This window comes from Helianthus annuus, chromosome 14 (genome assembly GCF_002127325.2).
Source record: "Helianthus annuus cultivar XRQ/B chromosome 14, HanXRQr2.0-SUNRISE, whole genome shotgun sequence".
Lineage (NCBI taxonomy): Eukaryota > Viridiplantae > Streptophyta > Magnoliopsida > Asterales > Asteraceae > Helianthus > Helianthus annuus.
The window spans coordinates 251,557-323,645 of record NC_035446.2 but is presented as its reverse complement, the minus strand read 5'-3'; the positions used below and the strand labels follow the sequence as shown (position 1 = coordinate 323,645).

General features: G+C 39.1%; 1 protein-coding gene and 1 long non-coding RNA gene across 11 annotated transcripts; both read right to left on the bottom strand.

Annotated features, from left to right (window-relative positions):
• Positions 1-20,064: 20,064 nt before the first annotated feature.
• On the bottom strand, positions 20,065-27,869 carry LOC110905214 (glutamic acid-rich protein-like). Its single transcript, XM_022151105.1, has 4 exons — positions 27,712-27,869; positions 22,925-22,991; positions 22,040-22,820; positions 20,065-21,953 (listed from the first exon to the last, which is right to left on the bottom strand). The coding sequence occupies exons 1-4, from the start codon at positions 27,867-27,869 to the stop codon at positions 20,065-20,067; spliced, it is 2,895 nt and encodes a 964-aa protein (XP_022006797.1).
• A 12,830-nt stretch (positions 27,870-40,699) lies between these two features.
• LOC110907943 lies at positions 40,700-44,279 on the bottom strand. Of its 10 annotated transcripts, none has more exons than XR_004878590.1 (6): positions 43,915-44,265; positions 43,611-43,829; positions 43,145-43,528; positions 42,899-42,991; positions 41,333-41,420; positions 40,700-41,090 (listed from the first exon to the last, which is right to left on the bottom strand). It is a non-coding gene; the product is annotated as an uncharacterized LOC110907943 (long non-coding RNA). The 10 variants fall into 10 exon arrangements; XR_002574060.2 differs by lacking the exons at positions 40,700-41,090; positions 41,333-41,420 and having other exon boundaries at positions 41,725-42,991; positions 43,145-43,234; positions 43,306-43,395; positions 43,471-43,528; positions 43,915-44,249; XR_004878587.1 differs by lacking the exon at positions 41,333-41,420 and having other exon boundaries at positions 41,881-42,991; positions 43,915-44,279.
• Positions 44,280-72,089: the final 27,810 nt, after the last annotated feature.

The following is a 72,089-nucleotide window of genomic DNA, read 5'->3' as shown; positions in this document are numbered from 1 at the left end:
TACATAAGTGACCTTCACAACCCGAGGCAGTAGTGAGTATTAGTTTACGTAGGTTTTACGTAAGTGTCCTTCGCAACCTGAGGACAGTGATAAGTACAAGTATACGTAGGTTTTACGTATGGGTCCTTCGCATCCGAGGAATATGGTAGATAGTCTAGTAACAGTGTAAGTACAAGTAATTTTTCAATCCCATTCCCTACGCACCGGGAATCCGATGCCTTGGTAAGAGTGTGAACTCACCTTGGTTTGCTCGGCAGAACACGAAAAGGTTACTTGAGCTAAGGGGGGGTCAACCACGTCCTAACATGGTTACCATACGAGTTAGGTTTTTGGTTCAAGTATTGCACACAAGTTTACACATAGCCTAACAGGTTCTCAACACGTATTGATCATGGTAAACAGTTAACAGTCCAGTACATAACATATCCTACTCGTGCGATTCAAAAGAATGGGCTCGCACAAGCCTAGCAGCCTTGTGCGATTCACTCGTTGTAGCCCAAGAATACCCGGCCCAAATAACATAGTAGCCCAACATGTAACCGGTCCAAACATACAAACAAACAACCAACTTGTGCGATTCATGCAATTCATATAATCTTGTGCGATCAGTGTCATTTGTGCGATTGGTCTTTGGGCTGTGTAATAGGTATGTGCGGCCCAATCATAACACTCGGCCCAGACAGGTTTGGCCCAATAGCGTGATCCACCAATAGTGAGCCTTGTGCGATCAGGCTGCACTTGTGCGACTAAAACTGATTTGTGTGATTGTACTTCTTTGTACGATCACACTTGTGCGAGTGAGCTCTTGTACGTTCAGATCAGATCTTGTATGATATGATCTTGTGCGATTGGAGCTTGTGCGATTGGTTATTTAAAATCCAAAATCATGCATATCAGTTACACAATTATCTTGCAAATCAACAGTTTCCTATTTTTGTGGTTATCAATCAACAACTAACAGTTTCAAATCATGCAAATTTTCGATCAAATAAGAGTTTTATCATCTTAATTTACATGAACCCTAATAAATCATAATCATGAATACACGCAACATATGCTATCTTATTTCTATTTCAAATCAATGATTCCTATTTCTAGCATACACGCAACATCCTATCTTAACAAATCATTCGAACATAAATTTCAACAGCCGATTACTTGCATCCAATCGGTTCTTAGATTAACATTATGACATCCGATTCACATAAACATCATCATATAGTACATCATTGTTCAATATACATACAACCCTAATCGTTTAATCAAAACATGGAATCATAACATCATTTACAAACACATATCATGAAACACTAACCGATCAAGAGAGTGTGATGAGAATGATCCGAACAAAGCTTCGATGGAGAGGGGTGGTGTGGTCGCCGGCTTCAAGAGAGAGGAAGAGAGTAGGGTTTTGTGTGTGTGTGTTCTTGATTAGCAAGTTATGAGAAACAATCCCAATGATGGGTGTTTGTTTACGTTTAGGGATAGTGGGCCGAACCCTTCTCTTGGGTTGCCCTTGGTTCGGGTTTCGAGTACACAAAAGGGTGGAGCCCAATAGGACTTGTGTGATCGAGTTGAGTGTTGTGCGATCGGTTCAAATAATAACACATAATATAGCATAACAATATAACCTTCAATTAACCATTTAAGTTCACACAATCACATAAGGTTCAAACAAGTTACACTAAGTACAAAAAGAAGTTTGAAATGGGAGTTGTCACATTATCCCCAACTTGAAAGAAATTTCGTCCCGAAATTTGGTACGTACTCACTGAGGAAGCTAGTTAAGTTGCATGGTTTTCCTGGTTTTCATGGGGTGTCACATCCTCCCCCCGTTGGTTTGGAATTTCGTCCCGAAATTCTGTAGTAGCTTCAGCCTCAGTAGTGGTTGTACTGTTCGCGAACAATTGGGGATACTTTTCTTTCATTTGGTCTTCGCGTTCCCAGGTGAACTCTGGGCCACGACGGGAGTTCCAACGAACTCGAACAAGAGGTATTCTGGTGTGCTTGAGGACCTTAACATCACGGTCCGTGATTTCGACTGGTTCCTCGACGAATTGCAACTGTTCGTCGATAGTGAGTTCCTTCAAAGGAACTATAAGGGTCTCATCTGACAGACACTTCTTCAGATTCGACACGTGGAAAACGTTGTGAACTGCACCGAGTTCTGCTGGTAGGTTCAGTCTGTAGGCCACTTTGCCTATTCTTTCTATAATTTCGAACGGTCCGACATACCGTGGATTGATTTTGCCTCGTTCACCAAAACGAACTACACCCTTCCAAGGTGAGACTTTGAGTAGCACTCAATCCCCAACCTGGAACTCGAGTGGTTTCCTGCGCTTATCAGCGTAGCTTTTCTGACGGTCACGAGCTGCCGCCATGCGTTGCCGTATCTGAGAAATTCTTTCCGTTGCGTCTACCATCATTTCTGGACCTGTGATCTGATTGTCACCCACCTCTGCTGTCACACCCCGACCACGTAGGACAACAAACCGTGGCGGAAACGTCGGGGAGTGTTGCAACAAAAGCTATTGTTTCACAACCATGGATACAAAATAGTTTTGTTTTATTGCTAAGATTGAACATTATACTGTCTTAACACATAGAACAAACAAGTTTTATATCGTCTATAATAGTTATTATGTCACTAAGGCCTCGTCCAGATCCTAAGTGACGCATACATCCTAGAAATCAATCAAGCATCAACACCTGAAACATATGTAAAAACTTAGTCAGCAAAAAATGCTGGCGAGTACATAGGTTTTATAAGAGTATCGGAATCATGGCTCGTTTATATGTTGCAGTACTTTATTAGACTACAAGAGTCAAAATACAAACCTTGTTTTGAAAAATGTATTGCAACATAGTTAACCAACTCAAATCAAGTTGATTATGGTTTATAAAATCTCGTAGCCATGCTTCTTAACCCCAAAAACATTTGTTTTAGAAAAACCAACTTGTAAAACATCTTGTAAAAATTCGTTAAAAACTCGTATGGTTTATATCCTTTAGAAAACATCGTTTGTGTGACATCGTTTCAAAATCGTTTACCCAAGTGAACTAAATAACGCCATGGTATGTATTATGATGAAAACACTTATATATAGGAAGTACCAGCGGCGTCTCCACCATGCTTTCACCATATTACACCCGTCCCGTTATCTATACACTAACCAAAAACCAATCGTTTATCCAATTCGTATAACTTGTTTAAATCGTTTTCAAATCGTTAACTCGTTTAAATCGTTTAAAAATCATCCTCATTTTAATTGTGAAAACTTATTTATGGTCGTCTCGCTAACAACATTCAAACCTTCGTGACTCGATCACCTCGCTTCTCGCTTCTCGAATTAACAAACCACCAAAGGATAAGTTAACAAACATCAGATTCAGTCATTACCCACAACCCCCACATATAACCATGGGTGCAGTAAGATAACGTGATTTGTCAGATCCTATGGTACCATAACCTAATACTGGTCGGTTGGGCAAAAATTAATGAATGTCATTCGTTATGTAACTACAACCATCAAGTTTGTTCACATTATTGAAATCGTTATTTGTTTAGTAAAAAATCGTTTTAATCATTTTTGAAATCATCGTTTAAACCTTGAAAACATTTCGTACATATGAATCACCCCAAAACATTTAAAAACAGTAAAATAGGGGAACTATGTACTCACATGGAGTGCAAAGTATCTTCAATCAATAGAACTCAAGCAAACTCAAGTAAACCAGAGCAATTAAACAGCACCTAGTAATCGAACCACTAGTCAAACAATGGACGCCTAAATCGAAAGATCGGATACAATGAAGTCTTGTAAACCAAATGAGTGTTGGAACTCATGTGATATGGTTTAGCAAAGCTTACATCCTAAAATTGAAACCTAACCTAAGTACTTTCGACCCATCGCGACCCATTAAGGTAGCTTACGCTACTTTAACGCGTCGTGCGCGCAAAAGCGCGTTCGAGACGTCTAACTAGTCCTATGACAAGTATTATATGCTTTTTTATGTTTAAATATGTTACATAATCAGTTACGTGGCAAAAGCTTAGGTTACATATGCTTAATTACCAATTATGCATGAAAAGGGTATTTTGGTAATTTACCTAAGGCATATAAACTACTTATCATACAACTACCTAAACTAGGTGACAATAAGGTATAACCTCGGAAGGTTATTCCCTATGTTATTATGGTCACTAAACATGTTTGGTCAGATCCTAATGATCGACCAAACGGGTCGTGTTCGAAAGTCTAAGCGGGTGTTTAATCCGCTTTGACTTACGACTCTAGACAAGCACTAAACTAAAAGTGACGAGCTAAACATGTCGAAACATGTTTAACGAAGTTTGAAAACAGGTTTGGTATCAAAACAAACGGTTTTGATACCTATAAGTAGCTTGGTTACAAAATACACGAGAATACGCATTTTGACCGAAGCTATGACTCGTCACTGAGCCTAGATAACGTGGTAATCAGTAGGTATAGTCACTAGGGATTATGACCATCGTGATTACGCTCACGTTATGAAGTTCAAACGAACTTCGCGTTGACCATAAACTGATCAAAGCAGAAAGTCAAATGAAGTTTGACTTTAACGATAGAAACGAATGAAAAGAACGAAAGAATACTTACAAAAGGTCACCGCAAGCTTTGATTTCTCAAGTATTCTCAGGTATGAAGTGGTTTAGCACTCCAACTTAGAGAAATCTCAAGAAATCAAGTGAGTTTTGCAAGTAAATGGTGAGGGGTATTTATAGGAATTCAAGAACCGTTAGGATCGTTTCTCAAAGATTGAGCTTCGATCTGGATCGTACACATGTGGCCCATGGTTTTGGGATACTAGGGGTGCCCCAAAACCAGCTAACGTTATTGAAAAATTTACAAAATAGACCCCCAAGTTCGACCCTATTGCTGAAAAATGCAGAAAATCAACTTTCTGCCCAGATGAGGTGCTCGCGTAGCGCTACGAGGAGAGCAGTTGGTGCTCGCGCAGCGCTAGCAAGTGCCAGCTTCAGAAAAGTTTCAAAAATTACAGTTTTGGTCCCTGCACATGTTTAAGGCCTTTTTCGATGCGTTTAAACCCCGTTAACCTCATTTCAAGGCTCTAAAATGAAGTTAAAGTATAGGGAACTCAAAACATGCTCAAAAACGCCTCGGATGTCGGTTCGTTTGGTCGTACGGTTGCGTTGTTCGGTTAATTACGACGGAAGTCGTAACGAACGCAAAAACGATCCAAATTAAGCGACGAAAGGAATTTTATCATGCCAAACATTAAAATAAAATATTTTAATGTTTACATAAATTTTTAGATGTCCGGATGTATTCAGAACGTAAGATATGCGCGAAAATGCAAACTTGTGCACTTTTTGACGCTTTTAGTCCCTATTGATCAATAAAGTTTGTTTTAGCATACCGAACCCCTCAAAGCCTATTTCTAAGCTATGTAAAGGTTATTTAGGGTATGTTTAACTTATGATCAAGTTCCGGAATGTTCGTTACTATACAAATCAGTATAGTTTCGCAGTTTGACACAAATAGTCTCTGCGATCGAACAAACTTGATTTCAACACACCAAACCATCCAAAACTTATTTCTAAGTTATGTGGAGGTTATTTAAGGTATGTTAAGCCTATGTCACTATTTCGGAGTGTTTGATGCATTAAACTGGTTATATTTACGCATCAGTGCGCGTATAACCTTCCAGAAAGCGATTTAGAGCTTGAAATTGGAATTGAATCGAATTGCAAAATCACCAAACACAAATACTCACACAATAACACAAAAACACGTATAATAACACCAAAGCACATTGTTTTGTTGATAACCAGCATTGTTTTATATTGAACCACGACTACAGAACACAGTTGTCACAGTCTCCCCTACTTCCGGAAATTTCGTCCCGAAATTTTTAACTAGAGGGAGCTTGTGAAAACAAATGCGGATATTTCGCCTTCATCTGGTCCTCACGTTCCCAGGTAAACTCTGGGCCACGTTTGGATTCCCAGCAAACTTTTACCAATCGAATCCGTTTGTTCTTCAACTGTTTGAAAGTACGGTCCATGATCTCTACGGGTTCCTCGACAAAGTGCATCGTTTCATCGATTCGGATCTCGTTGAGAGGAATGTGAAGATTAGCGTCGGCTAAACATTTTCGCAAATTGGACACGTGAAAAGTCGGGTGAATATCCCAAGCTCTAATCATATCCTCCAAAGTTTGAATCGTTCGCTCAGTTTGACTATCTGTTTGGGGATGATAAGCAGTGCTTAGATTCAGTTGGGTTCCCAAAGCAGATTGCATGGTCTTCCAGAAATGAGATGATAATCGAGCATCACGATCAGAAGTGATATCCAAAGGAACACCATGTCGTGATACGATCTCATCAACATAAGTCTTTGCAAGTTTATCAGCAGATAGATCCTTGCGAATTGGAATAAAATGAGCTGATTTCGTTAATCAATCGATAACAACCCAAATAGCATCGTGACCTTTAGATGTACGCGGTAACTTAGTGATGAGATCCATCGCAAGGCTCTCCCACTTCCAAACCGGTATCTCTGGTTGTACAAGCAAACCAGAAGGTCGTTGATGTTCAGCCTTGACTTTAAGACAAGTTAGGCATTTTGATACATACAAGGCAACATCCTTTTTCATACCAGGCCACTAGCACTGAGTACGAAGATCCTTGTACACTTTATCAGCACCAGGATGGATAGAATATCGAGACTTGCGAGATTCGTCCATTACCAAGGTGCGAAGGTCGTCTTGTTTTGGAATCCACAAACGATCCTTGAAATAGAGCAACCCAATCGTCCTTCGCTTCGAGCTTAAGCTCAAGTTGACGTGGCAATTCCTTACCTATCAAATTTTGTGAAACACAAAATTGCTGAGCTTGAAGAACACAAGTTTGAAGATCAAATAGCGTTTGGAACGCTTCTTCTTGTTTGGGTCCCTACTCAAAAGGCTTATTCTTTTGTGTCAAAGCAGTGAGTGGAACCGCGATCTTAGAGAAGTTTGAAATGAATCGACGATAATAACCAGCAAGACCAAGAAAAGATCGAATCTCTGTTGGTGTTGTTGGTGTATTCTAGTCTTTAATAGCAACAATCTTGGATGGATCCACATGAATACCCTGCTCATTGACTATATGACCCAAGAATTGAACTTCTTTAAGCCAGAATTGACACTTGGAGAATTAGCAAAAAGTTGTTCCTTCTTCAGGAGTTCCAATGTTAAGCAAAGGTGTTGCTCGTGCTCGGCTCGAGACTTCGAATAGACAAGAATATCGTCGATGAGCACAAGGATGAACTTGTCTAAATAAGGTTTATAGACCCTATTCATTAAGTCCATAAAGATGGCTGGAGCATTTGTCAAATCAAAGGGCATGACAGAGAACTCATAATGCCCATACCATATGCGGAAAGCAGTTTTGGGAATATCTTCTTCGAGAACACGCTGATGATACCCAGAACACAGGTCGATTTTGGAAAAGCATGAAGCACCTTGCAGCTGATCAAAGAGATCATCAATTCGAGGTAGGGGATATCGATTCTTGACGGTAGGCTTATCAAGCCCACGATAATCGATACACATTCGAAAAGACCCACCTTTCTTTTTCACGAAGAGGACAGGAGCTCCTCAAGGTGAAAAACTCGGACGGATGAATCCTTTATTAGATAACTCTTGAAGCTGCTTCGATAAGTGTTGCATCTCTGACGGTGCAAGACGATAAGGCGCTTTTACAATCGGGTTGGCATTGGGTATAAGTTTAAAATGAAACAGGACTTGACGAACTGGAGGCAAACCAGGCAGTTCAATCAGGAAACACCTCTGGATAATCCCGAACAGTCGGAATATCCTGAATGCTCTTGCTCTTGACTTTCTCCTCGGTGACATGTGCTAGGAAAGCAACATATCTTTTTCGTAGATAGCTTTGGGCTTTTGTTTCTTAAAAGAAACGGGCGTTTAAGGTTCTAGGGGGGGAGGGATCACAAGTGATCATAAAAAAAAGACAAAACCACACGAGTGGTTTGTCTTTGTATTGACATCATAAGGTTGCATCAAACATTCATACAATTGCATTGGTTCACAAAAATAAAAACCATAAATTTTTATTTATATAACAACTGCATTGTCTTTAAATGTTAAAAGATAACAACCAGAGGAAATACAAAATACTAATCGTTCACTGCTGCATCATTGATTGCCTCATTGATGTTATACACTCGTCCACGTGCTGGATTCACATTGACGTTGACATTGGCATTCGGGTTCGCATTAGCATTCACGTTGGCATTCACCAATCTTGGACAATTGTTGCGGAAGTGACCAAACACTCGACAGTTGAAACATGAACCCAACGGGAATCTCGCAGCATTCCCCTGAACCGGAGCTTGAACATGAGCAGCCTGATTTTATCCTAGACGACAAATATTGGCCAAATGCCCAAGCTTACCACACGTCGTACATTGCTTACAAGCTTGTTGTGCAACATGATGACCGTTGCAGCTAGCACAATGTGGTGCGGTACCTGCATACGCCTTCTTCGCAGGAGGCTGGGCCGGGGGGTTCTGATCAGTCTGTGTTGTAACAGCAAAATTCTGAGCATCCTTCCGCTTCCTCGACTTCTTTGTCGTCTCACCTTCCTTACCCTTACCCTTTTTCTTGTCCTTTGCAGAATCAGTCGCCTTCTTTTTATCACCCTTGCTGGTGAGTTTACCCTTCCTGACTTGAGACTCAGTCAGGGTAGCAGACAACTCGATCGCTTGACGAAGGGTAGTAGGGTTAACACCGGTCACAATATCCAGAATAGAATCGGGCAAACCATCGATATATCTCTCGATTGCTTTCTCCAGAGGGGTAACCATGGTGGGACACAATAGACTGAGTTCTTCAAAATGATCTGTGTACGCACGGTGTTCAGCCCCATCTTGCTTTAGATCGTCAAACTCTCACTCCAAAGCCCGAATTTCGTGACGGGGACAAAACTCTTTCATCATGAGAGCCCGAAGCTCATCCCACATTTGTGCCAATGCCACTTCGGCACCCCTATCACGCATAATACCATTCCACCAGGTAAGCGCTCGCTTCCCAAACACGCTCGAAGCAAATTCAACCTTACGCGCATTCGGACACTGCACATGCCTGAATGTGCTCTCGATACTCTCAAACCACTGCAGGAGCGCAGTTGCTCCTTGCGACCCAGAAAACTTTAGAGGCTTAGCAGAATTGAAGCTCTTGAAGTTGCACGGTGCATTGTTGTTGTTATTGTTGTTGTTGAATATCTCGTGGACTTGGGTCACAACACCTGGAAGCATAGCAGCCACTTGCTGAGAAACCAATGCTGCGATTTCTTCAATAGTGAAAGATTATGCTTCACGTCGAGGAGGCATTGTCTAATAAGGACATAAGAGAAACGAGTGAGGTTGAAAAGCAAATGAGGTATTGAAAATACCGTCAAAACACCAGAAAGGCGATCATTTGTTCGTTACCTCGAACAAACAAACGATACGGAGAGACTAATCAAAGTAAATGGATCAAAAATAATGTATCGCCGAAGACATGCTCGCCTATTAGTGGACACTCACCCCAAGAGTTCCCATGTAAGAGTGACTGGTCCGATACTGCGGATTTGTACGAACACTCTAGCCTTAGACAGAAAACTCAGAGTACAGGCACCCACTCTTCCAGTTTGCACGTGTTCACACTATTTAGACTCAAACTCTGACGAGATTTTGAAAACTTAAAGGGTTCAGAACCTTATAACAAAGGGTTCAAAACCTAGTAATCAATCATCCTAGAACGGATGATTAGTTTTCAAAGCGGATTCGAACTTAGCGTTCTCATTGTGGTTATCACCTAAGGATAGGTGATGATATTGTTTTAAAATCTAAACGCAAGTAAACTTGCATTGGGGTCCTAAAAGTTATAGTCTAGGTCAAAGCATTACTAATAACCTAATTCCCTATAACCATTGGCTCTGATACCAAATTCTTCTGTCACATCCCGACCACGTAGGACAACAAACCGTGGCGGAAACGTCGGGGAGTATTGCAACAGAAGCTATTGTTTCACAACCAGGGATACAAAATAGTTTTGTTTTATTGATAAGATTGAACATTATATTGTCTTAACACATAGAACAAACAAGTTTTATATCGTCTATCATGGTTATTATGTCACTAAGGCCTCGTCCAGATCCTAAGTGACGCATGCATCCTAGAAATCAATCAAGCATCAACACCTGAAACATATGTAAAAATTTAGTCAACAAAGAAATGCTGGCGAGTACATAGGTTTTATAAGAGTATCGGAATCATGGCTCGTTTATATGTTGCAGTACTTTATTAGACTACAAGAGTCAAAATACAAACCTTGTTTTGAAAAATGTATTGCAACATAGTTAACCAACTCAAATCAAGTTGATTATGGTTTATAAAATCTCGTAGCCATGCTTCTTTGCCCCAAAAACATTTGTTTTACAAAAACCAACTTGTAAAACATCTTGTAAAAATTCGTTAAAAACTCGTATGGTTTATATCCTTTAGAAAACATCGTTTGTGTGACATCGTTTCAAAATCGTTTACCCAAGTAAACTAAATAACGCCACGGTATGTATTATAGGAAGTACCAGCGGCGTATCCACCATGCTTTCACCATATTACACCCGTCCCGTTATCTATACACTAACCAAAAACCAATCGTTTATCCAATTCGTATAACTTGTTCAAATCGTTTTCAAATCGTTTCCAAATCGTTAACTCGTTTAAATCTTTTAAAAATCATCCTCGTTTTAATTGTGAAAACTTATTTATGGTCGTCTCGCTAACAACATTCAAACCTTCGTGACTCGATCACCTCGCTTCTCGCTTCTCGAATTAACAAACCACCAAAGGATAAGTTAACAAACATCAGATTCAGTCATTACCCACAACCCCCACACATAACCATGGGTGCAGTAAGATAACGGGATTTGTCAGATCCTATGGTACCATAACCTAATACTGGTCGGTTGGGCAAAAATTAATGAATGTCATTCGTTATGTAACTACAACCATCAAGTTTGTTCATATTATTGAAATTGTTATTAGTTTAGTAAAAAATCGTTTTAATCGTTTTTGAAATCATCGTTTAAACCTTGAAAACATTTCGTACATATGAATCACCCCAAAACATTTAAAAACAGTAAAATAGGGGAACTATGTACTCACATGGAGTGCAAAGTATCTTCAATCAATAGAACTCAAGCAAACTCAAGTAAACCAGAGCAACCAAACAGCACCTAGTAATCGAACCACTTGTCAAACAATAGACGCCTAAATCGGAAGATCGGATAGAATGAAGTCTTGTAAACCAAATGAGTGTTGGAACTCATGTGATATGGTTTAGCAAAGCTTACATCCTAAAATTGAAACCTAACCTAAGTACTTTCGACCCATCGCGACCCATTAAGGTAGCTTACGCTACGTTAACGCATCGTGCGCGCAAAAGCGCGTTCGAGACGTCTAACTAGTCCTATGACAAGTATTATATGCCTTTTTATGTTTAAATGTGTTACATAATCAGTTACGTGGCAAAAGCTTAGGTTACATATGCTTAATTACCAATTATGCATGAAAAGGGTATTTTGGTAATTTACCTAAGGCATATAAACTACTTATCATACAACTACCTAAACTAGGTGACAATAAGGTATAACCTCGGAAGGTTATTTCCTATGCTATTATGGTCACTAAACATGTTTGGTCGGATCCTAATGATCGACCAAACGGGTCGTGTTCGAAAGTCTAAGCGGGTGTTTAGTCCGCTTTGACTTACGACTCTAGACAAGCACTAAACTAAAAGTGACGAGCTAAACATGTCGAAACATGTTTAACGAAGTTTGAAAACAGGTTTGGTATCAAAACAAACGGTTTTGATACCTATAAGTAGCTTGGTTACAAAATACGCGAGAATACGCATTTTGACTGAAGCTACGACTCGTCACCGAGCCTAGATAACGTGGTAATCAGTAGGTATAGTCACTAGGGATTATGACCATCGTGATTACGCTCATGTTATGAAGTTCAAACGAACTTCGCGTTGACCATAAACTGATCAAAGCAGAAAGTCAAACGCAGTTTGACTTTAACGATAGAAACGAATGAAAAGAACGAAAGAATACTTACAAAAGGTCCCCGCAAGCTTTGATTTCTCAAGTATTCTCATGTATGAAGTGGTTTAGCACTCCAACTTAGAGAAATCTCAAGAAATCAAGTGGGTTTTGCAAGTGAATGGTGAGGGGTATTTATAGGAATTCAAGAACCGTTAGGATCGTTTCGAAGATTAAGCTTCGATCTGGATCGTACACATGTGACCCATGGTTTTGGGATACTAGGGGTGCCCCAAAACCAGCTAACGGTATTGAAAAAGTTACAAAATAGACCCCCAAGTTCGACCCTATTGCTTAAAAATGCAGAAAATCAACTTTCTGCCCAGATGAGGTGCTCGCGTAGCGCTACGAGGAGAGCAGTTGGTGCTCACGCAGCGCTAGCAAGTGCCAGTTTCAGAAAAGTTTCAAAAATTACAATTTTGGTCCCTGCACATGTTTAAGGCCTTTCTCGATGCGTTTAAACCCCGTTAACCTCATTTCAAGGCTCTAAAATGAAGTTAAAGTATAGGGAACTCAAAACATGCTCAAAAACATCTCGGATGTCGGTTCGTTTGGTGGTACGGTTGCGTTCGGTTAATTACGACGGAAGTCGTAACGAACGCAAAAACGATCCAAATTAAGCGACGAAAGGAATTTTATCATGCCAAACATTAAAATAAAATATTTTAATGTTTACATAAATTTTTGGATGTCCGGATGTATTCAGAACGTACGATATGCGCGAAAATGCAAACTTGTGCACTTTTTGACGCTTTTAGTCCCTATTGATTAATAAAGTTTGTTTTAGCATACCAAACCCATCAAAGCCTATTTCTAAGATATGTAAAGGTTATTTAGGGTATGTTTAACTTATGATCAAGTTCCGGAATGTTCGTTACTATACAAATCGGCATAGTTTCGCAGTTTGACACAAATAGTCCCTACGACCGAACAAACTTGATTTCAACACACCAAACCATCCAAAACTTATTTCAAAGTTATGTGGAGGTTATTTAAGGTATGTTAAGCCTATGTCACTATTCCGGAGTGTTTGTTGCATTAAACTGGTTATATTTAAGCATCAGTGCGCGTATAACCTTCCAGAAAGCGATTTAGAGCTTGAAATTGGAATTGAATCGAATTGCAAAATCACCAAACATAAATACTCACACAATAACACAAAAACACATATAATAACACCAAAGCATATTGTTTTGTTGATAACCAACATTGTTTTATATTGAACCACGACTACAGAACACAGTTGTCACATCTGCCCAACAAAGAGGTGATCGGCATTTACGCCCGTACAATGCCTCGAATGGAGCGACTTGAATGTTGGTTTGGTAACTGTTATTATACGAAAACTCCACCAAAGGGAGATTTTTTTCCCAGCTGTTGCCGAAATCGATAACACATGCCCGAAGCATGTCTTCTAGGGTTTGAATAGTGCGCTCAGACTGCCCATCCGTCTGAGGGTAATAAGCTGTGCTCATGTCTAATCGGGAGCCAAAAGATTTATGCATCGCTTGCCATAGTTCTGAAGTGAATCGTGCATCATGATCCGAAATAATGGAGGTTGGCACCCCGTGCCTCAAAACCACTTCTTTCAAGTAGACGTCTGCCAAGGTAGAGAACTTGTCTATTTCCTTAATAGCCAGAAAGTGTGCAGACTTTGTGAGTCGATCCATGATCACCCAAATAGTATCATTACCACACTAAGATCTAGGTAGGCCAGTAACAAAATCCATGGAAATTTCCTCCCATTTCCATTGTGGTATCTTTGGTTGCTGAAGTAGGCCTGATGGTTTCTGGTATTCCGATTTGACTCTCGCACAAGTCAAACATTTGTTGACGTAAGTTGCTATGTGGGCCTTCATACCAGGCCACCAATATGTAGTTCTGAGATCGTGGTACATTTTATCCGAGCCTGGATGTACCGAGTAGCGAGACTTATGAGCTTCGTCCATTACTAGCTCGCGTAAGTCGCCATAAAGTGGGACCCAAATACGCCCTGTTACATAATAAGCACCGTCTTCCCTTTGTTCTAATTGTTGCCTTGAACCACGTAGGGCTTCAGCCCTGACATTTTATGGTTTCAATGCTTCCACCTGAGCATCTCGTATCTGTGCAGGAAGACTAGACTGAATAGTAAGTTGTAATGCTCGTACGCGTCTAGGTACCGTATCCTTTCGACTGAGAGCATCAGCCACAACATTGGCTTTGCCCAGGTGGTACTTGATGGCACATTCATAATCATTCAATAGCTCAACCCACCGACGTTGACGCATGTTCAATTCCTTCTGCTTAAAGATATGCTCGAGACTCCTGTGATCGGTGTAGATAGTGCACTTGGTACCGTACAGGTAATGTCGCCATATCTTAAGCGCGAAAACAACAGCTCCCAGTTCTAAATCGTGTGTAATGTAATTCCGTTCATGAACCTTGAGTTGACACGATGCATAAGCAATGACCTTTTCACGCTGCATTAACACACATCCAAGACCCTGGATGGATGCGTCGCAATAAACCACAAAATCGTTCGTGCCCTCTGGCAATGAGAGAATAGGTGCGCTGCAGAGCCTATCTTTTAGGTGCTGAAAAGTTGTTTCTTGAGTACTACCCCAACGGTAGGTGACACCCTTCTGTGTCAGTAGTGTAAGCGGCTGTGCAATCTTTGAGAAGTCTTTGATGAACCGTCTGTAATAACCCGCCAAACCCAAGAATTGGCGTATCTCCGTTGGTGTACGTGGTGCAGGCCAGTTCCTGATCGAGTCTACCTTGGATGGATCCACATGAATCCCGTCCTTGTTTACCACATCGCCCAAAAAGTGGACTTCACGAAGCCAGAAGTCGCATTTCGAGAACTTGGCGTATAATTGTTCTGTTCAAAGAAGCTTCAAAATAAGTCACAAATGTTGCTCGTGTTCCTCCAGACTCTTGGAGTAGATCAGGATGTCGTTGATGAAGACAATCACAAACTTGTCTAAATAAGGCTTGCACACTTTGTTCATAAGATCCATGAAGACTGCCGGTGTGTTCGTTAGCCCGAATGGCATGACAAGGAACTCGTAGTGGCCGTAGCGAGTTCTAAATGTTGTTTTGGAGACGTCCTCATCCCGGACACTCAGCTGATGGTAGCCTGACCTCAGATCTATCTTTGAGTAGTAGCTCGATCCTTGCAACTGATCAAACAAATCATCAATACGTGGAAGAGGGTAGCGGTTCTTCACTGTCACCTTGTTGAGTTCACGATAATCAATGCACATCCTGAAGGTATCGTCCTTCTTTTTCACGAATAATATTGGATCTCCCCAAGGCGAAGAGCTAGGACGAATAAAACCCCTATCCAAGAGTTCTTACAGTTGCTTAGACAGTTCTTCCAGCTCAGTTGGAGCTAAGCGATATGGTGCACGTGCTATAGGTGCTGCTCCTGGAGCTAGTTCAATCTGGAATTCTACCTGGCGGTGAGGTGGTAGCCCAGTTAAATCTTCAGGAAACACCTGAGGAAAATCGCGTACAACTGGGATATCCTCTAATCTCTTCTCTTTCGTTGATGCGTCTATAACGAGTGCCAAGATGGCAGTGTGGCCCTTTTGCAAACATTTTTGAGCCTTCAAAAAGGAGATGATGCCAACCACGGCACCACTCTTGTCGCCTTGAACTTCGAGAGGTTCTTTACCAGAACGGGGAATACGAACAATCTTCTCCTTGCATAAGATCTCTGCTTGTTGTTTGGATAACCAATCCATACTAATGACGATGTCGAAACTACCCAGAGTTATAGGAATAAGATCGATAGAAAAAGTCAGACCAGCAAAGATAAGATTACAACCTTGAACTATGTGTGTGGCCTCTAGACTTTTACCGTTAGCTAACTCTATGACATGTTTAGTGCTCAGAAGTGTGGGCGTGCGCTTGAGCATTTGACTAACTTTCAAAGACATATAACTGGTATCCGCACCCGAATCAAATAATACAGTAACATAAAAGTCGTTGAGAAGAAACTTACCCATAACCACGTTAGGATCATTCCTTGCGTCACCTGCCCCAACACAAATGCACGACCCCTGGCGCCGTTGTTTCCATCATTGTTATTTCCCCCGTTGTTGTTCCCAGTGCCTTGATTATTGTTGTTGTTGTTGTTCTGGTTTCGGTTTAACTGGGGGCAGTGTCTTTTGAAGTGTCCTTCAGCCCCACATTGAAAACATCCCTTGTTGCCCTGTTGCTGATTCTGTGGTGGTTGCTGCTGCTGCTGATTCTGAGTTACAGGCCGTGGGCTCCTACAATCCTTGGCCTCATGACCCATCTTGAGACACCTCTGACAACGACCTTTGTTGCACTGGCCACTGTGGTGTCTGTTACAATTGTTGCACCTTGGGTGATTCCCTCGATACACACCCCTTCCCTGATTGCCCGAAGATTGCTGACCAGGGCTCTGATAGTTGTCGGTCTTTCGCTGCTGCATCTGAGACTGAACTGAAGCTGAACCCTTGCTGGAATCCCCCTCCCATTTCCTCTTGTTGTCACTGGGAGTAGCAGGAGTGGCAAGAGTGGTAGCGGTAGAAGTAGCACTGATGCGCTTAGGCAACCTGTTCTGATCCACTGCCTGGTCCGTGAGGCGATGAGCAAGACGTTGAATATCCTGGATATTGTCAAGGTTAGCCAGTCACATGGCTCTGAATTTCTGACGCTAGACCCTTGAGATACAAAATGCGCTTGATTGGAGGGTCCACCATAGTTGGACACAAGATGGCCAGCTCATTCGACCGTTTAGTATAAGCTTCAATTTCCGACCCTGTCATTTTCAGATGAAAGAACTCCACTTCTAACTTGTGGATGTCATCACGTGTGCAGTATTCCCTCTTGATAAGTTCCTTGAAATCGTTCCAAGGAGTGGCGTTAGCAGTTTCCAATCCTAAAATCTGAACTTGCGCATTCCACCAAGTCAGCACAATGCCTTCTAGAGTACCGGTGGCGTATTTCACCCTGCGAGCCTCAGGGCATTCACACATCTCAAATACTGACTCGAGCTTTTCGAACCAATGGAGGAGTCCAACTGCTCCTTCGATGCCACTGAACGTGCTAGGACGACAGTCCATGAAATTCTTGAAAGTGCAAACAGGTGGCTGAGCGTGTTGACCTCCTGCTTGTGCGGCTGCAAGTGCCGCAGCAACTTGTTCGTTAACGAGAGCCGTCAACTGGGCTTGAGTCATGTTAATACGTCCATCCATGATCTTCATAACAAAGGTAATCATAAGTGAGAGAGGTTCGCGAAAAGTGCGATGACAGAAGAGAGTAAGCACACAAAGGTTCTCAAGCAGTAATGGTTATGTATATCTAAGTATACCATGAGCAAAGTTCTATGTAATCTAGCAAGTAGGCAATAATACATAAACCATATTACCTAGGATGTTGAGTCTTGCACGCAGAGCGAAGCATCGTTGTGGATCGTTGAGCACTGTTCAGGTTATAGTCTGGTTTTAATAAAACATTTTCCCCTTATTAAAACCAAGTTCTCTATAACCAATGGCTCTGATACCAATCTGTCACACCCCCCGAAATCCACACGCGGAGTACCACCGCTTGGAGGCGTGACATGACCAGGATCAAGCCACCAATCATATTGAACATATAAGTAAATAGTAAATGTCATTCATCAATACGAAAGGCGTTTTCAAAACCACACTTAATCAAATGTGTAGCGGAAGCAATAATGTAAAACCCAGCATAAGTATTAAATTGAATTGTCATAAAAGTGTTTATCATAACATCCACAATCCGTGCCCACAACGACCGCGCCTCCCATGCAAGCTCCATGAGTACCTATGGTCCTGCAAGGCATGTAACAGAAAGTCAACAACTAGTTGAGCGAGTTCACAGTAAGTAAGTTTGATGCATAACTACGCGATATTAACTAGGTCGTTTGTATGTTCAATTAGTGGGGGCTTCCCATTGGTCCCTTGGATGGGATCTTCTTGTTCGTAAACGTAGTTGAATCGTAAGTGATCAATGCGCGGAATTCATGTAATCACATAGCAGATATACAAAGACAACATTCTACTCTGAATCACCATCTGATATTCTATTGAATGATGTGAAAGTGTACAGGAACCAGAAAGAACTCAGACTTACAAAAGGTAGCTAGAAAGTGAAAGTGTCAAAAGGTTCTAAATAAACTGACCAAGCAGCTATTTATAGGCAAGGACAGAATAAGAGAGTGCTGGCCAATCGGCTGGGCTAGCCGATCGGCTGACAATGCTAACCGATCGAACAGCCTGCTCGATCGGCCGGGCTGTCCGATCGGCTGGGCTAGCCAATCGGCTGGCAGCATCAGCACTTAATAAAAACTTCATCGTATTCTGTCCTGCGTTACATACAAACATACAAAACATATACACAACTATACAAAATATGACTACATGTTGACGGAAGCTACAGACGTTATTGCACTAACAGACTCCCCCTCGGATGTAGCTGTAGTTCCTTCCAACATAGTCTTTATTTCCTCCTGTTGCGCCTTCTCTCTTTAGCCTTTTGCCTTCTTTGTTCAGCTTTTTCTTCTAACATTCTTCTTCTTTTATGCCTGCCCTCTTTTATCCACCATTTTCGGTATTCTGGGTCGCCATCACGCTTCCTATCCCCACTTTGGAATTTTGTTCTCTTCAGATTCGATAGGCGTTTGATCAGTAGGCGGCACATAACCAAGATTTCTCCTTCCCCTCTCTGCAGCTTTTCTAGCTATCTCTTTTGATCTTTGACTTCGCTTGTAAGCCTTTAGGAACTCATCAACTTCAAGATCTCTCCATTTCGTCTTCCAATTTCTTCCTGAATTGATTTCTTTTGCGAAGCAAACATCTACCACTCCTTGATACTGCATAGCTATCTCTTTGTCTTTCTTATCATAGATTATCTTGTTGACAAGCAGACAATCTATATCTTTCTTCGAACAATTGACCAGCCACATAGGATCCAAGATACTTATTCTTCGACCTTCTCCAGTGGTCTTGTCATACAAAGAAATAACTGCTTCAGCTGTAGAGGGATTGTATAGCCAGGCTTGAAATAGATCGAAGAAATCTTGTTCAATGGCTCTGAGAGGCATATTTTTCAAACACCTTGGAGGCTTAACATCCAACGTAATGTCTTTCTCTCCGCTCTCCAAGTAAGTAAGATTCTGCTTCGGGAATTGTGGTTTCCAATCTGGATAATTGTTCTTTGCTTGCAATTTGATGTAATTCCATAAATCCTGATCACGTTCTCGAACTTCTGGACCGTAGTAGTATTGTTTAATATTCTTTGTAACCACCAACTCATCTACGTCCCACCAGGGTAAAGTAGCTATATCAGCTAAGAATTCAAAGTACTGTACACCCTGCTCCATCCTGATTGCATAAACTTTCAAATCTTCCAAATATCCCCAAGATAGAATATCTCCCCAAGAAAGATCTTTGCTATGTGTGAAGAATTGAAGAGCCCTGAGAGTCTTTCTTTCTTTTGGCATATTCTTGAACCATCTTTTTCTTTCTTCTGCTGTAATCTCTCTAGGAACCAGTTCAGGAATATCTGCTGTAGAAATTCTTTCTTCAATCTTTCTTCTTAGCTCATCTTCATTCTTATCTTGAAACATTTCAGTAAACGTAGGGAATGCAACATCTTCCCCTTCATAATGAAAATCTACCCTCTCTTCCTCTGAATCAGACGCAGGTGAATGAGGAATTTCATCTTCAATATCGAATTTAAATTTTCCATCTTCCAAGCCCAATTCCTCTAACATTTCAGCCCGTGTTCTTCTAACCTCTACCTCTCCTTGTTGTTTACCAGATAAAAAAATGACAGTAGGGTTAGAAAGAAGTACCTGATCCACAGGTTGTTTTCCAGACGATGATGCTTCATCTTCAATTTCGTCCTCCTGCTCATTTATTTCATTATTCATCCACTCTTTCTTGAACATTTGGATTTCTGATTAATAAACCCGAGGCACCTTGATCATTGTCATCATCGTCTTTGTCATCTTTATCAGATTTGTCATCATCTTTATCATCTGATTTATCTTCATCTTCTTCATCTTCCTTATCTTCATCTTCCTCATCTTCGTCTCCAAACATCTCTATATCAGATTCTTCATCCACAATTTCACCACGAGCTATTCTTCCCTTCCTTTTTCTATCAAGAAACTTTAACAACTTGGCCACTTCTTTTGAATCATATGGCACAGGGTAAGCATCACCAACTAACACAAATTTGTCAGTTGTATACTCCAGCAGTAGTACTTCCCTTGCTCTTCTTCTTCTTTGAATAATTTCAACTCTTCGAAGAACATTTTCAACAATAATAGGCTCAATAGGTTCACCAACAATCAAGTATTCTGGTTCATGAGGCTCTTCATCTTCAGCTTCAACCATCTCTTGATCGTTTTCAACAACTTCTTGTTCTTGATCCTCAACCACTTCAATCATTTCAATATCAGGTTGCGAAGAAGAACCTCCAACATCTAGTTGACTCGAAGATCCATCAACTACCTCAACCTCTTCAACTACTCCTTTGTTCTTTTGGTTTGCTTCTTCAGCCATTTGACGTTCACGCTCCATTCTTCTTTCGTTAGCTTTTATCACATCAATTTCATCAAACGCAGCATGAATGTTCATCTTCAAATGGCTTTCAACCATAGCAACCACCATCTGAAGTTGTTGATCTTTCATTACTTTATCAGCTTTCATAGCCTCCATCTCTAACTTCATTGCCTTCATTTCATTAGAAGAAGCTTCACTCATCTCATTGAGAAACTGATTTAATGTTTGGTTCACATTCTCCAGATCCTTTATCTTTGCATTCAAGGAAGATATCTCATGTGTTAACGAATCAAACACTTTAGAATTACCCTTGACATCATCCTTCATTTGGTTCATCCTTTTCTCCTTTTCAACCAATGCTGCAACTATTTTATTGTGAGCTTCCATTAAATCATCAATTTGACTTCTCAACATATCACGTTCCTCCTTAGCTTTTGCTTTCTCTTTCTCCAGTTCTTTAACCTTCTGAATTAGTTCTTTAACTGCCTGATCATTGAACATATCACTTTCACCTTCAGGCATATCTTCAGAGAAAATACCAGTAGCCGGACCAATATTATCAAAATCAAAGTTAAAGTCTTCTACTTTCTGATGTGATGACTGAGGAATATCTTGTTGAGCAGGTTTTGGACTAGCAGCTCTGAATCCAGTGATCTCTACATAATCTTCATCACCTGTCTTCTCTTCTGTTCCAACAACGGGAACTTCTTTTGTTTTCACCTCCGCTTCTTTTGGAACATCAACACTTAGTGATTTTTCTTTCTGAATATGTTGAACTGCCTTTCCTTCTTTATCTTTTTGTGACTTAGCTCCTGATTTCTTTGATCTGACATTTCTGGGAATTACACCAACTGGATCTGCCTTTCGTTTCTTTCTTTGCTTCTTTGACTTTTCAGGATCATAAGGAGAATCTTCTTCATCTGATCCCTTTTGTTTCTCTGAAGGTCTTTTCTTCAGTTGAGCTTTTCCTCTACCAAGAGTTTCAGGAATCAATTCAGATTCAGATTGAGTAGCTTCAGAATCTCCATCACTTGATCTACTTTGAGCTTTTGTTTCTGATTCAACCCTTGTAGCCTTTTCAGCATGAACACTTGTTCCTTGAGCTTGTTGTGCTGCAATCTCTTCGTTCTTTTTCAAAAATCTTTCCAAAGTTTGTTTTAACAACTCAGCACCTTGTTCAATCACCACAGATGACTCTACAACTGTCTCATCCACTAGCTTCTGTTGCGGCTCTCCAGAAGACCCTACAAGACAAACATAGATAACAAGATTAGAACACATTTAAACCATATGAGATCTAATTGTCTTAATGCTCCCCCTTTCACTATGCCCTTTTCTCCTTCTTTAGGAATAACAACCGCAGGGGATGACTTAGGTGTCCTTTTCCTTTTTCCATCTCTAACATGCCACCACCTAGTCTTTTTCTCAACCATCTCATTCATCTTTGAGTTTTCATTGTCTGAGTTACTGTCGTCATGCCTCCATTTATCGTTTTCAGGAGCAACATATGCTTTGTCTTTTATTCTGCAAATCATCCGCTTGGTTTTCTCATCCTTATCTTTTGTAACTCTTCCAATTGTGACCTTACTTACACTGCTCATCTCCATCACATCCTCAACGTCCTTAGGAAGATCTTTGATTTTGTCATTTAGTATCATCATGATGAATCTAGGATACATGATGTACTTATCTCCTCCAGCTTGGCAGTTCTCCTTCATGTACTCAAAAATTACTTGTGAAATGTTGTACCTTTTGTTTAATACCAAGCTTGCTATCATATTCATGATGTAATCAGCAACCTCATCATATGCACCCTTTCTATGACCCAACGAATGCACCATACAATGCATCAAGTACCGATATGCTTTGGAGAAACATCTTTTGTACATCTTTCCATTTATGTACCCCGTGAAACCCATTCTACGCCACAAACCTTTTACAAGACGTTCTGACATGATCGTTGGATCATCATCAGAATCTTGCAGATCAAGAACCCTTCTCACATCTGCAACACTCACTTCAATTCCAACATCTATATCTTTTCCAACTTTGTCCTTCTTTCTTAATACAACATGAATCATCTTATCTGTTTCATCATACCTTGCTGTATCCTAGAATGCTCTAACATATGATTCATAAACCACAGTTCTATCAGACATAGCTTTAGCAATTCTGCTCTCTCTAAAAAATGTTGCCATCCTTTCTGCTACAGTACCAGTTGTTGATTCAGTATCAATTTCACAAGGTATGTTATGACTCTTGTCTTTCTCTTTTCCTCGTCCCTGTAAGAATATTCAGTATAAATCATGAAAATTTTGAAAATTTTTCTAACACTTGGAATTTCTATGTGATAACACTACAGAATCGACTGGTCTGTTCGATCGAGGAGCATTGCTGTTCGATCGGCTGAGAATGAATAGAGTGACAATGCCTGTTCGATCGGCTGGTCTAGCCGATCGGCTGGCAATTTATATCAAAGAAGTTCTTACAAATGGTTTCCGATCGGCTAGCAAATGCTCTTTGATCGGCTGGCAAACTTTTGCACAGAAATCTAGGTGATGAAATACTGCTATCCTTTCAACAAGTAATGCTACTCGATTGACTAGCATATGCTTTTCAATAGGTTAGCAATTCCTGTTCGATCGGCTGGCACATTGCTGTTCGATCGGCCAGCAATTGCTGTTCGATCGGCTGGTCTAGCCGATCGGCTGGCAATGCTATTGATCAAACAGTATTCAATAAAGAATTCTAACACACGGATTTCATAGCAAGCATTTGGCACAAGTTTCAAGGCATCAACATTGAACTAACATATATCTCAACACAAACACGTGTTCTTTATTGCTACTCGATCGGCTGGTCTAGCCGATCGGCTAGCACATTGCTATTCGATCGGCTGGTCTAGCCGATCGGCTAGCATTTGCTGCAGAACACTCTTTCAGATGCATCAAGAATTTCATCATCAAAAATACAATATGAGCACAGATATAGAATCCTAAGGATGTCGCGATCAAAACCCTATGCTTATTTCTCTCTAAAACATCCTACACAGTGTCTAATTTCACAATATAAGTGCCGACTGCCATAAACGACTATCCTTAGATCTAACAAGTTCAAACAAGATTTTTCAAAAATTGAAACGGTAAACATGTAGATCTTTGTATTGCGATCAAAACCCTATAACCAGATTTCATCAAAAATTCCTAAATCTTCCTAAATATGAGATTAAAGGACCGACAGACGAAGAACACGAAGAACGGAATGATTTTCAAAGATTTGAAGATGAAACACATACCTTTGCCATTGAAAATGATGAGCAAGCCAACAAATCAATGAAATGATGCAAAGAGAATCCAATAAATTAGTGAGAACAGTGAATCGGCTGAGAGAGTTCTTGTTCGATCGAAGTGTGTAAAGGTTCAAATGAAGCAAGAACTACTATTTATAGTGTTACAGTGAACCGGCTAGGCTGTTCGATCGGCTGGTCCAGCCGATCGGCTGGCCTGTTCGATCCAAGGCACTTTGACTTTCAACCCGATTTGACTTTTTGACCTTTTTCACATTATCAGTGTTCGAGAAATCCACTTAAGTATCTAGGTCCAAGTTAATGATCCTAGGTACTTAATTTGTCTACCAAGTTCAACTTAATGACCTTGGTTGACCCGAAGCAAAGGCAAACTGATGTTTTGTTCAAACATATTTTCTGAAAATTTTACAAGTTTCAACTTAATGAACTTGCATTTTGACTTTTTATCCTTTGTTTATATCAAGATTAGCTCCAAACTTGTTTTTCAGCTCAGAACAACTTCCTGCAACTTGCATCATACTGTGAATCTGAAGATCAACCCTCCGCTTTGGTTTGTCAAAAATAAAGCAGAAGTGCAAAATCTTTTTGAGTTTTCAATGCAGATTCTAAACTAGAAAAGTATTACTGAAAGACAGAATGTAATGAAAGAAATCTATTTACGAACATATTTTTGATGAGCGTGTCAGGGAATCATATCAGCTTTTTAGACAAGTTACAAGTACCGTTAAGCTTCATTTCATATTCAGGCTTTAACAATTCACCTCGATTGTCGATATACTGATCCATTTTAAGTTTTCTCACAGATTTCAATTTATTAGGATACGATTTAGATGTCTTATAAACTTAACTCATTCATGTGTCCCACCTTTTGAATATACTCCCGTATCAAGTTCCCAGTATTCAGTCTTACAGGTGAGTATACCACAGATGATATCTGTAAGGGGTTAAATGCGAGGGCCGTGAGAGCTCAGGTCGATACTTCCGTATACGCAGAGAGATGACGGCTTCGACTTTTCGGTGTGTCCCCTTTAGAGGATCTTTTGATTTCAACAGCAGCGACTATCAATTTTATTGTTTCATCAGCTTGCTGAGGGTGATGCTATGTTTCAAGCATTTTGCGGAAAGTATTATTCGGGGACTAGGTCAGAACTTCCATTCAGCAGAAGTCCCGGAATAATACCCCATATATCACTATCACTGAGTATAAAGACCTAGTATCTTAGAATAAGGGACCTATCAAACGAGATTTCAGGGGTTACCTATATATCCAAATAGTGTTCCCCACAAAGTAAGTCTCGTTATGAATTTTTAAGTTAATATCCTGAACAAATCTATTGACTGTGTAAAAACCTCTCGACACATCATTAGTGAGACTGTTTAAACCTTTTAAAACTTTACAAATCTTTAGCATACCGTAACAGTCTAGCTGATGTACTATCATTTTCCCTTTTTACACAAACTCTTTTTCATTTTTTATTGTTTTTGGATTTTGAAATTTTATCATGTTTTTGTCTTTTTGAATTTTTTTTAATGTTTTTGGATTTTCTGAAAAGTATATACAAATATACCTATCTCCCCCTAAAGACCAAAACATGTAAAAAATCGACAAACCATTGCAGATTGATTATCAACATCATCTACAGTGGTATCCTCATCAACGCCAACGATTCCATCCTTCACCGACAAGAGCATCATACCATTAAGTTTTAAAAGATATTTAAAACGTGTTCTATCAAATGCTTTGGTATGTAAATCAGCTTTTTGCTCGTCAGTGTGGATTTTCTCAATTCGTATCAACTTTTTCTCGAAACAATCGCGAATAAAGTGATGACGAATTTCTATATGTTTGGTTTTAGCGTGATGTATCGGATTTTTTGTTATATTTATTGCGGCCTCATTATCAACAAAAAGAGGAGCATTAAAAAACTGCAAACCGTAGTCGCGCATCTGTTGCTGTATCCACAGGATCTGAGAACAGCAACTGCTGGCAGAAATGTACCCTGCTTCACATGTGGAAAGCGCCACAGATGTTTGTTTCTTACATTGCTAGGTAACCAAGCGAGGTCCAAAAACTCGTTGATTAATTTGTATGACCATCGAGGGTCCTCTCAATGCTCTAACGCCCACAGAACTGGCATCCTGCAGTTGTTGATTTGGCATTGACTTTGCAGCATCCGAAATCCGAGTCGGAATACCCTTCGAGCGTAAAGTCGCCTTTTCTAGGATACCACAACCCCAACGATGGAGTTCCCTTCAGGTAGAGTAATATCCTTTTCACAATGATCAAATGCGAAGCTCTCGGGTTAGATTGAAATCTTGCTGCGAGGCACGTCGAATACATAATGTCTGGTCTTGAAGCAGTTAGATACATCAATGAACCGATCATGGAACGATAAAGTGTTTCATCTGCCCTATCTCCGGTGAGATCTGGGTGAATCCCATGATTTGTTGCTAATGAGGTTGCAGCAGGAGTAGAACCTGACATTCCAAATTTCTCTAGAATATCATGAACGTACTTCGTCTGGTGTATGAAAATTCCTTCAGGAAGTTGATCAACTTGGAGTCCGAAAAAGAATTTCATTTCCGCCATTGATGACATCTCGAACTTTTGCTTCATCACTTGTTCAAAATCTTTGCACAAGTTCTCGTTTGTTGACCCAAAAGTTATGTCATCCACATAAATTTGTACTATCAGCAGGTGACCGTCGACTATCTTTGTGAAGAGGGTGGCGTCTATTGTTCCCCGGATGAAGTGATTGGCTAGCAAATGCTAAGATAATGTCTCATACCAGGCTCTCAGGTCCTAGTGTAAGCCATATAACGCTTTATCCAAGAGATACACTTTATTCTTGTGGTGTGGATCGACGAAGCCCGGTGGCTGTCCCACATACACCTCCACCTTCACTTTGCCATAGAGAAAGGCCGACTTCACATCAAGCTGGTAGACTTTAAAGTTTTTCCATGATGCAAATGCTAGGAAAATTCTGATTGCTTCTAGTCGTGCCACAGGAGCGTATACTTCGGTAAAATCAATTCCCTCCTGTTGACTAAAGCCCTGGACAACAAGTCGAGCTTTGTTTCTGACCACTACTCCTCTGTCGTCCCTTTTACACTTGAACACCCATTTGGTGTTTATTTTCCTATGACCTTCAGGTAAATCCACCAGTTTCCAAACACCTAATTTTTCAAACTGGTTCAGCTCTTCTTGCATCGCGTTGACCCAAGATTCTTCAGTAAGCGCCTCTTTGTAAGTTCGAGGTTCGACCTGCGAGATAAAACAACATAGTGAAAACTCAGTTTGTAGAGATGCTACTGATGAATAAAAACTAGTAAGTCCTTGGTCAATTTGATGTCTGGTGCGAACTCCTGATTGAAGCTCTCCGATGATCAGCTCCTCTGGATGATATGAAAGAATTCTGGGCATTACTTCACTCGGAACATCTACATTGCCTTCCAGGTTAGTGACTTTTTGATTTGCACCTTCTTCACTGATAGGATCTGCTTGATCTAAGATCTGGATTTGCTCCCCCTCAGATTCAGAATCCCCATGATCAAAAGTTGGACCAACATCAGATGTTGTATCATCATTTGTTGCCGTCTAATTCTCTGGAGTTTGTGGAGTATCATCTTGTTCACCAGCATTACTAGGACCTGCTTCATCATCATTTGAAGTTTTCTGAGATTGCCTAGAATACTGTGCTGGAAATCTTTCTTCTGATGACTCATAGTCTCTAAGAATATCCAACTCATCAAAGAAGTCTTCTTCATCTTCAGGTTCTTCCATTACATCAAAAGAATCCCACAACATGTCGTAGTGGTAACGCCATGAATCTCCTGGGTTCTGAGGCGGCATCGTATTACCTTGGCATTCAACATTTGCAGCTTCAATAATCCGCTTTTCGCTTGGCACGAAAACACGACGCAAAGGACTTGCATATCCAACAAATATACCCTCAATGCACTTCGGACCAAATTTTCCAAAAGGTTCTATCACCGTACAGGGTGACCCGAACGGTTCAAGATACTTCAAGTTAGGCTTGCGGTTATTGATCAATTCAAAACATGTTTTGTTGAATTTCTTGACAGTGAGTACTCTATTGAGAGTATAGCATGCGGCAGAAACAACTTCAGCCCAAAAATTTATTGGAAGTTTTGAATCTGTGAGCATAGTTCTGGCTGTCTCGATTAGTGTCCGGTTTTTGCGTTCTGCTACACCATTCTGCTGCGGAGTGTACGGAGCACTAAACTCATGCAGTATACCTCTTTCTTCACAAAATTCTTCCATCTTATTGTTTTTGAATTCAGTATCATTATTACTTCTAATTCTTCGGATACGCCTCTGGTACAAGTTCTCAATCTTTTTGAATATCGCCATCAGAGTCTCAAACATTTCATCCTTTGACTTCAAGAAAGATACCCAAGAAAATCTAGAATAATCATCAGTGACGACCAAGCAATAGTAATCTCCTGTAATGCTTTTGACATTCACAGGACCAAATAAATCCATGTGAAGTCTTTCCAGCGGTCGTGAAACTGAATTGACTTGCTTTTTGGGGTGCGACTTTTTCTTCTGTTTACCTTTAATGCAACTTATACACTCCCCTTCTAGATGAAAACCTTTGATGTGAACTCCTGTAACCAGATCATTGTGCACCAAGTGATTCATTTTTTGACGATGTATATGCCCCATCTTTCGGTGCCACAATCTTGACTCCTTCTCAGTTGCTCTTGACACAAAACAGTGAGCCTGACCCATTGTTGTCGTTGCTATGCTCATATCCAATACATACAGGTCGTTGACTCTTGGTGCCCTCATGATGACCCACTCCTCGGGTACAACAAATCCTGGTTTTAGTATCAACATTCTTTGTCAGTGAAGTGAGTGGTGTACTTTCTGTCACATATCTGAGAAATACTTAGTAGGTTGTTTTCCAGCTCAGCAATGTAATTGACTCTTTCAAACGTTACAATCCCATTGGATAACGTTCCTTCACCAACTATACGACCCCTTGATTGCCTGCGAATCCAACATATCCTCCATTTATATTCCTCACATCGTACAACAATGCAGTCTTCCCTGTCATATGTCTGGAAGCTCCACTATCCATGATCCATCTTGAAACAAGTTGTGGAAGATCCTGCATATAAATCATCATGATTAGAACATTTCAATTTAGGATGCCGATTCATGCTTCGCGATCAAGGAAGCTCCGGCAATTCAAATTGTTTAGTCAAACATCGAGTCCACCCAGGCCTCATCAGCCTTAGGTGTAACTTTGACTCTTGCAATTTGAATTTTGAAATTTTCAGCCTTGAGAGGTGGAAAATTTGCATCATAATCAACCGTAATTGATTTTTCAGGCTTTTTCACCTCAGAATTTGAAATTTTCTTCTCACTTTTTGGTTTCCAAACTTGTTGAGATAATGGAATCCTTTTCTTTTCAGAAACTGATTTTTCCTTTACAAGCTTTTCATGAAGATCCAAAGGAACATTCATCTTTACTGATGTGGTAGAAGATGATTGTTTTTCCATTTCAGAAACCTTTGGTTTTGAACCATTTGCTCTCATTTCAGCAACTTTCGGCTTCCATGTTTATTGAGTTGTTGCGACCCGTTTGTAAAATTTATCATTTTTAATTACCACCTTTTTTACGGGTTCAGTTTTTACTTTGGTGTTGTCATTTTTCAAGCTCTTTTTCTCAACAACCAATGGAGCTTTTTCTTTCAACTCATTATTCTTCTTTTGATTTTCAGCAACATCAGTCTTAGGCTTCAAGTTGATACACTGTCATGCAATATGCCCAACTTGATTGCATCTGAAGCATGTTCGGGTGTCAACAACCCGACTTGTGCCTTCAGAATGAGGTTGTGAGGCTTTTTCTTCAAAGAACTCTTTGTTTGATTTTGAAAAGATTTCAGGTTCTTCATTAGAAAATGAACTCGAACTGTTCACAAACACTTTCCTTTCAACAAACTTCTTGTTTTGAACATTTTTCTTCTGATAAGACTTACCCCCCTGATATCCACCCGACCAATTGTTTCGATTGTTATTAGAAAATCGTGTAGGAATAACAGGTTTCTCGTAGTAAGCTTTATCTTTTTCAAAATTCATTTGTCTTTTTGTTTGGTTCAAACTCTTCACTTCTGCCAACTCAACTTCGACCAATTTGTAAACATTTTTCAATTTGTTGACATTTACACTCTCAATCGGAAACTCAGAATCCGAAAACAACTTCTGAACCCAACATCTTGTACATGACAAGATTTGGTTCTTCATTTAAGTTGTTCTTGGATTTTTGTTTCGGAATGTATTTATCCAAGAAACATCCATCATCTTCATTTGAATCAGACTCTAAAACACTTTCTGCCATGCTTTTGACAATATTAGTCTGAACACTATCATCAGATGATGATGATGAGAATGTAACATCAATCGACTCTGGAAGTTTTATTTCATCTAAATTCTCATCGTCATTAACCAGCCCGGACTTTTTCTTCGAAAAATTGTTTAAAACAGGTGGTGGAACTTGATGATATCCCACTCCTGTTCCGTCCGAAAATACATCTTCGCCAGCTTTGTTTTTCCCGATGGGTTTGGGAACAATGTGCTGCAGAACAAAGCAAGCGGAGTTGTAACTGGTTAATTTTAATTGGATGCGTTCATTTTCGATTTTCGCTTCTTGGAACTGAAGCTTCAGATTAGCAATTTCATCCAATTGTTTGTTTATTAACTCCTCTTTCACCCTTAACACACCCGACAGTTGAACATTTTCTTTTGTTGTTTTCCCATTTCGATCATCCGAATCTTTAACCGTTCGCTTAAGCTTCTCAAAATTTTCAGTGATGTGACGATTTTCAAGAATGAGTTTTTCATTTTCTTTTTTAGTTCTTTCTATGTCACTTTTATCACTTTCAATTTTTTCAGTTAACTCTTTTGCACGATCGTTTGAAGCTTTTAGCAATTTATCCCGGTTTAAGATTTGGTTTTCAACCTCTCTGACTCTTTTTGTCAGATCTTCAACCTTTTTGTTGTTGAGATAAGCGATAGTACTACAATCTTTGCAGTTTTTCTTGCAATTCTTGCAGTCACTATCGCTTTTCTCTTTCTTACCTGACCCTTCATTCGTGTTAATCTGACTGTCCTTGCCGTTTGACTCAGTTCCAGAACTAGAATCTACCTCCAGTTCTTTTGCAGCTAGAATTTTGTCTGCCAGATTCAAAACTTCCAATAAATTTTTGGGCTGAAGCTGTTTCTGCCGCATGCTATACTCTCAACAGAGTTCTCACTGTCAAGAAATTCAACAAAACATGTTTTGAATTGATCAATAACCGCAAGCCTAACTTGAAGTATCTTGAACAAGTGGTATCAGAGCTTTAGGAAGCTGAATCGAGATCTACAAAGACGAATTCACCGGAATTCGAGCCGTTCTAGTTGATTCAAAGACGAATTCACCGGAATTCAAGCCGTGTTTACTGTTTCAGAGACAAATTTCGCCGGAAATTTGCTATTTCTACTGATTCAACTCAAATTTCACTGGAAATTTAATCGATTCTTCTACTTTCTTCTCAGATCTAGCTTTATTTTTCACTTTTAAATCATAAAATCAGAAAAACTTAAAATTCAGAGTGATTTTTACAGTTAAAATTTGACAAATCTGTTATAGATCGATTCGGAATCATTAGAATTACAATCCTACAAAGTTTCACAATCAGATTCAATCTAAAACTTGTTCAAATTGATCAAAATCTATGGAAAACTGTTCATGTTTGCTGATGTCAGCCGGTCGAACGACCTAGCCGATTCATATACTTGCTGACGTCATCATTCCATTTGCATAACCGTTCAGATATTTTCTATTAGAAAGTGTTGCTGACATCATCCGTGTTAGCCGATCGAACGAGCAATTCGATCGGACAGCATTGTTGACATTTGATATTGTTGCTGACATCATATTGCTAGCCGATCGAATACGCCACTCGATCGGACAGTTATTGTGTACTGTTCACATATTTGTGTGTGTCAGCCGATCGAACCAGCTGGTCGATCGAACGAGCCAGCCGATTGTGGGTGTGCTAATCGATCGAACGAGCCATTCGATCCAAGTGTTCTTGTGTTTACATCTTTAAAATCTAAAACTTTTCTAAGTGTTTGATAAACATCTCAGGTACTTAACAATGGAAGAATTCATGAACCCGTTCAGTGAAATGTATGCGTTTGCTGGTAACAGTGGAGATGATTCAACAAACCGAACGAATGAGAATACTCCAAGTACGAGAAAGACGTTGACGGATGCACTTAGTGTGGAAAGCATCTAAAGCTAGAGTTGGCCAGGCATGGGATTGTGTTTACTCAAGAAGAGCTTGTGGACAAGTTATTTGATTCTTTGCCAGAGGAAATGGATTGGCAATACTTCGTAATGATGATCAAGAATACAATCCAGCCTAATGTTCTAACAGTTGATTTGCTGATAGAGAAACTTGAGAGTCATGAGCTCGAAATAAAGAAAACACATAAAGTCAATCACTCGTTATATCAACAAAATGTGGAACTTTATTATCCAAAGAGCTTGATTCAAAAGACAGGATCTCCGAAAACAGCCTTCACTGCAGAAAGTTCACAACCAATGACTCAAGAAACCTCACACAGTGGTTTTCATGGTGGAATGTCTTCCAACACTACAAGTCAAGGACCATCTTCAAGCACATCAAATCAACAGCAATCAGCACCAAAGAATGTCTTTCAATGTAACATTGCAGTTGACTTGAAAAATGGTCAAAATTTTAGTGAGGAGTCGGCGAAACAACAGATGATTTTCTTAGCGTCTGTATTGGAGTCATATGAAGGGTTAGTCGCTGGGAAGATTGGCAATACCAACCTGACGAAGGAAGATTACGATCAAATAGATCCTGAAGAAATGGAGCTAATCGATATTCGTTGGGCTATGGCCAGTGCTGTTCGTCGAGCACAGCGTTTCATGGAAATAACCGGTAGGAAAACAATTGGTGGTCCATCTACCAAATTGGGTTTCGATAAGTCTAAAGTGACATGCTTCAAATGCAAACAAAAAGGTCACTTTAAACGACAGTGCAGAAACGAGTATGCTGATGAGTCTGCTATTCCGTTCCGAGAAGATTACTATAAGAAAGCCATTTACCATCTGAACAAATCGGAACCTCCAAGGCTGAAGCAGATTGAAGAAAAAGATAAGGAAAATTCAAGAGCTCTAGCAGTCATTCATGATGATGAGGGATATGACTGGAGTGAGATATTGCCTCAAGAAGATGCAGTTGGTTACGCATTCACAGCAGGAAAGATTGTTTTGTTCAAGGATACAAGAACAGAAGAAGAAAAGTTTGTGAACAGAAGAATGATAGCCCAAACAAAAGTCAGCAGGATCTATACCATTTACAAAGAAGCAAAAAGGGCTAAAAGGTGGGATCCAGACAGAGAATGTTACCTTGATCCTCAAGGTAATATCGCAATCGATCCAAATTCACTCAGTGTTATGCAATCATTCAGCAATATGCGGAAGAAGAGGAAGCTAGACAGAGAGAATGGTGGGGTGAAGGTGAAAAGAAAGTGGAAGAGAAAGAAGAAAAAGTGAAGTTAGCAGAAAAGAAGATCGATGATGGATTGATAGATACATCACAGGAGCTCACAGCCAAAAATCTGATGAAGATGGCAGACAAAGTTCTAGCTGCAAAAGAACTGGAGGTAGATTCTAGTTCTGGAACTGAGTCAAACGGCAAGGTCAGTCAGATTAACACGAATGAAGTGTCAGGTAAGAAAGAGAAAAGCGAAAGTGACTGCAAGAATTGCAAGAAAACTGCAAAGATTGTAGTACTATCGCTTATCTCAACAACAAAAAGGTTGAAGATCTGACAAAAAGAGCCAGAGAGGTTGAAAACCAAATCTTATACCGGGATAAATTGCTAAAAGCTTCAAACGATCGTGCAAAAGAGTTAACTGAGAAAATTGAAAGTGATAAAAGTGACATAGAAAGAACTAAAAAAGAAAATGAAAAACTCATTCTTGAAAATCGTCACATCACTGAAAATTTTGAGAAGCTTAAGCGAACGGTTAAAGATTCGGATGATCGAAATGGGAAAACAACAAAAGAAAATGTTCAACTGTCGGGTGTGTTAAGGGTGAAAGAGGAGTTAATAAACAAACAATTGGATGAAATTGCTAATCTGAAGCTTCAGTTCCAAGAAGCGAAAATCGAAAATGAACGCATCCAATTAAAATTAACCAGTTACAACTCCGCAAGCTTTGTTCTGCAGCACATTGTTCCCAAACCCATCAGGAAAAACAAAGCTGGCGAAGATGTATTTTCGGACGGAACAGGAGTGGGATGTCATCAAGTTCCACCACCTGTTTTAAACAATTTTTCGAAGAAAAAGTCCGGGCTGGTTAATGACGATGAGAATTTAGATGAAATAAAACTTCCAGAGTCGATTGATGTTACATTCTCATCATCATCATCTGATGATAGTGTTCAGACTGATATTGTCAAAATCATGGCAGAAAGTGTTTTAGAGTCTGATTCAAATGAAGATGATGGATGTTTCTTGGATAAATACATTTCGAAACAAAAATCCAAGAACAACTTAAATGAAGAACCAATTCTTGTCATGTACAAGATGTTGGGTTCAGATAAGTTGTTTTCGGATTCTGAGTTTCCGATTGAGAATGTAAATGTCAACAAATTGAAAAATGTTTACAAATTGATCGAAGTTGAGTTGGAAGAAGTGAAGAGTTTGAACCAAACAAAAAGACAAATGAATTTTGAAAAAGATAAAGCTTACTACAAGAAACCTGTTATTCCTCCACGATTTTCTAATAACAATCGAAACAATTGGTCGGGTGGATATCAGGGGGGTAAGTCTTATCAGAAGAAAAATGTTCAAAACAAGAAGTTTGTTGAAAGGAAAGTGTTTGTGAACAGTTCGAGTTCATTTTCTAATGAAGAACCTGAAATCTTTTCAAAATCAAACAAAGAGTTCTTGAAGAAAAAGCCTCACAACCTCAGTCTGAAGGTATAAGTCGGGTTGTTGACACCCGAACATGCTTCAGATGCAATCAACTTGGGCATATTGCACGAAAGTGTATCAACTTGAAGCCTAAGACTGATGTTGTTGAAAATCAAAAGAAGAAAAATGAGTTGAAAGAAAAAGCTCCATTGGTTATTGAGAAAAAGAGCTTGAAAAATGACAACACCAAAGTAAAAACTGAACCCGTAAAAAAGGTGGTAATTAAAAATGATAAATTTTACAAACTGGTCGCAACAACTCAACAAACATGGAAGCCGAAAGTTGCCGAAATGAGAGCAAATGGTTCAAACCAAAGGTTTCTGAAATGGAAAAACAATCATCTTCTACCAAATCGGTAAAGATGAATGTTCCTTTGGATCTTCATGAAAAGCTTGTAAAGGAAAAATCAGTTTCTGAAAAGAAAAGGATTCCATTATCTGAACAAGTTTGGAAACCAAAAAGTGAGAAGAAAATTTCAAATTCTGAGGTGAAAAAGTCTGAAAAATCAATTACGGTTGATTATGATGCAAATTTTCCACCTCTCAAGGCTGAAAATTTCAAAATTCAAATTGCAAGAGTCAAAGTTACACCTAAGGCTGATGAGGCATGGGTGGACTCGATGTTTGACTAAACAATTTGAATTGCCGGAGCTTCCTTGATCGCGAAGCATGAATCGGCATCCTAAATTGAAATGTTCTAATCATGATGATTTATATGCAGGATCTTCCACAACTTGTTTCAAGATGGATCATGGATAGTGGAGCTTCCATACATATGACAGGGAAGACTGCATTGTTGTACGATGTGAGGAATATAAATGGAGGATATGTTGGATTCGCAAGCAATCAAGGTGGTCGTATAGTTGGTGAAGGAACGTTATCCAATGGGATTGTAACGTTTGAAAGAGTCAATTACATTGCTGAGCTAGAAAACAACCTACTAAGTATTTCTCAAATCTGTGACAGAAAGTACACCACTCACTTCACTGACAAAGAATGTTTGATACTAAAACCGGGATTTGTTGTACCCGAGGAGTGGGTCATCATGAGGGCACCAAGAGTCAACGACCTGTATGTATTGGATATGAGCATAGCAACGACAACAACGGGTTAGGCTCACTGTTTTGTGTCAAGAGCAACTGAGAAGGAGTCAAGATTGTGGCACCGAAAGATGGGGCATATACATCTTCGAAAAATGAATCACATGGTGCACAATGATCTGGTTACAGGAGTTCACATCAAAGGTTTTCATCTAGAAGGAGAGTGTATAAGTTGCATTAAAGGTAAACAGAAGAAAAAGTCGCACCCCAAAAAGCAAGTCAATTCAGTTTCACGACCGCTGGAAAGACTTCACATGGATTTATTTGGTCCTGTGAATGTCAAAAGCATTACAGGAGATTACTATTGCTTGGTCGTCACTGATGATTATTCTAGATTTTCTTGGGTATCTTTCTTGAAGTCAAAGGATGAAATGTTTGAGAGTCTGATGGCGATATTCAAAAAGATTGAGAACTTGTACCAGAGGCGTATCCGAAGAATTAGAAGTAATAATGATACTGAATTCAAAAACAATAAGATGGAAGAATTTTGTGAAGAAAGAGGTATACTGCATGAGTTTAGTGCTCCGTACACTCCGCAGCAGAATGGTGTAGCAGAACGCAAAAACCGGACACTAATCGAGACAGCCAGAACTATGCTCACAGATTCAAAACTTCCAATAAATTTTTGGGCTGAAGTTGTTTCTGCCGCATGCTATACTCTCAATAGAGTACTCACTGTCAAGAAATTCAACAAAACATGTTTTGAATTGATCAATAACCGCAAGCCTAACTTGAAGTATCTTGAACCGTTCGGGTCACCCTGTACGGTGATAGAACCTTTTGGAAAATTTGGTCCGAAGTGCATTGAGGGTATATTTGTTGGATATGCAAGTCCTTTGCGTCGTGTTTTCGTGCCAAGCGAAAAGCGGATTATTGAAGCTGCAAATGTTGAATGCCAAGGTAATACGATGCCGCCTCAGAACCCAGGAGATTCATGGCGTTACCACTACGGCTGTAATGCCCTGCTTCTTCGTACGTTCCTTAATTAGAAAGTTCGTCTTGTAATTCTATTTTTGGAAACTTGTATTTCTTGAAATCGTATTTCGTTTCGTATCATTGTAAACCGAGACTTCGATCGTAATAAAATTTATTATTTTGTACGAGTTATACTTCGTTTATTTTTACATGCTTAAACATTTTATACAGTTGTTACATACTCGTACCCTTGTAAACACATGCGTAACTTACAGTCAATTTGTGATTCTAGACATCCTATACGTATAAACACTTGATTCTACGATCACAATACACAACCTATACTTCATACAAACTTATTCAATTTCATGTTTTAAACATTAATATATATATATATATATATATATATATATATATAGGGTAAGGTTCATGCGAGAACCACCCTTATTGCGAGAACCGCGAGAACCAATGTGAACACAAAATAAAATCTAAAAAAAATCAAAAAAGCACTCAAAAATTTTTTTTTATTTTTTTTAATATTTTTTAACAAAAAATCGCTATATTTCGTTCCATAAAAAAAAAAAAAAAACTTTTTTTTTTCGAGTAACAGTTATCCATGCACATGTGCATATATATCATTACTTCAACAAATTCGGTAATACATTATCAGGAATAGACAATTGCACTTTAATTTACAATACCATTAGTAATACACTACTTTTTACATTACCAATATTCAAAATGCACATGTGCATAATTAGGTATAACCATGATATAACGTGTTTTGGTACAAAAAGTTTGTGATTTTGAATGGAGAAGTAGACCCATATACATGTTTTTTGGTTAGTTATATCTAGTGGTTGATGGTTTGGTTATAGTTGTCAATTTTTTATGTAATATGTTGATTGGATGGTATAACTGGTGTTTACATACATGTAATAAAGTGAAAATATTGTTAATGGTATTGTATTATGGATGGTAGGAGGTAATGGTATTGTATTATGGATGGTAGGAGGTAATGGTAGTGTATTATGGATGGTATGATAGATGAAAGGGAAAGTGTATTCAAAGTGGTGTACCAAAACAACTTATTTCATGTTGATACATATAATGCACATGTGCATTTCTAATATTGGTAATGTAAAAAGTAGTGTATTACATATGGTAGTGTAAATGAAAGTGCAATTGTATAATATATGTAATGAATTACGGAATTTGTCAAAGAAATGACAGAAATGCACATGTGCATGCTTGTGTATTATGGATGGAATGATAGATGAAAGAGAAAGTAGTGTACCAAAACACCTTATTTCCTGTTGATACATATAGATGCACATGTGCATTTCTAACATTGGTAATGTAAAAGATAGTGTATTACACGTAATAGTGTAAATGAAAGTGCAATTGACTATTATTTGTAATGAATTACGGAATTTGACAAAGAAACGACACATATGCACATGTGCATGGATAACTGGTGCTCGAATTTTTTTTTTTTTTTTTTTTTTGAAAAAATTTTTTTTATTAACAAAATATAGCGATTTTTTCAAAAAAAATAGTAAAAAAATAAAAAAAAAAATTTTTGGGTGTTTTTTAGATTTTTTTAGGAATTACTGTTTGTGTTCACACTGGTTCTCGCGGTTCTCGCAATAAGGGGTGGTTCCTAACGGATCTTTGTCCTATATATATATATATATATATATACTAGTCGTTTACCCGCGCGATGCGGCGGGAAACATCACTTAGGTTGGTAAGTTTAGGGCTATGTACGGGGCGGTTCGGTTTTGAGCCATAACCAAAACCAAATTCGCGATACAACGGAAAACACAACACTTGTTAGTAATTCTAAGGGTGTGCATGAGAAGGTTCAGTTTAGGTGGGTCATAACTAAATTCTAAATTTTCGGTTAAGGTACTCTCGTAATCCAATATGTTACACTACAAAATAAAATTTTTAAAATTTCGGTAAAATAAATACTACAAAGAGAAAAGGGGACACCCCTTTCCCCATTGAAGTTTCGGCCATGATACTGTATAGCTCTTCTATATAGGAAACAAACAAAATCTTGTACAAACGCATCTATGATTTAATGATATAAAATAAATTCTATACAAACACATCTGTGAGTAATTTTTTTACTTCTCGTGTATGCCAAAATTTCGGTACCCGTTTTTTGTGAATTTTGGTACTGATTGGTATCGAGCTCATCCATACCGTCTTCAACCCACTTATCACAGTTCCATGAATCATTTTCTCTATGTATATGATTTTCTTCTATCTCCAACTTATATTATTAGATTTAGAGTTTTGTATTTTTAATTAATTTATTATTAAAATTGTTATGTACATCTACATATCAGCCTAAACCATTCCCCAAACACTCATCCAGTTATCATCAAAACCAAAAACAATTGTTGACCAAGTTACTAAACGTATAAGTGTCATTGGCAGAGTGGACATATTACATCATTGTACTCGTTTTCTGTTAGATTTTCGATAGTGTCATTTTCCGTTGATTCTAATTAAATATATTTAATTTAATTTAAAACAATACTAAATGGGAAGACAATACAAAGATTGTAACGTTCCTTGTTTTCAAATGTGTGGTTTAGTTGGGTTACACATGACTAACGTATGAAATTCTTTTGATTTTGAATATGTGGCTAACCATCATAAAATTATGTGTCAACTAAGGTGGTTTAACTATGTAGTAATGTGCCCAGGTTTCAGCAGGATATATATTGTAGGTCGGTTAGTGGACCCGCAAAACACTTCCTTGTGAAATCTTATGTAAATAATTAGTGTATTATATATGTGATTACAGAACACTCAATAAAAACAACTTGGAAGGTTGAACGCATTATAAACAGACTTTGGCCGTTTTCTAATCCATATGACAGAGACCCGTTTTAGCTATATTTCAGTTATTTGACCCGTTTGACATGAAACCGAATCCAAATCAAACCGTTCAGACATTTAGTAGTAACTGGGGTAAAAATGATGCCTTGAGCTTAAAAGCTACGTACACCAGTGTATGCAAGTGGTAACGCATATAAGTCCATTCAGACAACTGTAGATTAACAACTTAAATAGCAATTTGGTTCAATACTTACGAATGGGTCATTTCAGGTTATATATTATCTCTAACGGGTCACCACTTACAACTAATAAAAGTAGATTGAAAGGGAAACGGGTCAAAAGGATTAAAGACTCATGTTTAAAGCTGGACAACTAAAAAGTCGGACTTAAACACGCGTTTCAACCAATGAATAAAATACTTACCTAAATATTTAGCGGCACTCATTTAACCAATTATAAACTTGTAAAGACTTAGGAAATCCCATTTCTTTAAGGGGGAGATCTGAGGAAACAATTGGCAGTAAACATAATAAATTAATCTACACATAAACAAATAGGTTGAAATTGCCACATGAGACATGCCCAAATATGGTCAACCTAACCAATGCTACCTTTGCAGCCGCAAAGAAAGTGGAGTAAAAGGAACTAAGAATATCATACTGAACAAATAGACCTTGACCTTCAATTATAATATTGAGTTTTTATTGGTTGGAGTAAACAAAGGAAATTCACCCAATCTCGATTTCAACGTCTCAACCCAAACAACAAATCCAGTATGTTCAAAAACTCTTTCATGACTTAAAAGTCAAAACTCAACTGATACAAATCCAGTAGGTTTTAAGCACCAAACAATTAACACAGATACAAACAAAACAATTCAGTTTTTGAACCAAACAAAGTCTGATCCAAAATCCACCCTACAAAATGCAAGTTACGTATCCTCCAAAATTATAAAATTAGGAAAAACTTAAAATGGAAGCCCCAAGATTTCAAATAAGGTAAAATCTGAACAGAAGTTATATATATCATTGGGAAAAGCTAGAACGTCATACTCTGGTCACCCAAATACCTGCCGGAATCCTATTGCATCACGGCCGTTGATTTTCATATCCACCTCTGCTGCCTTCAGATCCACCATAATTTCTGTGTCCGTTGTCATCGAATAACCTGAAAATCTCAATAGGATATTGAAATAAAAACCCTTGCCTTCAGATCCACCATAACTAAAGTTCCACACATTGTGTGTCTCTTGTTTTTTGACTAAACAAACCACCCAAAATCCGTTATTTTCAATCGACCCAGCCATCAGATCTCAAATTTTAAAATTAAGGGTTTTTTTTCTTTTCATCTTTTCATTAATTTGATTTATAAAACTACAGAAGAGACAAGTTTCATGTTGCGTAACTCACAGAAAGTTTAAGAGTTTCAAACGATATCACGATGGATAACATGCTTCTCATGACAGTATGTTAATGCATGCATAAGACTGGCAATGTACTACATTCAGAAAAATGTAAACAAATTAAAAAGCATCACCGTAATTGATACTATTAGTTTCCATTTAAATACTAATTCTATTATATGGCATATGCATCTATACTATCACATGAATTTTTTTACCTCATTTACCAAAAAATGAAAGCATTTTAGAAGTTCTAAACCGAATGAAAGCATATTATGAGACCTAAAGGGAATGCAAGCATGCATATAAGCTCTATATTGAAATAGATTTAGATAGAATGGATATAAATTATAAAAACATCACCTTGATTCATATTAGGAGTTGTTGGTAAAAGAGAGGTAATCGAGGTAATTGCAAAGTATTTTATTAATAACCGAGAACCAGCTTATATAGTGCAGGTTACAGCAGACTCAAAGACTCAAACAAACAAACACTCCTAACAACCTTCTACTAACAATCCGTGTTATCCAAAATGACCACAAAAGATTCACTAACTTATTTGACTGACTCTGCGCGGGATTGTAACGGCTACACTTGCATGAAGCCATTCCAAACCTGTTCAATATATCCTTAGCATATTGCTTTTGAGACAAGTAAATGCCATCTGATCTTTGCTGTACTTCTAGTCCCATAAAGTATGTTAGCTTCCCAATGTCTGTCATTTCGAACTCAGTGACCATTTTTTGTTTTAATTCAAGCAAAATTTTTGTAGAAGAACTGGTATAGATCATATCATCAACATAAAGACATATGATGATAATATAAGCACCATTTCCATGTTTTGCATAGACTGTCGGCTTGGAAACCGGTGCCTTTGGAGCCGTGCGAACGTAACTAAATCCCAAACCTCTGCCAGATGGATCACCTTGATTCATATTAAGTGAAAAAGCATTCGACCCATATCTTTTTAATTGAAAAAGCAATCGACCCGTATCTTTTTAATCAAAAAAGCATTTGACCCGCTTCTTTTTAAGCGAAAAAGCATTCGACCCGCTTCTTTATAAGCGAAATGGCATTCGACCTGTTTCTTTTTAAGCAAGAAAGCATTTGACCCGCTTCTTCTTAAGCGAAAAAATCATTCAACCCGTTTCTTTTTAAGCAAAAAAGGTTTCTACCCGCTTCTTTTTTAGCGGTAAAGCATTCGACCCGTTTCTTTTTAAGCGAAAAAGTATTCGACCCGCTTCTTTATAAGCGAAATGGCATTCGACCTGTTTCTTTTTAAGCAAGAAAGCATTTGACCCGCTTCTTCTTAAGCGAAAAAATCATTCGACCCGTTTCTTTTTAAGCAAAAAAGGTTTCTACCCGCTTCTTTTTTAGCGGTAAAGCATTCGACCCGTTTCTTTTTAAGCGAAAAAGTATTCGACCCGCTTCTTTTTAAGTGAAAAGGCATTCTACCTGCTTCTTTTTAACTGAAACCTCTATTAATTCAAGCCAGTCATGCAACACATTAATTAAACTCTCTAGAAAAACCTCCTTTTACAGTAACATATGCTATTTAGATATGAGATTCTACCTCTTTTTAGGCAGGACACAAGAGACAAAGCTTCCCCTTGTTTTATCTTGTATGAAATTTGTTTTTATGTATATCACCCAACTTCAACATAACCTGAAACCACAAGCCATAAACTTAAGTCAATACTTATCACAAAGCTAGTGGAAAATAACAACAGTTTGAACAGTGTATTGTAAAGCAGTTCATTGTGCAACTATGGTATTATTAATCATGGGAAAACGGAATTAATGTAGCAATGTGTATCACCTTAGGCCTAAAATATTCATGAACCTGAAACGTTGTCATTGGGCAGAATCCATATTTATGTCCAGTAGCTCTGACAAATTATAGAAACCCCTAAAAATAAAGAACACAAATGATGAATTAAATACGTGTCTGAAACAAAATATGATATGAATGATTAACACCTTTGCACATGATAAACCCATGACCAATTGTGTGAGTTTTCATCAATCCTGATCTCAATTTCTCAATCTCCCATAAATTATCAACATCTCCTGTAAAAATAACAAACATAATTGTCTTACTTTCCAAGGCCAGACTCATTTGCCCATAGAAACGGTGTTAATTACACTTTTAAATATCAAATCTTGTACAGTTGGGGCCTAGCAGCACCTCCGCCTTCTACTTCTGAAAAAAAAAACAGCAACCAAAGTCCCCTATTTTAGCTGAAATTGAAGAAAATAAATGATTTACTGGTGTTGGTTCTTACCTTGTTGTTATAGAAAGCTTGTTTATGCCATATATCTCCGGAATCTCTACTTACCAAACCCTTGTTTTCCTAAACTTGAGCATGCAGTCGCGAATTCCAACCAAAACCTCATCAATAATCTAGTCATCGCCACCAGAATATGAAATCCAACTGTAACCATCTCCGTTTTTGTCGGAACCCTAGATCTTAACACCCTAATTGTCACTGCCGCTGTTCAACCTTGTAACCAAAACCAAAAAGAGAAAGCTAGTGATAAATTGTAAGATTAATCTTAACAAAGAATCAAAATTGGATGAAACTGTACCGAAAGTGAAATTTGAGAGGAGGTGACGGTGCCGAAAGTGCCACGTGCGAGAACAAACCTGCAAATCGGTGGGGATTTCTTCAAATCGGTGTTTATAAGCTGCGAAACGAATGGGATTTCTTCCATCATCGGTGTTCAACACAAAGAGGGAAAAAGCGTGAGATTTAGGAGAAAAGAGGAAAAAGCAAGAGAAAAGGAGAGAGAGGCGTGTAGATTAGATGAAGAAAAGATAGATCTGACAATGGGTGTTTGAATTTTGAAATCCCGCCCAACAGAGTTCTAGGTGTGTTGAAAAGGTATTTTCAACACATTTGTGCTTAAGATGTTTGTACAATGTGCTTTAAATGTTTGTACAATGGCAAATGACCATTCTTGCCCTTCCTATATGCTTATTAAAGTAGTATAGATATATATATATATATAATTGATAAATTAATTAATTATATATTAATGTTAATACTATATATTAATATTAATAGTCTACATTAATGATTATAGTAATATTATATGTTATAATAATACTAAAAATGATGTTGCAAAGAAATAAAGAATAAAAAAGAAGTTAGAATTGGATCCATGTGCAGCTAAAAAAAAAATCACGACAATTTGGTTTTATTTTTTTGTTGTTTCCATTATCCTTCACTTCTCATTATTATTTATTGTTATGTACACATATTAATAAATTAGCAACTACAATGAAGGGCCAAAATGAAGGTAGGAAATATATCCAGTTGGTTTTGGTCAGCTTCCTTTGGACGCCAAAACATATATGCAGCCATTTATTTTTCAGCCAACAACAGGTTGATTTTTGGCTCCATCTTCCCACCTAATTGCATTTAATAACCACCTAACCCAACCCTAATCCTTCCCTATAAAACCCAAGTGTTGTCCAAGCTCAAATCACTTTACAAACTCATCCAAATCACTCTCAAAGTCTCAAAATCGTAGCTGAAATCAGAAGTTCGGACAGATCCAGCAAGCTTCACTAAAGTGAGCATAACTCACTCAATACTTTTCCGATTTAGTCCATTCTTTTTCCAGAACGCTTGGCTTGACCTTGGCCTTGATTCTAGGGGTGTTTCACAGCAAACAAGTCCCTGGAACTCCGGCAAAAAGGCTTCAAAGTCCACTGTTTAAGTTTGTTTTCATTAATCTTTGTTTAGACATGAGTTTAACTCACTCAAACCTATGTCCTTATGCTTATAACCACTCCTATGGTTAGTTAGGCTTAAAAACAAGGTTGAGACATACAAAATCAGAGGATAATCCTCAAATACTTTCTGTTTTGTTTAGGGTTTTTAACCCACAAGTCATGTTCAAGCTTCAAGCTTGATGAAGGAGTGATTATGGATCAACTTGGGTTATCCGACATAGAATCCCCACATGATTTGATGATTTCTCATAGTATAGTTGTTCTTATTATTGTCTTAATATTGTTCAAGACCCTCCTTGTTTGTTTTTACATCAAGTGTAGTGGTGAACACATAAGAGGTGCCTAAATGGGAGCTTGTTCTTCCTACCTCCTACATGACTTCTATGACACATTTGAGGTACCTAAATGAAGATTAAATCTTCTACCTCATGCTTGAAATACTTGTAGTAAGAACTTATTAATATATCCTTCATAACTTAAATAATATTTATGTACATTCGAACCTTTGATGTTGAATTCATGTTCATTTGTCAAAGTAGTAGGACATCATCTAGGACCTAAACCTTGTTATGATTCTTATGAGTGTTCAACTCATGAAAACATTATTATAACCCTCGTGGTTACCAAGTGTCATACAAGTGTTATGTGTTGAAGATGATTATGTTGATATAATACTTTCATGTTGTTTTATTCCGAATCTCGACTCTAAGCACACTTGAACTTTAACCCTTATACATTCGGACTCTAAATCTCTACTCGTCAACAATTGGATAATCGGAAAGCATATGCAAACTTTGTGAGTATACTCGTATTCCCCCTTTTACTTTTATCACTTTTGGGGTGTAACATGTTTTATCTATCAACAAACTTACACATGAACATTTTGCTTAAACACATGAACATTCCTATAACATGCTTGTATACATGATGGCTTGATACTTTAAACTTGGGTGAAACTTATGTGTTGAATTTATCATTAACTTCGTACGAGCCAAACCGTGACATATGTAGCGCTATAGGATTAACGACCCGCCCTTTATCATCGGTAATGTCATGAGCATATTGCGTTTCCTTGGTTTGATATGTTAGACACATGCCATATTTAAGTGTTTATCTTGAATCACATGCTTGCTATGAGGAATTGTTTAAAACTTATCTTTTGTTATGTACGTACCAAACTTGTATACTCGCCTTTGCTTTTGCATTGAATTGTATTTTAAACATGTTACAGGTTGATGATGACGATGCTATGAAAAGAAGTAGCGTTGATGCCTAGATACACATATAGACGTTTAGGTTTAATATGTCGTATCAATTTTGCTTATGTTATCATGTATTTCTTTTGAAGTTGTTGTTACTTGAGTTTATGTAATGTTGACAATTGAAAGTTATGAAATGAAATGGGAATTATTTAATTATCGTCACAAATAGTGTTATGATGTCTCGAGCAATCTTCACACTTCGTCTCATCCCGATGTTTCCGCCATTGGTTGGGGTGCTTTAACCTAGTCTATAGTTCTAGAGCCTTATTCGTACGTTTTACTTGAAACTACTTGCATGCTATCTTATTTGCTTTTATTTATTCTCTTTTGATCTTGTAAGCATATGTGTCACTTATGTGTTAACACTTAACATGCTATACTTATTTTTATTATGTGTTAATACTTGTTTCATCGTTTTATCCTTTATGTGTGTTCTTGACATAGTTTTTATGCGTTAATATTCGTTTCATCATTTCACTTTTATTGTGATATTCTTGACATGTTATACTTGTTTGTTTAATCTTTAATATACACTTTTCCTCACGCGTTTTACTCGATTATTCTAAATCCGACAACACACATATTACACAAACGAGACGAGTTCACCAAAATAGGCGTGAAACCCATAATTTGGTGAACAACTCTCAATCCATCCACTTTCCTTTTCTCTTACACGAAATTCACCATCAAGTTAGGAGTGAAATCCTCACCTTGATGGAGAAATTCAAATTTCAAGTTCTAGTGGACCCTCGTCATAGTGTTGAAATTAAATTTTGACCCGACGAGTACCAACCACACTTAGGATACGAAATCGTCAAGATAGGGGTGAAACCCGCACCTTGTCGGCTAGATCCACTCCTTGATTTTTTCATAAATCCCGCCAAGTCTCGAAATTTCGATTGATTTGGGAGATGTAGTAACCGGAAGGGTAAATACCGTTAACCGACTTGTCGGCGAGAGTATTTTACTTATTAGGCCAAAGCATGCTCCTCAAATTCAAGAGACTTTTCGACCACTTTGGTTAGTCAAAGTTCCGTTTTGGAACCATCCAAATTTTGATCAAACATGTGTTTCTATTATTTATTTTATACGATGCAATCTTTCAAATTTGAATTTACTTTCGATATTCTCTTTTTACACACCCAGCATATTGAATCTTTTCCATACATTTATACATATGCATGATTTCATATAATTTAAATTCATAATCCTTGTAACAACAAATGGAGACACATCATCGAGATAGGAGTGATTTCCTTACCTTGACGATTAGCTCCACTCCGTCTTTTCTTAAAAAAAAAAAACGACCTCACCAACGAGTTAGGGGTGATTCCTTTACCTAGGTGATCGTTACCAAAATGTCTCTTCAAAATATCTTGTTATGCAAACCCGATCATATGTTATACCTAAATTGTTTATCATTATTCAAAATACCTACTTATACAGATTTCAAAATACATTATGCTTAACCAATGAGTACTTTATATCCTCTTACTTATGCAAACTATATTCTACCTTTCAAACTAAGCTCAATCTAATTTTGATTCGATAAACTCAACGTTTCGTTTAAACAACTATACATGCATATCATCATACACGTTTTAGTCGTTGCAACGCGACAAATTCAGATATATCATTCGTATTTATATGCTCAATCTTTTGAGCACTTTTACATGCTTACCTTTGTTATATGTCAATAAATACTATATACGCAATCCTTAGTATTCGTACTCACACTCATATTCATAATAATACGTTTTATGCTCATACTTATAATCATATTCATACTTATACTCATGCGTTTTATGCTTATACTTATACTTATACTCATACGTTCCATGCTTATACTTATATTCATAAGTTTTATGCTTATACGTATATTCATACTACTCATACATTCGTACCCGTACGCGAGTGGAATCCGAGGGATTCGCTTGCGTGGGTCCCTTACATACTTAAGCATGGATTTGCTTATATACTATATTCTTATACGTACACATTCTTATTTTTTTATGTATACCCTGATTCATACATAACTGGTACAAGCTATGCAAATCATGCGATGATCAAAATAATCGCGGGTGCACACGGGATTATAGTGATTGGCTCATGAGAACCATACAGTGTACTACTGTGTATGGTAAGACACGGAACGTAACATGACACCGAACACGAAACGAACGTAGTATGGTCAAAACATGGTGGATACGCCGCTGGTACTTCCTATATATAAGTGTTTTCACCATGTTACCAAACTTTCGTAAAACGTGTCATGAGAAATTCAGTGTTTTGCAGACCTTTTGGACCTAATTCAAACTTTAAACAACTCGCAAACGCATTATATCCGATTATCCACGACGAGAATTCATTCTTAACACGCTACTTTCATCTATCCCACACTTATGCTATTCTCATGCTTGCATTCTTTAAGAGTCAACCGTTCACTTCTATACCCATATTATCCTCCATTATCCTTTTCTTTCATACCAACCTCGTTCACAATCAAGCTTGTTTAAACATTCGAATCCTAACTTACCTCCTTACCTTTAAAACCGTCTTTCTATTCTGTATTCTTGTGTAAACATATTTAGTAGGCCATTAATACTTTATTTAAAATACCAAATTTTCTAGTTCCACTCGAAAGGTAATTTTTACGAATACGTGGTTTTATACTACCCACAAAACTTCCTATATAACCTACCTCACTCGTATTGATTACAAACTATTTTATAAAGGCCTCCTTCGTAAATACAATACATTTGTAAAACAACTCCAAATTTAGCTATTCAAAATCATTTTTTTATCTATACACGTTTCACCCATGCTTATGGCTCAAAACCATTTTAGCCAAACAAATCTTCTTACAAAGCTATCTTGCTATTCTCCCAAAAAAAAAAAATCGTACCTTTCACAACATTTCAAAATTTCCAAGTCTAGGTTTTAAATAATCATTTTCTACCAAAACTCTTTCAAGTCTTCCTCTTGAATAAATTTCGGGACGAAATTTCCTAAAGTAGGGGAGACTGTAACGCCCTGCTTCTTCGTACGTTCCTTAATTAGAAAGTTCGTCTTGTAATTCTATTTTTGGAAACTTGTATTTCTTGAAATCGTATTTCGTTTCGTATCATTGTAAACCGAGACTTCGATCGTAATAAAATTTATTATTTTGTACGAATTATACTTCGTTTATTTTTACATGCTTAAACATTTTATACAGATGTTACATACTCGTACCCTTGTAAACACATGCGTAACTTAGAGTCAATTTGTGATTCTAGACATCCTATACGTACAAACACTTGATTCTACGATCACAATACACAACCTATACTTCATACAAACTTATTCAATTTCATGTTTTAAACATTAATATATATATATATATATATATATATAAAATTGATAAATTAATTAATTATATATTAATGTTAATACTATATATTAATATTAATACTCTACATTAATGATTATAGTAATATTATATGTTATAATAATACTAAAAATGATGTTGCAAAGAAATAAAGAATAAAAAAGAAGTTAGAATTGGATCCATGTGCAGCTAAAAAAAAATCACTACAATTTGGTTTTATTTTTTTGTTGTTTCCATTATCCTTCACTTCTCATTATTATTTATTGTTATGTACACATATTAATAAATTAGCAACTACAATGAAGGGCCAAAATGAATGTAGGAAATATATCCAGTTGGTTTCGGTCAGCTTCCTTTGGACGCCAAAACACATATGCAGCCATTTATTTTTCAGCCAACAACAGGTTGATTTTTGGCTCCATCTTCCCACCTAATTGCATTTAATACCCACCTAACCCAACCCTAATCCTTCCCTATAAAACCCAAGTGTTGTCCAAGCTCAAATCACTTTACAAACTCATCCAAATCACTCTCAAAGTCTCAAAATCGTAGCTGAAATCAGAAGTTCGGACAGATCCAGCAAGCTTCACTAAAGTGAGCATAACTTACTCAATACTTGTCCGATTTAGTCCATTCTTTTTCCAGAACGCTTGGCTTGACCTTGGCCTTGATTCTAGGGGTGTTTCACAGCAAACAAGTCCCTGGAACTCTGGCAAAAAGGCTTCAAAGTCCACTGTTTAAGTTTGTTTTCATTAATCTTTGTTTAGACATGAGTTTAACTCACTCAAACCTATGTCCTTATGCTTATAACCACTCCTATGGGTAGTTAGGCTTAAAAACAAGGTTGAGACATACAAAATCAGAGGATAATCCTCAAATACTTTCTGTCCTTGATTTAAATAATCAAGCAAAGTACATGGGGTGGTCACAATGTGACCGAATTCGGTTGGGGGGGGGGGTAATCCGGTTAGAATTTAACTAAGTGTTAAATTAGTTAAGTTAAGTGATTAGAAGGTTAACTCGGTTACTAGTGTGTTATGCATTATAGCGGGTGTTAGGGTATTCAGGGACCCTAACTGGCTCAGAAAAAGGAAAACAATGTTGTTGGCAATATTTTCATGTTCCGGGTATAGTCCGGTTGTTCGGTTGGATAGTGATCCGTTAAAGTGCTTAACAAAGCTTTAAAGTGTCGTTATTACTATTTTTAGTGACACAACTTATTCCCGACACTTTGGAAAGTGTCTAGTAACATTTTCTCATGTTTTTGGCACTTTATTAGTTAGCTAAATGCTGGATTTTTAATTAAAGTGCTGAATTTTGTACTTAGAGTACGTTTTAGGCACATCCGGTTACTGTAACTTATTCCTAGTGACGCAGTTCTACAACTCTCATATCCCTACACTCACTACTAGTGTAGTAAACTATCTCTGGCCCATACAGGCCTTAGAGGCAGTACCTGCCTGGTGCTAGTTATGACAGCACGTTCAATAGGTTATCCGTTTATTTTGCTACTGTGCTTTTGTGCATCATGTTTGTCACTAGAGTTCTGTAAGCAAATCATGGAGTGACAGCGAATAAAGTATGATGCAAGTATGTACATGTATCAGTATTCAAGTAGCAGTTTATCCATAATTGTAAGCAAGCACAGTAATTAAGCAGTAATTAGTTATTAATTAAGTCGTACGGATACCTGGTTTAGTGAGGGTTGTCACATTCTCCCTCAGTTAGAAAAATTTCGTCCCGAAATTTTAAGTTCTGCTTCTAGATGCAGGGTTCTTGGGAAATAGGTGGGGGTACTTCTCTTTCATCCGGTCCTCACGCTCCCAGGTGTATTCAGGACCATGTCTGCATTCCAACGAACCTTGACGAGCTTGACACTGCTCCGGCGGGTCTTGTTTACTTTCTAATCCGTAACCTCAATAGGTTCTTCAACGAAATGGAGCGTGTCGTCAACATGAATTTCGTCGGTGGGAATGACAACGGTATCTTGAGTTGGACTTCTCTTCAACTTTGATACATGAAATGTATCGTGAACACCATTCAGTTCGGCAGGTAGGTCCAACTTGTATGCTACTAACCCAATTCATTCCAAAATTCTGAACGGACCAATATACCGCGGGTCCAACTTTCCACACTTCCCGAAGCGTGCCACACCCTTCCAGGGTGATACCTTCAACAAAATCATATCACCTACCTCAAACTCTAGAGGTTTCCTTCTTCGATCCGCGTAACATTTCTGGCGATCACGAGCCACCTTGATGCGATCTCGGATCTGTGCAATCTTATCTGTGGTTTCCTGGACCATATCAGGACCAACCAATTGTCTATCACCTGCATCAGACCAACAAATCGGTGATCTGCACTTGCGGCCATATAGAGCTTCAAATGGCGCGGCACCAATACTGGTGTGGTAGCTGTCGTTGTATGAAAATTCGACCAATGGCAAATGCTTATCCCAGCTACCGCCCAAATCCATAACACATGCTCTCAGCATATCCTCCAATGTCTGAATAGTCCGTTCGCTTTGTCCGTCGGTCTGTGGGTGAAATGCAGTGCTCAGATTCAATTGCGAGCCAAAAGCTTCTTGGAAGGATTGCCAAATCCTTGATACGAACCTTCCGTCTCTATCAGAGATGATCGAGAGAGGTACTCCATGGCGCGTAACGATTTCTCTCATGTAAATTTCAGCCAACTTGCTCGTGTTATCCTTCTCCCTGATAGGTAAGAAGTGCGCAGATTTCGTTAGTCGGTCCACTATTACCCAAATAGTGTCATGACCTCTTGGCGTTCTTGGCAACTTTGTAATAAAATCCATGGAGATTTGTTCCCATTCCCACTTGGGAATCTCAGGTTGTTGCAGAAGTCCTGAAGGCTTCTGGTATTCCGCTTTCACTTTAGCGCACATTAAACACTTGCTCACATAAACAGCAACATCGCCTTTCATCCTAGGCCACCAGTAGAAATCTTTAAGGTCTTGGTACATCTTATCCGCTCCTGGATGGATAGAGTACCGTGATTTGTGTGCCTCATCAAAAATAACTTTCCTCAAACCACCAAACAGAGGAACCCAAATCCTTTTCTCAAAACAAAACATAACGTTCCTTCCTCGTTTGGCACCAATTGCTTCTCCATCCCACGGAGATATTCTTCTTCCAGGTTACTTTCTTTAAGTGCTTCTCTCTGAGCGGCACGAATGCGCAAAGAAAGGTCGGTTTGGATAATCATCTCCAAAGCCCTAACCCTTATGGGCTTGATCCTTTCTTTTCAACTTAGGGCGTCGGCGGCCACATTCGCCTTCCCCGGATGATACTTTATCTCGCAGTCGTAATCATTCAACAACTCAACCCATCATCTTTGCCTCATATTCAGCTCCTTCTGGTTGAATATGTGTTGCAGGCTTTTGTGATCTGTGAAGATTGTACACTTTGTACCATATAGGTAGTGTCTCCAGATCTTTAAAGCAAATATCACTGCTGTCACACCCCCAAAATCCCACACGCGGAGTACCACCGCCTGGGAGCGTGACATGACCAGGATCAAGCCACCAATCATATTGAACATGTAATTAAATAGTAAAAGTTATCCATCAATACGAAAGGTGTTTATTAAAACCAACATAGTTAAGTATAGCGGAAGCATTAATGTAGAAAACCCAATCATAAGTATTAACGTTTGAAATGTCAATAGTGTTTATTAAGCAATCACGATCCATTTGCCCACAACGACCTGCTCCTCCTTGTGCAAGCTCCTTAAGTACCTAAGGTCCTGCAAGGCATGCAACAGAGAGTCAACAACTAGTTGAGCGAGTTCACAGAAAGTAAGAGGCGTCACAGTATACGACAAAATCGTCTGTACCTTCCGGTAGTGATAAGATCGGCGCATTACAAAGCTTATCCTTTAGTAACTAAAATGCTTCTTCCTGTTTGATTCCCCAATCAAACTTCTTACCTTTTTGGGTGAGGAGCGTCAATGGTTGAGCGATCTTCGAAAAATCCTCAATGAACCTTCGATAGTAGCCAGCCAAACCCAAGAATTGTCGAATCTCGGTTGGCGTCTTTGGGGTCTCCCAATTCTTGATCGCTTCGATCTTGGTGGCATCCACATGAACTCCATCCCCATTCACTACATGTCCAAGGAATTGGACTTCACGTAGCCAAAACTCGCACTTAGAGAACTTGGCATACAACTGTTCCTTCTTCAGCAACTCTAAAATAGCTCTTAGATGCTGTTCATGCTCAGCCTTCGTCTTTGAATAAATCAAGATGTCGTCGATAAACACAATCACGAACTTGTCCAAATATGGCTTGCAAACTCTGTTCATCAAATCCATGAAAACTGCAGGTGCGTTTGTCAAACCAAACGGCATAACTAGGAACTCGTAGTGTCCATAACGAGTTCTGAAGGCTGTCTTCGGGATACTTTCCTCTTGTATCCTTAACTGATGGTATCCAGATCGCAAATCGATCTTTGAATAAAAGCTTGAACCTTGCAGTTGGTCGAATTAATCATCTATCCTTGGCAGAGGATACCTATTCTTGATCGTCAGCTTATTCAATTCCCGGTAGTCGATACACATTCGAAAAATACCGTCCTTCTTCTTGACAAATAAAACTGGAGCTCCCCAAGGCGAGAAGCTTGGTCGGATAAATCCTTTGTCTAACAACTCTTGAAGTTGTGTCGACAGTTCTTGCATCTCAGACGGTGCAAGTCAATAAGGTGCCTTAGCCACAGGCGCGGCGCCTGGAACTAAGTCAATGCGGAACTCCACTTGCCTCTGAGGCAGCAATCCAGGCAAGTTGTAACACCTCGAAAAATTACGTCCAATAATGCATTGACACGTGTCATAGACTTTGGATATGTGAAAATATACTTTAGAGGGACTAAAGTTGACAAACAGTGAAAACTATGGAATCTAAGGGTCCGAAGTGTCAACAATGGATAAATAGACTCTACAATAACCCTACATGGTGTTTATAACCCTAAACGGATAGATCATGGATCATACGAAGCGGAAAATGCACGAAAGTGAGAAATTACAAACTACAGGGACTAAAAGTGTCAACATGTTGAATTTATACCTCTGAATGATCTTTTGGCAGCCCCGAAGCTTTGTAATGATAAAATATACTCACTAGAATATGTGGTAAAAATTTCATGAAGTTTCGTTACAGTATGAGAAAGTTATGGCCAAAACCGTACTTGAGGGGTTAAAAGCGTCAACGTCGAATTTCATGACCTTTCGGGTGAGCGCAAAGTTAACCGAGGACTTTACCATGTTGGTAAATGTCCCAAGGTTCTTAAAAATCAAGTTTGGAAGCCTAATGAGCAAAATAGGTGGCAAAAACCTCGGATGCAAAGAGCAGGGACCAAACTGCAAACAATTAAAAAGTTTGGTGAATCTGCAGACCCCAGGCGGCCCGCCTGGGCACCTGTACGCGGGCCGCGACCCAGTGCCAGTTCCAGAAAATCGCGAACAGAGGTATTTGGGTCCGTTTTGTGAGTTGTTTACAGCTTGCACCACCTCCCAAACTCACCAATCGAACTTCATGCATGCTAGGACACCTGTAGCACTCTCACAACTCCTGAAACACCATAAAATCAGATCAAAATCATCACAATTGGGGTCTTGAGTAGTAACCAAGAACACTTACAACTTTCAAGAATTCACAAGAGCTATTCTGGAGCTTTCTGGACGACAAGGCTGCTTCATAGTGATCTCTAAGCTTCATTAGGACTCTTGTAAGCACTCATAACCTTCTCTAATTCGTTCTAGCTTAGATTATTAGCCGAAAGTCAATCCGTCGTAACTCTAGTTTGACTTTTTGATTAAACGAAAATGGCTCAGTCATTTCTCAAATTGAAAGTACCTACAAGTTGGTATTTATGTGGGAAACAAACCCTCAAAAGGGTATTTTCTGATTCCCACTCTAAGCATGATTATTGTCGAGTCACAGTTGTTCTTAAAAAGTCAACAGAATGTGTTTTTTGTAAAATCTAGCCTAAATAGTAATGTAGGTTACATGCAATCAGTTTGATCATCAAAATAACTTTGTAATGAATGGAAGAATATGTTCTATCATGATCAACTCGACAATTTTTAGTATAATCCCGGATTGGAACCGAAAGTCTTACAAAATGACTTTTTCTTTGACTCTCGATTCGGATCCGTGCATGCATGTTTGGGATCTGCATAAGAGCTTATTTTGGACCATTTTTATATATGTGAAACTCTCTGAGATTTTAAGACTTGATTCAACACTTGTCCGATTCATATGCATGTTACCGGTTATGCTTAAATATGACTATTTTGCCCTTTTTGATATAAAACGTGATTTTTGGAAAAGTGAAATAGTAGAAACCTTTATTACTGATTTATAAACTTGCACCGAAAATTTGATATCAGTTGGAGGTCCAGATTTAGAGTTATGTCCGATATCGTAAATCTAAAGCTTTATGTTAAATAAACGGCGTAATTAGCGTATAACCTATTTAAGCCCACTTTTTGATACCAAAATTTTTACCAACTGATGTTATATAATATTTTGGGATTTTTGAAGATTTTTATTTAATTTTTGGCTGATCGTATCATAGGTCTCTAAGTTCGATTCGGTTAATACCGGTTTTGACCTTTTAAGCCATAAAATGAGTTTTATAAATCTTTTTGACCCCAAACCTTTTTCTACTGATTTTATTCGTTAAATAAATTATTTTGAGCATTCTGGAAATATAAAAATATAAAAATATCAGCTTTCTTTTGAAAACCCGGAAACGGCTCTAAATGGCCTTTTAAGCATTTTTAACGCATAGTATGTACTATAACCATATTAAACGTATAAGGATTATACCTACTGATGTATTTAGCATATTTTTATATAATAACAGTAAGTAAAAGTTTTTAAACTTAGTTTTCCAGTTTTGACCGTTTAGGCCCTTGTGAAATTACCGAAATACCCCAAAGGTGCATAGTTCGATTTTAAATGATAAGTTTTGTATATTGGTCATACCCTACTGTTATAATATGTCAAATTAAGTATATTTACTGTATAAATCAGACCTGTAACTCATATTTCCAATTTAACTCTTTTATACTCTTTTAAATGACCAAAATGCCCTTATGAGGCGTAAATTGAGTTTAAATCCGTATGAGGCAAAATAGAAGTTATCTTACTGATATTATAACATATTTAAAGCATATTATCTCAGGGAACTTGCATATGACTCTTATGGTTACCCGTAACGCTCTTTTAGCGTTCGGTTCGGTTTATGTAACTAGTTTGCATAAATTGACCGAAACGGGTCAAACATTATCATTTTTTTCTCAAAACCCAGAATGTATTTAGCATACCCAAATTATACAAGTATTCAAACTTGTCGGGTCTAAATCACATTCTATCCGGTCTTCACTTAATCGTGCGCTTGAACCGTATCGTCCTTAAAACTAACCGGTCTAAGCTTAGGCTTAAATAAAGACCCGTTAGGAATCTAATAGGTTATTATAAACCTTTGTTCCAGAATAGGAGACCCAGTAAAAGCTACCTCCACTTGCTAATTGTGATTCATACTTACCAAGGTAAATACTTTTAACTTATTTTCCCTATACGGGCTTGGGGTACGGTATATAATATACCGCTTGGTCCGGCATTGAATTCTTTAATCGAATAGTGGTTAAATTTATTGAGATGACCCTGTTTTGAAGGTGGTTTATTGCTTGAAGCCTTTGGGGGGTTAATGACCATGTCCCGGATATCCTTGGCATCATCTTACGAGATGGCCACGACCTGAGCACGGGTTGTAGGCGTACACCCGTCAGTGTATAACTCTATATTGCGGTGTGTCTATTAATCTTTAACCCGGTCTACGGATCGGGCTACTGAACGCGGAGTAACATGTAAATCCCTTACAAGATTACATTGCATAATTATCCCAAGTTATAAAAATATTTTATGCCATGTGCGTTTAAATCAATTTTCAATCATTTTTCAAAATGAGTCAGTTAAATTGTATTTACCAGTGTAAACTGACGTATTTTCCCAAAAGGTAAGTTCAGGTACTACACGTAATAGGCTGGCTGTCTTCTAGAGCGTCCACAATAAGTCTCGCAAGCTTGGACGACAATAAAACTGTTGAACAATATCTTATTTTATTTTTATCCGCCTGTGGATCCGTTTCAACTATCAGTGATATTTAATATTACATTTTATTAAAGTTGAAATGAATTTATCTTTGCTTCCGCTGTGCATTATTATATTGTGTTGTTTGTCTATGATGATGCCAACTACGTCACTATACTCCCCACCGGGCCCACCGGTGACACGTGGAAATTAGGGGTGTGACACAAGTCCTCTGGGAAGACTTCTGGATATTCCCTCACGACAGGGATGTCTTCGATCTTTGGTTCAACAGCTTTCTTATCTACAATGTGTGCCAGGAAGGCAGCATATCCCTTCTGTAAACACTTTCGCGCTTTCAAGCAGCTGATAATTCTCAAAGGCGTATCTCGCTTTTCTCCATGAACCACGATCGTTTCACCATCTTCGGTTGGAATACGAACGACCTTTTCGTGACAAACAATCTCAGCCTTGTTGCTTGATAACCAATCCATCCCTACTACCACGTCGAAGCTCCCCAGCTGGACTGGTAGTAGATCCAAAGCAAACTCACGCTCTCCCAAATCGATTACACAACCTCTGACAACTTCATTGGCTTCTACCAACTTCCCATTAGCCAATTCGATCGAGTAGGGAATATCTAACTTACTAGCGGCTAACCCAAGCATATTCTTAAACTCTAACGATACGAAGCTATAATCGGCACCAGTATCAAATAAGACGGATGCATAGCGTTGGTTTACAGGGAACGTACCAGTAACGACATTCGGATCCTGGCGCGCTTCCCTTGCTTCGATATTAAAAACTCTTCCACGCGCTTGGTTCAATTCTGGGTAGTTCCTCTTATAGTGTCCAATGTCACCACAGTTAAAGCATCCAGGTCTTTGCCCGTTTCCACCTCTGTTCCCAACTTGATTATTCCTTTGGTTACGATTCACAGCGCCCGCTTGATTCACATTATTGCCTCGATTCCCATTACCTCCATTGTTTCCTTGTGGGCGATTTCCATTTCCACCCCGGTTATTGTTTCTGTTTCCAAATCCTCCTTGGCCTCCCTGGCCAACAGTGGCCCAACAAGAATCCTTCGAGTGGCCAGGTTTTCCACACGCTTCACATACTTTCAAACCACACCGGCCAGAATGGTGACGCTGGCAGGTGTTGCACTTGGGCTGGGTGCCCATATATCCCTTTCCTTTCTTCCCACTACCAGCTGTAACCTGAGCTGGTGCGCTTGGCTCTCCTTTCTTAACAACCCCACTAGTGCCTTGCTTGAAGTTTGAGAACTTTCTTTTGTTACCTCCGGATGACTCGACGTGAGTCTCCTTCTTCTTTGGTTCATCATCAGAAAACTTGTTTAGGCGGATAGCCTCCTCAGTGAGAGCCACGCTCAAATCAATTGCCTCAGTAATTGTTGCAGGCTTGGATGAGGTCACCATACTTATGATTTGAGGAGCTAGACCCCATATGAAGCACTCATTCCGCTTGAATTCAGGAGTGACCATATAAGGTACCACATGCGACAGGTCGTGAAACCTCTGACCATACTCTGCGATCTTCGGACCTTCCATTTTCAAATGCCAAAACTCAGTTTCCAACCTTTGGATTTCAGCGCGAGAGCAATACTTTTTACGCATAAGCTCTTTCAGTTCGGTCCATGTCATTGCGTAGGCTGCGGCTTCTCCAAGAGTCTGCACTTGCAAATTCCACCAGGACAGGGCTCCGTCCAAGAATAGCCCGTAAATGTAGGTAACTTGCTGGTCTGGTGCACACTTGCTCATGCGGAGAACAGATTCCGTCTTCTCGGCCCAACGAACAAAAGCGACAGCACCTCCGGTGCCATCAAAGTTGACAGGCTTGCAGTCTAGAAACTGCTTGTAGGTGCACCCTGCACATACGTTACAACATATGAATGGCATTAGCATCCTTGCTAAAGATATCCAATTAGATCATGGTATGTCTTAATGACTTAGTATTACCATGAGGTGGATTGTTGTTGCCAATATTGCCAGAATTACTCCCACTAGTCCCTCCTTGAGAGGCGGCGTACTGTGCGATGGCAGCAGCGATGACTTGCTGAAGCTCTGCCTCATTGGTAGGCATCGGCGTTTGACGTCTCGACGGCATCTTCTAAAAGATGTGTTCACGTTGGTCAGGCCATAATAAAGCGTACGTATATAATGACAGTAACAGTACATAACATCTCATGTTATAAACACACCAATCACATAACATCCCATGTTATAAATATATCAATCACACAACATCCCATGTTATAAAACATACATAATCAATCAAAACATCACAAATGATGAGAATACTGCGATTGCATTGCCATAATCGAGACCACATGGTAAAGTGTACAGGTACATAATAGTGTCATACATCATCATCGACTAAGGGCTACATCACCCCAGTCCAAAAGAATATCAAATCAGTGTCAATACATCCCATATACATGATCAACAAAAGTCAGAATCAGAATGCAGTCTCCAAAAGGTAGCTGTGCGGTCAGAGCAATCGTCGTCTTCTCACCAATGTCCACCCATGCTGTACTAAAGATGCCCTATACTGATGGCGGTGGAGGAGGGGGAAAATGGGAATAAAACAAACGATGTAAATGGAGCCAGTCCTCCTCCATGGCTCTCTAGGAACGCAACCAAGAAGCAACCTGCTGCTCTAGTACCAAAAGGCGTGCAGCATAGTCAGGTAACAATGGTCGAGGGTGCTGCGAAGAAGCAGGGTGGGTCTGACCCTGACACTGGTACGGCGGTGGCTGAGCTCTCTCAAGCTCCTGAATGCGCCGTGTGAGTGCCTCCTGCTGTACAATAAACGACATCAGAACGTCCTCAATAGAATACCCCATATGGAAAGGATGGTAGGGGTCGGTCGGTGGCATAACAGGTGGTGACGTCCAGAGAAATGGCTCACTGGCTGGATCGAAAGGTGACACAGAGAATGCAGGAACAGGGGGAATAGTAGGAGAAAACTGTGGTACAACTGGGATAGATGCCGGCACATGTCCAAAGGGATGAGCCGAGGAACCCTCTCCAGGTCGACCTGGAGGTGTGAACTGGGGGAACGAAAAAGAGGAATCACTGTGACGTGCATCGGTGGTATGAGGGGGAATAGGTGGAAGCTCGTCATCAGCGTCAATCCACCCGTGCTGGGCGTGCTCATCTCGTGGATCAGCATGTGCCTCAAAAAGTGCTCGATCAAACTGCACAGGCATAGGGTCAAGAAGGGGTGCAACATGAGGGTCAGCAGGTACATCAGCGAAAAGAGGGGCATCAATATGGTCCGCAGCAACAACCTGGTCACCATCCAATAGTGGTGCATCAGCAGGGTGATCGTCAATGGGTAGGTCAGCAATCACAGGATCAATAATGAGTGTGCCAGCATGAACAGGGTCATGCTCAAACGCAGGGTCAGGAGCAGCTACCGGCTCGGGGGCCATGGCAGGCTCTGGGTAATCAAATGCCATCTCAAAATCAAACGCATGGTCAATGGGATCAACTGGGTCTACTGGGTTAACCGGGTCCTCCATAGGCTGATCCAGTGGTATAAACTCCATCTCCAGATCTGGGTCGAACCCAGGGGGAAAGACAGGATCAGAATCCTCCTCAATATCGTGATCAAAAGCAAAGCTTGGGGGAGGGGCAATAGAGGATGCCCTATCAGGATCTGAACCGTGAGAAAAGTGCTGTGCATCCTGGGTGTGTGATGGTGTGGAGGCCACAGACTCGAAAGAGTCTGGGACGGGTGAGTGTGCAGGTGACTCCTCAGCTGGAGCATCTGCGAGTAACAAAAGACCACCGTCAGCTAGAAGGGCCTCGCCCTCAACATCGTCCTCCAGGGGCTCATCATCAAACAGATCGACGTCATCGTCAACGTCGGTGTCGAGGAGCATATCGTAAGCAGGATAAACGGCCAAAGGTATGGGGGCAGGGATCTCGACGAGCGGTAGGTCCCCAGCAAAAGGGCCATCAGCGGGCTAATCGACAGCGTCGGGCAGCGCAAAGGGCTGAAAGTCATCCTCAACTGTGCTGGTAACATCTGATGTGTGGACCTCGTGCTCCGAAGACTCTAGGTCGTCTGATACAATGGGTCTAGGGCCTGTGGTGTCCGAATCACCAGTGCCTGAAGAGTCCATGGTGTCTGTATAACACAAATATGCACAAATAATCAATCATACAATCTGGTAAACACATTAGTCACCAATTAAGCAATCAAATAGTTCTCCTAGTCCCACTAGCCTCCCAGCCTCCCAGACTGACCTTCCTAGTCCCATTAGCCTCCCAGCCTCCTAGACTGCTTTTCCTAGTCCCACTAGCCAATTCTCCCAGCCTCTCAGACTGCTCTTCCTAGTCCCACTAGCCCATTCTCCCAGCCTCTCAGACTGCTCTTCCTAGTCCCACTAGCCAATTCTCCCAGCCTCCCAAACTGACTCCCTAGTCCAACTAGACAACTACCTCGGTCTCCCAGACCGAGCCTCGGCCTCCCAGACCGAGCCTCAGCCTCCCAGACTGAGCCTATATCTAATAAATAAAATGTGCTCAATATTTGTTTGTAAAAACGTTTTGGATCTGGAATTAAGTAGTATGCAGTGTAAAAATGTTTTCGTGAGAGCCCTAGTGATCATAGTCTAGACTCGAGAAGGAATCCTAGTTCGCTACGATCAGAGCTCTGATACCAAGCTGTCACACCCTGGCTTTGCGGAAGCGTGGTTAATTTTGGTGTGACTTCTTAATACCATAGCTTAATCATAACAAAGCTATATGAAATAAAAACCATGCAAGATCATCCACAGGATTAAGTTTTAAAACATAAGTAACATAACATTGTCTTGACGCGTTGACACATGCAACGGAGCTTACAACCTAACAACATAAAACATTGTTTGAAGACACAAACATCAACATGAAATAAACACAGTTTAAGAACTGTGACTCGTCCAGGAAAAAGTCACATCCCTTAAACTTGGATGACCTCGAACTCTTATGCAGCGGGAAAACGTAACATACCGCGCCAAATCTTTAACTCCCTGAAATACATGTAAGTTGGAAAAATCAACAATAATGTTGAGCGAGTTCATGTGTAAGTGAGTAATAAAACCTTTGTATGTATAAAATCCTGGTATGTAGCAAATAAGGAAAAAAAGAGATCACCAATAGTTTGCAAGGCCATTGATATGTGTGAAGTGCAAGTAGGAAGACTCAAACCTAGCGGATTTATGCGTTGGGCACAAAGTCACCCCGAGGTCCGTTATGATGGGCCTGGGCTGGGCTCGCTACACCCAGATAGATCTACCGCTCCTGTCCCTCGGTCGTACCCTGAGGATTAATGGCCTCAAGTTTCCGCCTGCCCACTCACATGATCTAAGTAGTAAACCTCCTTACGCTAACCATACCATGTATAAAGTGCTCGTAAATATAGTAACATGTATTTCACCCCCGCAGTTTAGAAAACTGAAAACAATTAAGAGAAAAGGGGGACATGAACTCACAGTGGTGCGTCTCTACCAAGTATATCTCCTGATCAAGCAGCTGTGCGACGACCTACACGTACTAACTGTATTAGACGGACGGCCGTGCCTTAGCTTCATGGTTTAAGTTTTTGGGAAATAGTTAGACAACTATTTCGTGTTTACATTTTGTAAATACTTGGTAATTATTTTCCTTCCCAAGGATGGGGGATTTAATACATGTGCGTTCGTATAACTTCGAAATATATTATTAAGTCTCCCTTAATATATATTTTATTTCTTACTCCAAAATATAAATATTCTTCCCAAAAATATTATATTTTAATACATATGATTTTCCCAAAATAATACCTTGACAAAAATACGCGTTCATAAATATTTTCTTAAAATGCGTAAGTTACGTTTTAAAGGTCGGGTGGTATTAACTATACCGTTGTAACTTAAATATTTATCGTAAAGGTGTTCGTATTATTTTGGAGTCGTTAACATTTGGTAATATTATTTTTATAGTTCACAAAATAATCATAAAAATTCACAAGTGTTGTTATGAAAATATATATACTAAATATATATTTACCCCGTTTTATTTTGTGAAAATCCCACCTCCGATATTTTGTAAATAAAGTCGTGGCGAAATTTACATGTTGAAAACAAGTCAAAAATACATTTGTAACACTTGTGATGAAAATACTTTTAAGTGTTAGGTTTTTGGAAAAATTTCGCCAGAGTTTCCCCTATAACTGGAGGTGGCCACGCTTTCAAGCGTATCATTTTCTTTTATAATTCAAATCAACAATGTTCTTATTCAACCAAAACAATATCCAAAGGATCAAACTAGTCAAAATATATGTAAATCGCAAAAATTACATGAACTTGTGGTTTGTTCAAAATATGTAGTAATTTCCATTACTTTCAGTGGATCCTTGCAATAATCTACTTGGTTTCTTGTGAATCTCGTTTTTAAAGAAAATATATTTTCACATCTTCTTGTAAAATTTTGACAAAAATAGTTCTTTGTCGAAACTTAGTGTTACACAAGTGTTTACACACTTGTGTGTTCACGAAAATCACTCTTGTTCATGTAAGATCCGGTTTTAAAAGTATGTTTTCTTTTGACACTTGGTTCTTTGAAAATACCCTTTGTAGATCCGTATATCTACTAGTTTTGAACAATATTTCATAAGTAAAATCGATTTTACACAAGTTCATGTCTAGTGTGTGGTAGAGTTTCATCATTTAACCCTTTTTACACTTAAACAAACTCTATGCCATGATTCATGATCATGACTAATCCGGGTTAGATGATGATCCGAGCTACCACAACATAGATCGGCACTAAATAATCACCACAAGACAAGTTTTACAAGATTTACACAACAACGTAGCTTTTAACCAACATTTTTAACATTTTAGTAAACTTTTACATATCATCTTGTAAGTTCATGAGTTTTAACCGTCGTATTTCATTTTAACCACTTTAAAATAGATCGAGAGGGCGTTTGTAGCAACTTACTACTAGCTCGAGGATAGGGAAGAAACTAGTCGAAGAATGAGTGGATAAAAGCAATGAGGAGAGGTCCTTCACGTTCCGAATGCACCAAGCTTCCTCGTATGTGATCCTTGACACTTGAATGCACTTGAAATGAGAAGATGGAAATCGAAAGATGGATGGATGGTGGAGGGGGTGTTCATCCGAGAGCTTAGGGAGAGGGAGAGAGAGTGATGAAGTTCAAGTGTGGGTGGTGATTGTTATGTTGGACCATGGTTACTACTTATAGGCAAATCATATGTTCATTATCCAAAAGATCATGTGTCTAATTGATATGGGACAACCTTGATTTAAATAATCAAGCAAAGTACATGGGGTGGTCACAATGTGACCGAATTCGGTTGGGGGGGGGGGGGTAATCCGGTTAGAATTTAACTAAGTGTTAAATTAGTTAAGTTAAGTGATTAGAAGGTTAACTCGGTTACTAGTGTGTTACGCATTATAGTGGGTGTTAGGGTATTCAGGGACCCTAACTGGCTCAGAAAAAGGAAAACAATGTTGTTGGCAATATTTTCATGTTCCGGGTATAGTCCGGTTGTTCGGTTGGATAGTGATCCGTTAAAGTGCTTAACAAAGCTTTAAAGTGTCGTTATTACTATTTTTAGTGACACAACTTATTCCCGACACTTTGGAAAGTGTCTAGTAATATTTTCTCATGTTTTTGGCACTTTATTAGTTAGCTAAATGCTGAATTTTTAATTAAAGTGCTGAATTTTGTACTTAGAGTACGTTTTAGGCACATCCGGTCACTGTAACTTATTCCTAGTGACGCAGTTCTACAACTCTCATATCCCTACACTCACTACTAGTGTAGTAAACTATCTCTGGCCCATACAGGCCTTAGAGGCAGTACCTGCCTAGTGCTAGTTATGACAGCACGTTCAATAGGTTATCCGTTTATTTTGCTACTGTGCTTTTGTGCATCATGTTTGTCACTAGAGTTCTGTAAGCAAATCATGGAGTGACAGTGAATAAAGTATGATGCAAGTATGTACATGTATCAGTATTCAAGTAGCAGTTTAACCATAATTGTAAGCAAGCACAGTAATTAAGCAGTAATTAATTATTAATTAAGTCATACGGATACCTGGTTTAGTGAGGGTTGTCAAATCAGGTACTTCTTTCTAACCCTACTGTCATTTATTTATCTGGTAAACAACAAGGAGATGTAGAGGTTAGAAGAACATGGGCTGAAATGTTAGAGGAATTGGGCTTGGAAGATGGAAAATTTAAATTCGATATTGAAGATGAAATTCCTCATTCACCTGCAACAGATTTTGAGCCTAGATACCCTAATGAACCTGATCATTATGATGAAGTGATTGTTGAAAGCGCGTCTGATTCAGAGGAAGAGAGGGTAGATTTTCATTATGAAGGGGAAGATGTTGCATTCCCTACGTTTACTGAAATGTTTCAAGATAAGAATGAAGATGAGCTAAGAAGAAAGATTGAAGAAAGAATTTCTTCAGCAGATATTCCTGAACCGGTTCCTAGAGAGATTACAGCAGAAGAAAGAAAAAGATGGTTCAAGAATGTTTTGGTCAAAAATTACCTAAGCAATTAAGTGATCAAATTAGTTTTGTGAGGTAGTGTGCTAGTAATACTTTGTGAAAAATATGTTAGTTTGTTAGTTTGCAAAAACAGTTAACAGGATACGGCTCAGGATATCGAGCTGTATCTACGAACAAAAACAATGAGCAAAAATGTAAAGGTTGACACGTGATGTACGAGGAAAGCCCTTGATCAATCTAGATCTCCGGCATAAAACCTCGGGAGCTGATAATCGTCCGCTGCCTTGTTCTTCTTATTGCTTGAATAACAGGATACAATGCAGGATATGACACGGATCAACTAAGTGTTACAATGCGATTCGAGTGCAAGTGTTTGTGTTTGTGAGTGGTTACAAGTGGTAGAGAGTAAGAGTGTACGAAAGTGTTGGTGAAAGAGTGTGTGCCTTAAACTGATCCATGCATTCCTTTATATAGTAAAAGGAAATAACTAACTATGCTAAAAATCTGGGATATTATGCTAAAAATCCGGGATACTGAGATTATTTCCTTTCTGAACGTTGCCAGCCTGTTTCCACTCGTTTTCCACGCGCTTACTAACTATAACTCCGGGATTTAAGCTTCCATAACCGTTATAACGTTAATATCTTTGACCAATCTTCGTAACTTTCCATAAAACACGCCAATCTTCAATGCTGACCGTTACAAGAGCTATTTTTCCGCGATCAACGTCCTTATCCTAACCAATTTGAGCGGGTCTTCAGGATGACTTGGTCTTCATGAACGTTAGTCCCTTGTAGCCAACGTTTACAAGCAAATTGTTAGTAATAGTCAGGATACTGCCTCAGGATGTTACCAATATCCTGGTCCGGTATCCTGATCCGGTATCCTGATCATATACAACTAATAAAAAATCAAGATACAAGTTCAGGATATGGGCTCAGAATTTCACCCATAACAATTGTCCCCAAAAATATAACTGTTGGATATCATGATTCCAACGGATATATTTTTTAGTCATTCTAACATGCCTGGCAAGGATATATGTTTTCTTCGATCTTGAGAAGCTTGACAGCTATCCTAAGCCTGTCCTGGTGAAAAAGGAGCTATCTGTTGCTGCTGTCGAAGGTTTCTCTAATGATGACCTTGGCTTCACGGAATCTATCGAGCCCATAACCTCCTTCCCTAATGAGGTAAGTATCCAAATCCTATATCCCGTACACATATACTGAACATGTATCCTGGTTAGTCTGTCTTTAATGATACCTGTATTTTGTAGGGTCTAAATCATCTGGTCATCCTTCACTTAGAACAATTTTAATTTCCTGCAAGTAGAATAGTTTGACAGTTGAAGGTGGAAGGATCCTGTGTTTTCAGGATGAAGTCTTCAACCGTTTATGTAAATACGCTTTAAAAACTTAATTGTGTCCTCGGTGGATGTCCACTGTCTGTGCAGGATATTGCATCAGTGTATGACATACTTGAGTATTTCTTCACTTTGTGATTAAACTTCGTAGCTTCTTATCCACAAAGAACGTGTGTAATCACAGCTTGTCATATCTTTGCAATCTTGTTAAAAACTTTAGTTTTACTGGGGATAAACCCTTACTGTACTGGGAATAAACCCTTAGTATCCTGGGGAAAATCCCAAATTTTCGTGCGCTACAGGCGGGGATGTGGAAACCCAAAACTTAGAAAGGTGAAAACCTTTAAACCTTAGAAGAGTGTGAAAACACTCTTGTTTTCGTGCGCTACAGGCGGGAGTGTATAAACTCCAAGACTTAGAAAGGTGAAAACCTTTAAACCTTAGAGAGTATGAAAATACCCTTTCGCGAGAGAGGGTGATCAATCCTCATATACCTTAAGGATCCAGGGTATAGCCAACAGTAACGAAATTGTCAGCCACTTTTACATGAACTGGTCCCGCCACCTTGAACTATCCCTGGATAACTTGCGCTCCAGGCGGGGTGTTTAAACCCAATTCGTGAGAAAGGTGAATACCTTTAAACCTACGAAGGGATCAGGATCCCTTAAACGTGAGAGAGGGGGCCAATCCTCTAATCTTCTGAAGTACCCCGAGTGAGCATCCTGGAGCTATATCCCGAAGCATATACTGCAAAACATCCTTACACTAAGGTGGGTGTTAGCTTGGCTTACACCCCTCCGATGCTTAAGTTAGTATTGGGTTCAAATAAAATAAATTATATTTAAAAGAGACAGAATTCATACCATTTTGAGTTAGAAATTAAATTCTAAACTCACTTGAAATAGGCTTTGAGATGTATAGCATTCCAGGATCTTGGTAGTATATCCCCCTCCATATTCTTGAGCTGGTATGCTCCTTTTCCGGATTCCGATTCAATCTCATAGGGTCCTTCCCACTTTGGAGCCAACTTTCCATCAGCAGGATTCGTAGTATTCTGAAAAGCTTTCCTTAACACCCAATCTCCGACTTGGAACCTTCTAGTCCTTATATTCTTGTTATATGCTCTGGATATCCTCTGTTGATATGCCGCCATCCTTAGCTTTGCTGCGTCTCTTGTCTCATCAACAGTATCCAGTTCTTGACATAAGATTTCAGGATTTGATTCAGGATCCTGTAGGCTTGATCTGGCTATCGGTATCACCATTTCTGTCGGGATCACTGCTTCTGCCCCAAATACCAAAGAAGATGGGGTTTGGCCAGTAGCATTCTTCACAGTTGTTCTATCGGCCCATAGGACAAATGGTAGTTCCTCTGCCCATTTTCCTTTTTTGGCACCTAACCTCTTCTTCAAATTGTTGACGATTATCTTGTTCGAGGATTCTGCTTGTCCATTTGCTTGAGGATGCACTGGTGTTGACGTAATCATCTTAATTCCCCAACTCTTGCAAAATTCAGTAGTTCTTTTGCTGATGAATTGAGAGCCATTGTCACAAACTATCTCAGCTGGTACCCCAAATCTGGTCAGGATATTCCTCTTTATGAAGGATACCACTTCTTGATCCCTGACTTGAACAAAGGCCTCGGCTTCGACCCACTTGGAGAAATAATCTGTCATTGCCAGCATAAAAACCTTTCCTCCTGGAGCCTTTGGAAGTTTTCCCACTATGTCCATTCCCCATTTCATAAACGGCCAAGGGGATACGATAGGATATAATGGTTCTGCAGGCTGATGCAGTATGTTGCCGTGTCTTTGACATGCATCGCATTTCTGAGCATACTCCGCGACATCCTTTCTCATGGTCGGCCAGTAATATCCTGTTCTCAACACCTTCGAGAACAGAGATCTGCCCCCAGTATGGTTGCCACAGTCTCCTTCGTGTATATCCTGAAGTACCTCCTTGGTTCCAGGATCTTCCAAGCACCTTAGGTACGGACCTGCAAGGGATTTCTTATACAAAATATTATTTATAATAGTAAAACGAGATACCTTCATCCTAAAAGCCTTAGGATTTGCATCATTTGGGATATCTCCCTCTTGAAGTTACTTCACGATTGGAGTCATCCAGGATTCAGGATCCTTCTCAGGATATCCATCACCAGGATCCTGGATACATGCTACTTCTTTATCCTGAGATTTGAAATGTTCTATTGCAGGATACAAGATGTGCACTATTGGTATCTGAGTTCCTTCTGGTATCCTGACAGTAGATCCTAAGTTTGCTAGAGCATCAGCTTCAGCATTCTTTTCTCTTGGTACCTGTTCAAGTATAAAAATTTCGAAATATCCTGCTAAGTTTTTAACAATTTCAAGATATTCAGCTAACTTTTCGCCTCTTACTGCATAAGATCCGTTGAAATGGTTAGTAATCAACAGGGAATCAACATATACTTGGAAACATCTAATATTCAAATTTTTAGCCAATTCTAATCCTGCTATCAGAGCTTCATACTCAGCTTCATTATTGGTAGCAGAAAATTCACATTTAATAGCCTGGGGTAATATGTCCCCCTGTGGCGATTTTAGTAGTATACCCAAACCTACACCTCTTACATTAGATGCACCATCAGTATATAGTGTCCAAGATTCTATATTTTCTTCGAGTTGTTGCACTTCTAGGTCTACTTCATTTTGAATATCACTACTGAAATCAGCCACAAAGTCTGCTAGAGCCTGAGACTTTATAGCATTTCTAGGTTCATATATTAGATCATAGGCACTTAATTTTACTGACCACTTAGCCATTCTACCCGACATCTCAGGTTTCCTAAGCACATTCTTAAAAGGATAATTAGTTTTAACATGAATCCTATGTGTCTCAAAATAATGTCTAAGCTTAGTTGATGCCATAACTAGGGCTAATATCATTTTTTCTAGATGAGAATATCTAGTTTCAGCATCTAATAAACTTTTACTAACGTAATAGACAGGATACTGCTGACCTTCATAATCCTTTACAAGGACAGCACTTACTGCATTCCCTGATACTGCGAGATATAGTGATAATGGTTCACCATCCTCGGGCTTCATCAATAGAGGTGCGGTTGAAAGATATTACTTTAATTCCTGTAGGGCTGCTTCATGCTTTTCTCCCCACTCGAACCTCTTATTCTTCTTCAGGATATCGTAGAATTCCTTGCATTTTTCCGAGGATCTTGATATAAATCTGTTTAATGCTGCTACTCGCCCTGTTAATCCTTGAATATCTTTCATATTTGAAGGTGACTTGATATCCAAGATAGCTTTAATCTGCTCTGGGCTTGCTTCTATCCCCCTTTTAGTCTCCATGTATCCTAAAAACTTTCCTGCCCCCACTCCAACATGGCACTTGGCAGGATTTAGTTTCATATTATACTGGTCTAGGATATCAAATGCTCCTTTAATATCCTGGTGATGATCCTCAGCCTTCTTGGATTTGACTACCATATCGTCAATGTACACCTCCATGGTGTCCACCAGTTTTTCTTTAAACATCATGTTCACCAATCTCTGGTACGTTGCACCTGCATTTTTTAAACCAAAAGGCATAGCAGTATAACAGTAAATACCTGTTGGTGTCATGAAAGCAGTATCCTCCTGGTCTGAAGGTTCCATTTGGATCTGCTGGAATCCTGAGGATGCATCCATGAAGGTTAACATTTCATGACCGGCAGCGGCATCCACCATCGAGTCTATATGAGGCAGAGGGAATGGGTCTTTTGGACATGCTTTGTTCAAGTCTGTGTAATCTACACAAACTCTCCATTTCCCATTCTTCTTTTGAACCACGACCACATTTGCTAGCCACTTGGGAAATTTGACTTCCCTGATCATTTTGGACTTCAATAGTCTTTCAACCTCTTCTTGAATAATTATGTTTTGTTCTGGAGCAAACTTCCTTCTCTTTTGCTGGACATGCTTGAAAGACCTGTCAATTCCAAGCTTGTGAGTTATGATATCCTTAGAAATACCTGTCATATCCTCATGCTTCCATGCGAATGTTGACATCCTGCATTTCAAAAAGTTAGTTAACTGATTTTCAATATCCTGAGGGATATTGGTTCCTACAAGCACCGAGATATCTGGATTATTCTGGTCCAGGATAATTTTCTTAACATCCTGCTCCGAAGCCTCCACAATATCCTGGGCTCGCATCTTTAATTGCTATCCTGCTTTGGATTTTGTTGAGGATTTCATCGAGGATGAGTAACATTCCTTTGCCTCCTGTTGATCACTTTTCACCTTGACAACCCCCAAGGAGTAGGGATCTTGATGCACTGATGATAGGTTGATGGCACAGCTTTCATATCATGGATCCATGGCCTACCCAATATGATATT

Coding starts and splice junctions, on each gene's coding strand:
- LOC110905214 (XM_022151105.1), bottom strand. CDS start 27,869: ATGCCGCCTCAGAACCCAGGAGATTCATGGCGTTACCACTACGACATG. Junction 22,992..27,711: donor GAAGAAAGATTTCCAGCACA/GTATTCTAGGCA, acceptor ATATTCTTACAG/GGACGAGGAAAAGAGAAAGA. Junction 22,821..22,924: donor TGATACTGAATCAACAACTG/GTACTGTAGCAG, acceptor AGAGCATTCTAG/GATACAGCAAGGTATGATGA.